The following is a 72089-nucleotide window of genomic DNA, read 5'->3' on the forward strand; positions in this document are numbered from 1 at the left end:
TTTTGTTGATAAGTCCTTGGTACTATAACAATGTAATCAATGCTCCCGAGGCACAAGTAACTGTGGAACCTGAGGGAAGCAGTGTGAATGCTTAAAGTTAATGGCAAGATGATAAAATGTGTTTAAAGTTAATCACTTTACTTAAGTGGTCATTGATTTCCCTCACCACCCTTGTCAAGTATGCCACACTTAATAACCATTTCTCATCACTAGCCAATAAGAATTAAATATAGGCCCAAGAACAGGGAAAGAAGTGTTCTCATCAGTTCTAGTTTTCTCAATATTCTTGATTCCTTTTTGCTGAAAACCTTTTAGAAGAGCTTCATGACCCATTGCTTGACTTCTTCATCATATTTTACTTGCAGGGTCTGTTTTTCCTGATCACAGTTTAGCCTCGTATGGACTACTATTTGTTGTTTTAATGTAGGCAAGATAAGCATCAGTTCTAAAGGAGACAGTAAGGATCTGCAATCATAATAGTCATCAGTTACATGTCCAGCAGGTTCTCTATGCAATGCCTGCTGTTGGTGACAATGTATCATGACCTTAGTTCTTAAAGAGTTTATAATAGAACAGGGGAAACAGAAATGGTTCAGTTATAACAGTTATCTAAAAGTAAGTGCTAAATTATGCAACACTCATTAAAAACACACATGGAGGCCCAGAAACTATTAATCCTGGCTGGACTGGTATATGAGAGTATTATAAGGAGATAGAAAAAATTCAGAGACAGACATACCTTGCAGATATGGTACCTGGGTTGAAATCCCAGCTCTGCCAGGTGCTACCTTTGTGACCTTAGCCAAGTTTTTTAACCTTCAATGCATTCATTGAGTTGTTTATCTACAAAATAGGAATAATATTATACCCAGCTCATTAGATGGTTAAGAGGATTAAATAAGATGTTGCATATAGGACAATTGGTACTCAACAAAAATTCACCTTGTATAATGGAACAATATGAGTGATGATGGTTCACTGAGAAATGGCCAGTCTTGTGTGATGAGTCAGTGTAAGTAGACCTAAGTTATAAAGATGGTAATTAATTCCTGGGATGATATGATTTCCACTTTACAAAGGGTGTTGTTAGAGGTTTACCCTCTCAGAAAAACTGTCTGAAACTTGTAAATAAGCCCATATAATATGGGTAAATAGGGGTGGCATTTCATGCATTGGCAAAAGCCATTCCAAGGATTATTAGGGCCACACTGTCCAGTAAGATAGCAGTAGCCACATGTGGCTATTGTACCCTTAAATTATGACTTGTCTGAATTCAAAGGGCTGTGAGTTGAAATACAAACTGTGCTCCTAAGACAAGATGAAAAAAAAATCAGCATGATTTCTTAGTTTGTGTTTTGTTTTTTTTAATTAGATGTTAAAATGCCAATCTTTTGGACATATTGAGTTAAATAATATATACTAAAACGAATTTCACCCCTTTATTTTTAATAAGCCCACTAAAAATAAAAATCATGTGCATAGCTTACATTATATTGTTACTGTAATGTGCTGGTATAAGGAATGTACTTAGTTCATGTTATTAATTACTACTGGTGAGAAGTCCTAGACTTTTTGAAGTTATTTGCTAACTTCGAGATATTTGCCTAATAGAGATGCAAATAATTTTGGCTTAGTGGAAGAGAAAACCCTACAGAGATGTGGCTTTGGGGACTTTAAACTGTTTCATATCTAACTCAGGAATTATATGTTATAATATATAACATTTCTTTGTTGTCTGTATGTCCTAGCTTCTTAAATGTTCTTCAAACCAGTCATGACATCTTACTGATTTGCTCATTAATTAAAAAGTTAAAAAAGTTTATTACCTAAAAGTTGTAAGTTTACTTTGAAAATCATTACTTTACCAAAAAAAGGAGACTGAATTTATTGAGGTTGGCAATAAAATGCCCTTGATTATGTATAATATGGTAGAGTAATGAAAAGAAACTCTGCATTACTAACTGGGCCCTGGTATGCACTATTTGATGTGTGTAGATTGCTTAGCTTAACTGACCTGCTAAAAACGTCTCTGTAAATTGTAAGAATAATACTTAGTTCAAAAGGTTGTACTTAAATGATAATGTACTTTAAATGTCCACCACAGTGTTTGAAATACAATGATTCAGTAAATTATATTTTTGCTGTAATAATTAATATGATTTTAAAAATTTTTGAATAGAAGAGCAAGCCAATCAAATAATGTTCAATAAAAAATTTCAAAATGATATATGTAGACTAGTGAAGATGTGGGAAAGGTAATATTGTGAAAAGCAATTTGGAAAACAGAGGATGGAGCAGACCCAAGCAGTTGGTGACAGCAGTAAAAGGAGAAATAGAAGATTGAATTTATTAGGAAAAGTCAGCAAGATTTGGTGAAATATTTTAAAAGTAACAGCTGTAAAATAAAGAGCAAACATTAAAGAATGGTGATAACACTTATAGGATCATGAAATTCTGAAGTGGAAGGTAGTTTGCTGAGAAGCATTCTTCAGTTTTGCTCCTGTTGTCTTTGAGGTAGAGGGAAATCCGAATGAAGATTTTTAGTCTTCTAGAAATTCCTGTAAACAATAAAACAGGGAAGCTGAAGCAGTTGGGTTTCTTGGGGATTTCTCTAAATGGCTGTGATATTTCAAACAGTGAATGTGGGACCTCCAAATAAGTGTAGGGGCTAGAAGAATAAAGCCTTATCTGAATGAAGAGGAAAGAGTACAGAAGTGAGATAAAGTTATGCTAGAAGGTATACTGGTGGGAAAAGAAAATGCAGAATCACTATGTTGAGCTTTCTTTGTCATTCCTTACTAAAATAATATGATTAGCTTCTGTTTGCAGTAATTTCTAGAATGAAATGTCTAACTTGCTTATTTTATAAATAATGTAGTCTTCCTTACATAAAGCTAAATGCAGTTGGGCCATAAATTTACAACTAACAATGCAGAGACACACAAGCTTCTGAAATCATGATTTATCTTTTAACATGACAGACATATTCAATTATATTTCAACAAATGTTTTTATATTTTAAAATTCAGGTAAAAATTGTTTGCATGTGTTTAAAATTTTTAGTCTTTCTAAAAATGATGGATATCTACTTTCAATTCTTCAGAAATTCTTCAATTTTTTTTAGTTTTTTTAAAATTTTTTTTAAATTTATTTTCAGCATAACAGTATTCATTGTTTTTGCACCACACCCAGTGCTCCATGCAATCCATGCTCTCTCCAATACCCACCACCTAGTTCCCCCAACCTCCCACCCCCTGCCCCTTCAAAACCCTCAGATTGTTTTTCGGAGTCCATAGTCTCTCATGGTTCACCTCCCCTTCCAATTTCCCCCAAGTCCCTTCTCCTAACTCCCCATGTCCTCCATGCTATGTTATGCTCCACAAATAAGTGAAACCATATGATAATTGACCCTCTCTGCTTGACTTATTTCACTCAGCATAAATTCTTCAATTCTACAAGAAAATTAAACATTCAGATAACACATGGATGTCGAATTAGCACAATTTTCATGAGCCTATGTTCATAGTACATTAATTTTTCACATTTAGACTTAAGCAAAAGGTCTACCATTTAAAATTCATAGTTAAGCATTTTAACCATTAGTTCTCAAATTTAGCTGAGCTATTATTAGTACAGATGACTAAGAACTTAATTTTCTATTGGAATAAGAAAAATAGGAAAATATTAACATTAATGAAACAGAAATGTTTAAGAAATATTTGATAAGATTATCCCCTTTACATGACTGGCTTTGTTTTCAATTGATTCCCATCATTATAATCCAAAAAATTAATACTTCTTTACTTAGCAATAACATGCATGTACTTCTGTAAAGCACATGCCAGAAATTTCAGCTGCTCTCCCTGAACATTAATTAGAGTCTTCAAACCCTACTCAGTATGGAACTAACCTTAATCCATTTTGAATTCTTTCAGAGACTATATGGCAGTGATGACTTGTAGCATATCATGGATAAACATACATTATTGAAATTATAATTATTAAATCAAAAGAATAATTAATAGGATGTAATGTTAAATATCACAATTTAAAAATTCATGATCAAGAATACAGAGGCTCCAAAGATTCTTTGTAATTGTCTATTCATTCAATGTACATTCAATAAAATTTTTAAAATTGGGTCTACTGTTTCTTTCTTTTTGACTATTCCCCTGATGGAATATACTGAGTGCAGTAAATATAAATGGGATGTCTAATCCACCATTGATAAACATGGTATTATATGTCCTTTGTTTAGAAACTACAGTGGCTTTTGTTGAAATGCGTTTCACAAATGTGAGGGTATAGAGCCAGAAAACTAATGAGTACCATGGGATGTATTTCTGAGTCTTTCTACATTACCAAATTTTCTACCTTCTAATACAACCAAGAAATAGCATGAAGCATAAAAACAAAGTAGGTCTTTGGATATCTAGATTAACTCATTACAATAGGAATGTTACAATTAAGTGGCCATTTCCTCATTAAAATGAATTTATCCTTGGGTAATCTATAGAAGATTAGTAAGATTTGTCAATTTTTATTTTATTTTACCAATTTAGTTGCCTCAAGAAATCCAAACTAAAGTTTTGTAGCAGTTGAAGATGCTTTTAAAAATTGACAGTCACTTAATTTTCACATGATAAAAATAGTTAATAAAGCATATTGCATTAAAACAAATATTTTACTTGCTCTGCAAATTTAGTTAAACTCACATGAACATATTAAATTTAATATTTTATATCATGATACCACTGTGGCATAGGAATAATATAAAACAAAACAAGCTAATAGATTAGTCACAATGCAAACTAAAAAGAATGGCCCCGTGGGGTGTCTTGGTGGCTCAGGTCAGTATCCCAGGGTCCTGGGATCAAGCCCCACATTGGTTCCTCTGCTCAGTGGGAAACCTGCTTCTCCCTCTCCCACTCCCCCTGCGTGTGTTCCCTCTCTTGCTGTCTCTCTCTGTCAAAATATAAATAAAATCTTAAAAAAAAAAAAAGATGACCACAGGATAGTTTTTGTTTAATGTTTTTCTAAAATGTGTGATAGAAACACAGGTTTTAAAGCACTGTACTGTTAAAGTAATGAATATCTCTGGAAAACAAAGGGTGAATTAAATTTACAACAGCAAAAATGACTTGTGTGTTTCTAGCAAGTGGTAAAATTAGACTTTCCCCGAGACAAGAAAGGGTTGTTAAAAAGAAAAGAACTATTCATGGTACTACCTATCCCATTCCTTTCTGACATGCTCATAGGTCAGTTACTGAAGAAAAGCTGGCCTCTGAAAAAATGGGATGCCAATCTGTTTCCACATTCATAGGGTGCTTGTCATGTACCAAAAATAGCATTCCTTCTTGAAAGTCATATTACACTGTCTTTTTCAAGGGGAAGCTTAATGTCAATATGTTCTTGGAGAAAAAAGAGAAGAAATATTTTAACAATATTTAGAAGTAGGTGTTTAAGAGAAATAACATCAATTTCATTGTACCATAATTATGGGATACACAGTTTTTGTTTTGACATATATTTTAAGCCTGTAGGAAATTTTTATGATGTATTTTCTTATATAGTGTAAGGACAAATTAAAAATAAGAGGCATAATTCTCCCTCTTGGAAATAAGGACATAGATCGCTTTTCCTTCCTTTTTTTTTCAGAGCATTTATTTACTTTAGAAAAGTTACAGCTGTAGTACATTCTTCTCTCTTCGAAATATGGGTAAAACTTTCTGATAATTAAATAGACATTTTGTCAGCTTTATAACCCAATAATGTCTTTCTCAAAGATCTGGAAACATCAAGGAAAATAGCACCCCTATCTCTAAGCTTCCGTTGAGGGTAGGTGTGGGCACCCTGCTCCAACTTACAGAACTACCTCTGTCAGGGCACCTGGGTGGCTCAGTTGGTTAAGTGACTGCCTTCGGCTTAGGTCATGATTCTGGAGTCCCAGGATCAAGTTCGACATTGGGCTTCCTGCTGAGCCGAGAGTCTGCTTCTCCCTCTGACCCTCCCCCCTCTCATGATAGGTCTCTCTTTCTCTCTCAAATAAATATTAGAAAGAAAGAAAGAAAAAAAGAAAGGAAGGAAGGAAGAAAGAACTACTTCTGTCATAAAGATGTAATAAATGGTTTCCCTCCAGAGAAAGCCAATCAGCCAACACAGGTGGTCACCTCAATTACCAGGTAAAGTTAGAATAAGGTATGTGCAATGGTTGGTGCTGTCAAGTTCTTTTACTTGAGAACTGAGGATGGTTTATCTTGGGAACAGGTAATGGTTGTTTCTGCTAGGCTGTATAAAGGGTGAGATTTCTTTTTATCCTTGAACCTCTTAGCAGATTGCCTGTGAAAGCTTATTCAATAATAAAACTTTTTTTTTCTCTACTCTCTTTGTGGGGAGGATTTTCTGCATTGAAAGAAGATTTTGTTTTTAGTTGTAGTTCCCTAATAATAGCGACTATGAAACTATCTTTGTAAGTTAAATAGCAATATACTGCTGAAGGTGCTTCAAGAATAGTGATATGGGAATGTAGCCATTACTGTAGTGAACGTGGACTATGAGGCAGTGATTTTTCAATCAGTGTGGCATAACGACTTTATGTTCATGATGACATTAGTTAGGAGGCTAGGAATCCATTGTTCCCACTTGGAAGACACGTGAAGCAGAAATGTCACCTTTCTAGTAGTCTCTTTCTAAATGTAATAGTTAATGTTCCATTCTTGCAGTTATTCTCAGCTTCAAATCACTTTTTAGAAATAGGCAAGTTTAAGCATACTATTCAAGTTGATAACATGCTTTTTTTTTTAATGCACATATTTCCTTTGAGCATTTCAGTCCCTGAAATTTTAAAAATATTCAACTTTGCTTTCCATTTCCACAATTAAAGTGTCTTTACTTCAAAACCTGTTCAGTTTTCTTTGTAACAAATCTGTGATTATGTGTATATGTCACTACAAAATTGACTATATTCATCATGTAATTAATAAAATTTAATAAGTTACTTTTTGAGAATTAATAGGTATTTTCTGAGATTCTCCCATATCTAATAATACCTTGTAGTTATTATTGGAAACACATTATTGTTATTGGAAACACAGAGGGTTTTTCTCTATAATCTGATCTTTCTAGATTAAAACACTATAAGAATCATTGTCTTTTCCAAATATGAATTACATGTGATATTTTTAAAAATCCTCAAGATATTCAAATAACAAATATATTTTTTACTTATTCACTAATTGGTAATGTCATTTTAATTGAACATTTGCCATGAATATACTGAATACATTGTAATTTGTATTCAGTTATATAAATTTTGAAAATTTTCAACAAATTGAAAACTTTTAGATATTTGATATGATAAAAATTCAGATAGTTTTTATCACTGAAGTTTGTAATATAATAAAGTTATGAAATATAAGTTTATTAGTGACTAAATGTTTTGTGTCATGGAAGAGTATCAAAGATACAAATTCACTTTAGAATTTAATCTCATACATGGTCAGAGAATCTCCTTAGACATAGTGTGTTATTTTATTTATTTATTTACTTAGGGAATGGAAGAATAAGGAGTACAGTTGGAAATTTGTTTTGAAAATAGGGGCACCTGGTTGGCTTAGTTGGTTAAGTGTTCAACCCTTGATTTCGGCTCAGGTTATGACGTCAAGTTTGTGAGATCAAGCCCAGTATGGGGCTCTGCACTCAGTGGGCAGTCTGGTTGAAGATTCTTTGCCTCTGCCCCTCCCCCCTGCATTTGCACATGTGCTCTTTCTCTCTCAAATAAATAAATGAATCTTAAAAAAAAATTAAGAATCAAGATAGAATGTCTATGATATTGACAAATAATTACTCAAGATGTACTTTTTAAAAAAGATTTCATTTATTTATTTGAGAGAAAAATTGAGAGAATGAGAAGTAGGAGGGGCAGAGGGGGAAAAGGCATCCTACTCTGGGTGAGAGATTCAATCCCAGGACCCTGAGATCATGACCTGAGCCAAAGGCAGACATTTAACTGACTGAGCCACCCAGGCACCCAAGTGATACTTGTATTTTATAAACTATTATAGCAAGGCCACATTCACGTCAGAAATTTGTCCATTACATGATTTATTTTTTACATTGTAATTTGTAAAAGTGAACTTTTCTTTTTTAGTTCCCAAATATTTGAACTGAATTTTGTTAGGAAAATCCTTTATCAAAATAAAGAGCAAACAAATTTTTTTTTTCTAAAGTATTTACAATAAAACACTCATTGACATGTAAAACCATAGATTTTTTATGTAGAGGATGATCTGGTATCTGAGCCAATGAATACAAACAACTAAACAGTATCTTCATGAAAGTCCTCTTGACTCTTTTTTTTTTTTAAGATTTTATTTGTTTATTTGACAGAGAGCGATCACAAGTAGGCAGAGAGGCAGGCAGAGAGAGAGAGAGGAGGAAGCAGCCTCCCTGTTGAGCAGAGAGCCCGATGCGGGACTCGATCCCAGGACCCTGAGATCATGACCTGAGCCAAAGGCAGAGGCTTAACCCACTGAGCCACCCAGGAGCCCAAGCTCTCTTGACTCTTGAAGATGATCAATGAGAGGTAACTAAGATATGCAGATAATCTGTCTTACAACCATATATACTTACTGCATGAAAATTGTTGTCTGGGGAAGAACAATGCAATGGTCTTTGCAGGGTATATGTGCTCACTTCCCCTATTGTGTTACATGTGGCCCACTCCACTTAATGACAGTAATCCATTGGGCTCTGAGGGCATAGTGGTCTGTGACTCCCTTCTTGGACTCAGTGCCTTAATTTGTATGCTTTTAAGAGTTTTCTTTCTGCAAAGCCTTTGCTTCCAACTTAACATAAATAGGCCCAAATGTTCTTACTCTGAAGTATCAAGTATGATCTCACTTGTTCTCTCTCTTCTCTCACACACACACACACACACACACACACACATACACACACACCTCTTTATATGTACATCTTATAACCCACTGCCCAGCAGAAGGTAACTGATGAACAAATAAACATATATCATATACCCTATGAGTTTTCTATCTTGATTTTCCCAACATGAGGTAATCTTTCTTTATTTTTAACTGTCATCATTCTTTGTTCAATCTTCAATGACACTATCATTTTGATTTTATTTTGAACTAAATTTTGTACCTCCTCTTAGGTAGTGAAAACTACTGGGTTGGGACTCTACTTTATTCCCTTTTAATTAGCTTATAAGCACACATATAGTAGGCATTCTGTGATTTTTAAAAATTATTAAAATTTTTGAAAATTAAACTGCTATAATTAGAGTGCATAGATGTACCATAATTTTAAAGTAACATACTTATGGAAGAGTAACAGTGGAATTCTTATTTTCTGAGTTATTTAGAACAGTGAAAAAGAATGAAAAGAGCTGAAACTTGAAATCATTGAGATAATTCCCTATGAACAATAAAAACAAGAGTACCTTATTTTAAAGTTCAAATATGAAGATATCAAGAATCTAATTTTTGACTAAGTTTCACCTAATAAAATTAATATTCCAAAGTTAAAAAAATACTGAATATCTAATGTTAATCCTAGATGATCCTAATAAGAATATATTTTATAGAGGTACTATAAATATACATTATAATAATATAAAATAAAACTTTACTAGTTTTAAATTTAAGGGCCCAAGACAAGGAAGAAATTTAAAATCAAGTAGGTCAGAGATATAAAAGATCTTTTTTGCTGCAAGAAATTTTAGAAATTAATACCCCTCCTCTTTAAAAAAAACAAACAAAATAAAACAAAAAGTCATGAATGATTCTGATTTTTTTGTGGAAAAGGCTGGGTGGTCATAACAAAATGATATCTTATTTATAACATCCTGTATGCTCACTCCTTCCAATTATTTAAAAGTTAGAGATTTTTCTTCTTATTTATGGTATACTGTAGACACATTAAGCTTATAACTTGATCTAACTTGGCATTTGGAACTAGAAAGAAATACCCAGGTGTGTCTTATGGAATGATAGCATGAGCAGCTTGGCAAAAGGTCTCACCCAAAAAGGGATCTATAAATTGGTCAAAATTATCAAAGACAATTATTCCTAGTCTCTGGAGATTGACTTACAACAAATTGAGAAGCATTTTTTCAACATGGTCTCTGGAAACTTAGTAATAAGAGTGAAAGGCAATAGCATTTGAGTTGGGGGACTCACTCGCCCTGAAATCCCTGGTGTAGAAAAAGCTATCTTAGCAGACTCAGAAAACAGTGGTAGATTCCATCTTCCCCAGCTCTACCCTACAAAAGATCTAGATGAGGTGGATGATGGTAGCCAGGAAGTCCCATCCTCCCACCCCCAGCTGCTACTCACTAGGGAAAGTTTGGCAAGGCAGCTGGCTGGTAAAGAGGGAAGTCTCCCATTTCCCCCCAGCTCTGTGTTGGGGGAAAGCTAGCCTGGACAACTTAGCAACCAAGTGGAAGCTCCTATCTTTGACATGGAAAGGTTATTTCAGGCCATCCCAGGAGATTCCATTTCTGTGCTGAGGACAATCTCAACTGGTAGGTGATGGATAGTTGGGTGGTAGCACCACTTCTTTCTCTCACATACATAGTTCCCACTCCTAAGGTAGGATCCTGTTGTAACAGGCAGTGAAAGGTAAATTCCACCTTTCTCTATGAGCAACTGTTCTGTCCTGAAGAAAGGAGGTGGGGAGTATGCCTCAAAGACTAGTAATGCCATGCTCTACCTGAGGGCAGCAACTTTATTTGGAGCAAATTATGCACCAAGGCACATTGATGAAAACGATAGAGCAACGAGCTAGTAGTAATCATGCACAAAGTCCATTCTGTGTGCATTATATCTAAATAAAGCTGTTATGTAAAAATATAAAAGTACTATCTAATGCATTGCTTCTGAATAAAATACAAACTTTGTAAAATTAGACAAGTTCCTCTGATTACATAAAGTTTATTTATTTGCCTGAAATATTGCAAGTATTTTGATTTTCTGGGCATTTAAAAAAATTATATGTCTCTAACTTTTCAAGAATTCAGTAGCATTGTTTTAGGTAAATCAGAAGAGTAGTATCCCAATTTTGCAGTGTTTTAATGAAAAAAATCCTATCTGCAAATATTAAGATATTTATATGCTCTTGAATGCTATAATGATGGGAGAAGAAATTGTCCAGGGGGAGTCATTTTGGTTCTGGAACCAAAAAAAAAAAAAAAAATGCCCACCTTTATTTTCATAAGGTGGACTAGAAGATCCCCCTGCAAGGGTTTTAAGTACACATCGGTTTACAGACCCTTATTCCCATAAGAAAACAGTGTTGAGATAGAAAACTTTCACTGGAAAAATTTAAATTTCTTTGTAGGAAGAATCATTAAAAGAGATTTTTTAAAAATGCTCTATTGTTTACTTCTTGCTCAATTTTATTACTTTCAGAGAGAAATTGAATGAATGTGTTTTTAGAAATTAATTAAAACTGCTGTTATATTATCCTAATTAAGGCTGAAAGAAGATTATTCCATGCTTCAATAAAAATCAAAAGAAAATCTTCTGTCAAGTTTTGCATGCTTTTACTGTTTTTCCCTTCCCATAGTTAAAAACTGAATTGTGTTACTTTTGCTTAAAGCTTAATATACTGAAACATTTTTTTTTTCTTTAACAAACATAGGGAGAAAGTTCTAGAGGGATCGGGTAATGTTCTTGCCTCTGATAGTGTCTTGAGGCATATGTGAACTTGAGGCTAAGTAATAAAATTAAATGAACACTTGAAGAACTGGGACATTAGAGGTATATATTTTTGTACCTCCTCAAAACTACATAATTGCTTCTTGAGAGTAGAAAGAATATTTGAATATTCAGTTTCTTCCAAAAGGAAATATTTTTCCTCCTCATGAAATTACTATATTGCAGTGCTCCTCTTTTGCTAACACTGTCTTGTCTTATAGTATCTATAAACATGCTTTACGTTGTCTTGCCTGTTATATATACACAATGCATAAGTGTGTGTGTGTGTGTGTGTGTATGATAAACAACTTAGAGAATTTAGTCCGTATTTCAGTATTTAATAATGAAATTACAAGGGAAACCAAATAGTCAATATTCAATAACAAGGACCAAATGTCTTATCATATGCTTTAAGCTATCAATAAGGACAAAATAACATTAGGCTTTCAATTAGGTTTTAAATGCAAACCCTAATAAACGAAATATTTTCTAAAAATGCAAATAAATATTTGATTTAGAATTTGGCTGCTCTATAAAGATTAGAGGGAAAATTCTTCAAGATAGTACCAGAGATTAGGTCAAATACTTTTGCACAATACATCAGATGATGGATTGTATGCCATTTATCCTTTTCATATACACAATTTACGTCATGTTGAAATATGTGTAAATGTAAAAGCTTTAATAATTACATATAGAAATAATTATTTAGAGTTCTTACAGTGTACTTATACTTTAAGAAAATCCTCACGATCAGGTGATGTTTATTTAAATAACAGTTGCTGAGATGGGGATAACCCAAGGATAATTTCCAGTGACAAATAAACCTGGATGTTCAAAACAAGAGTTTTTAATCCAGTTAGTTATTAAATGCCAGGGTGATTAAGTAATTTGGGAAACTAATTTTAACAATGATTGTTAAAAATCATGGGTAAGTGTATATACTAGTAAGTTAGCAATTAATGACAAATACAGATTTGAAACAGAAGTAGCTGCTTTTGAAGATTTGACAGTATAGTTACCTCAGTGACTGAAAGCAAATATGTGTTTTCTTTCCTGTTACCATGTTGTTATGCTTATCTGTCAGGCTGTCAGGAACTTGAATATTGCAAAAGTAACATTCAATTCTCCCATATGCTGAAGTCTCTAGATGTCACTAGTGTCAGTTTTAAACATTAATGATTTCATATTAAAATTTCTTTTTCTACCTCACCCAAAAAGACACATATTTCTTCACTGGGAAAAAAAAAAAAAAAAAAAAACCGTCTTAAAGGAAAGAGAAAACAAGATAGCGGTTACATCTATGGTGAGCTTTTATTTTTAGAGGTTTATTTGTAATTTTTTAATTAAGAATTCCTGTCTTCTGCCTTCTCTTATCCTGCACATTTCTTGAAGTCTCATGTTTTGTTTTCCTCTTAGCAAAACCACACAGGGACAGTCACTCTGGTTTTATGTATGTGTATATTTGAATGACACTAAGAATATTAGTATGTGTTCTCTTCTGGCTGACACACATATTTGTGAAATATTTCATATTTTTGTGTTTGCTTTGTAAAAAAAAAAATCTTTGAGCCATACACTTATGATTTGGATACTTCTCTGTATGTATGTTAATACTTTGGTATAACAAATTTCTTCAGAAAGTACAAGAGATAGGATTTGAGAATGAGAGGTAAGATGAATTAAACCAGGTGTGAACACTGGCTCTTGAGAGGGAATTTTGACATTTTTGTGGGCAGCAGGATGGCTGTGTGAGTGCTGCATTCTAAATCTGGCTCAATAACAACTATGTGAATCACTGTTTCAGAAAATGATTTAAATTTAACTTTTAAAGAAATATTTCCTCTTTTTCCTTTTCTTATTTATTTATTTACTTGCACAATTTTATTTGACAGAGAGGCAGTGAGAGAGGGAACACAACCGGGGAGTGGGAGAGGGAGAAGCAGGCTTCCCACCTAGGAGCCCAATCCCAGGACCCTGGGACCATGACCTGAGCCAAAGGCAGACTCTTAACAACTCCCCTTTTCCTTTCTGTGACCAGCTTCCTTTATCCTCTGCTCCAGACTCCATTTGGCTTTCTTCCCCTCTATCCTTTTCCACCACACTGGTACTTCCCTCAGTTATTGTCAGTTGGGAGCATTTCAGAAAATTTGATGGAAATTTTGGTAAACTGTGGATCGTAGTGAAAGGAAGGGACAGTTGACTGACATTAAAATGTCTGTCCAATATCAAATTATTATCTGTAAATATTATGGAGTAGTTAATAATGAAGAAATACAATCATATATAGCTTATGAAGTGCTACCTGTTTATTTATTTATTTATTTATTTCAATGCTGTGTTCAACCCCCTGACCCTATCCATTCGCCCAACCACCAAGTTTTTGCTCGACTTGGCTTCAGTCTCCCCATATTCTCTCGGTCTTTTTTTTTTTACTTTAATTTAATTTTTTCAGTATTCCAAGATTCATTGATTATGCACCACACCCAGTGCTCCATGCAATGCGTGCCCTCCTTAATACCCATCGCCAGCCTCATCTGAGGTGCTGTTTAAAGAGGCTTTCTGACTAATATAGGTTTATAGTCAAAGCAGTGTATGGGACCCTTCCTCCCTGCCTCTCATACATCCATCCCTCCCTCCCTCCCTCCTTTCTTCTTTCCTTCCTTCCTTCCTTCCTTCCTTTCTTTCTTTTCTTTCTTTTTTTATCTTTCTTTTCATTTCCTTCATTTCTTTCTTTTCCTTCTTTCCTTCTTCCCTCCCTCTCTTTGTTCCCCCTCTTTTCTTTTCTTTCTTTTCTTTTATCTTTCCCTCCTCCCTTCCTTCCTTTCTTCCTTCCTTCTTCTCTCTTGCTTGTTTGCTTGCTTTTTCTTTATATTCTGAACTCTCTACACTTTTCTTTCAAACCTTGCTCTTTGAAACCATCTGGAAAATGAACAAATATGGTATTTTACAAGTTTCAGATATTGGTATCTCTTATTGACTAAACTTAGATTCTCTCCAACTTAAATACATGAAACTAGTTTACTCATTTTAGCATTGAGATGGCCTCATATAAATTCCAATATAACATTAAAAAAAAAAACAATTATCCTGGAGGTAATGGATTCATATAGGTAGTCACTAAATTGCCTTTTTAAATTCTCACTGTATTTTCCTTAGTCTGATATTCCCTAGTCATTTGTTTATTCTATTTTAGAAGTTTCTTAAAAAAGAAAAACCCTTTCTTTAAACTCTTCCTATATGCCACCAACAAAGTAATCACTTTTTTAAAGATTTTATTTATTCGCTTTAGAGAGAAAGACAGAGATAGCAACAGACAGAGCGAGAGAGAGTGTGAGTGGGGAGGAGAGGAGAAGCAGGCTCCCCGCTGAACAGGGATCCTGATGTGGGGCTAGAACCCAGGACCCAGGGATCATGACCTGAGCCAAAGGCAGACGCTTAACCTACTGAGCCACCCAAGTGCCCCAAAAGTAATCTTTTAAAAATACAGAATGGTGCCTCTAACCTGTTCACTAGTACCTGATGACTCAGCACAGAATATAGTATAGTGCATTAAAATTATGCAACACCCCATAACAGATAAATCCTGAAATATTAATGGCTTGGTAAAACAGATTCACACTCCCTGGCTTGACAGAATAGATTCAGGGACCTAAGATAACAGAAGTTCTCCAACTTCAGATCTTGGTTCCCAAGGTCACCCTGGCCACACCCAGTGGAGGAGAAGAGAAGGTAATACTATACATGAGGTTTAGACTCACCAAGCTTTAATGTAGAAAGTGGAAGTCCCATCCTCGTTCTCTTCACTAGGCTGTGATCACAAGCCCATTTCAGCTGTTAAAAACAAAAACAAAAACAAAAACAACAAAACAAAACAGAAGGATGTGGTCCAGAAATGTACTCAAGATGCAGAGAAAAGAGGTTTGCTGAAAGGCTAAGTAATCTAAAATTCTAGACAGCACTACCAGGATTTCATATAGACGTCTTTTACAGTCTTAACTTCTTACTCTCACTCATGTAACTTCCAGACCAAACACATCATCATTCTCAAAATAGCCTCATATTTATCTGTACTCATGCTCTTTCTTCTATCTTAATTGTACTTTGCCACCTTTGTCAATCAGAATTTTCAATATTTCTAATTTTGGTAAATTTTTTATATTCTCTATAACAATATCTTATTAAAATTTCCCTATTGGAAATATTTTCTCATTTTTTCTTCATCTTTTCCCCAATATTGAAAACAAATTTTGCTTAATTTACAGTTATCTTTGTATCTCTGTGGTATGCACCAAATACTGAGTTTTTTATGCTAAGTACTAAAAACTATTTTGCTCAGACTTGAGTCCTACACATGATAAGAATGGACTCTACAATTCATACTGTCACAACAGAAAGAAGACTTGATGGTAAATTATCTAGATGAAGAAGGTATTCTTTACCTTCAGTAAATGCCTAATTTAGTGAGAAACAAGGCTAGACATGAATACTGGTAATATACCATGGATCTTAGAATGCTTAGGGTATGGTTTAGAATGTTTAGGGTATGGTTTGGAACTCAAAGGTAGGAATCTTAAGGAGATGAAGCTATGTTCATTGAATTTTAATTAAACTTCTATCTTTAATTTTGAATGAGCAGTAATAATACTATCATTTGTGGGAATGAGGAATTATGTATAAATCAATTTAAATAAATTATCTTACTATTATACAACCCTTGTTAAACTTTCAAGGAAAATTTCCAAGGAAAGTATCCATTCTCCATTTAACAAACGAAGAAACTGAGTTTCTGAAATGTTAATTTTTACAAGATCAATGACTAAGAGATGGAATCAGAATATGCCTGGTATCTATCTCATTTGAAATTCAATGTTCTCCCTGACTTCATTCAGAGTCAGTTCATAAAACTCTCTTATGATTTCTTTAAATATACAACACTTTAAAGGCATATTATGATACAGAGTCAGTTCTAATGATGTCCACCTAAAGGACTTATAACAAAGATAGCTATAGCAACAAAATTCTAACTGTACACTTGCCTTAGCTATAAGAGATACTCCCTGGGGCTTTGTTTATTGAACATAAGGGAAATAAAGGCCAAGCCTAGGACACATTGAAATAAGACAAAGTTGGATTTTATAATTTTTGGCGGGTGGATATTCTCTCAAAGTGTGGTACTTTGTTGGTCTTTGGCACCATTCAAGGCCTCCTGCCAAGCACTCTTGTTGCACCAGACAATTAGGGCTCCCTTCTTCTTTTCCCCTATATCTTCTACCTCTACTTGTGTGAACAGTCTACCACAGGAGTTCTTTTAAATTTTTGAGAGGCTGAAATACCACATTGCAATGGGTTTGTTTTCATGCTTATTATAGAGACCCTCTCTTTAAAAACTTAACGTCTGTAAATGATATTGTTTGACTTTAAAAAGATGTTTGGGTCATGAGCACTCTTTTTAGAATACTGCAAATCATACTACTTAGAGAATTGCCTGTTCTCTGCATACAGCTCTGATTAAGAAAAAGAAGTAAATTGTCAGTTAATATCTGTTTACTTTAGTAGAGTGCCCATTTTTTCTTTTGTTGCATTGTTTTCAGTTTTCCCAAGTTATTATTTTATTTCTTTGATTTTGTTTTTTGTTAGTTAGTATGATTTTGCTTATATTTTTAAGATTCATTTTTCAGTATTTTCTTATAAAAGCTTATGTACTATAATAGTGATGATTTTCAAATGAATAAATGATTTCAAATGATTCAACTGATCCCTGAATTACAAAGAATATATATTAAGAGCTTTTGTTCTACTGTTTCTTGAACTTTCAAAATAAACTCAACATAAAATTTAGCCATGAATATGAGCATATATGACAACCTTAACTTTTTTTTTTCCTTTTCTGGTACAATAACAATATTATGGTTTACTATTAATGTGAACAGATTTTTATTTTTTATTTTTCTCCCAGAAAGTGTTTTTATTTATTTTATTTATTTATTTATTTTTAAATTTTTTTATTTTTTCAGCATAACAGTATTCATTATTTTTGCACCACACCCAGTGCTCCATGCAATCCATGCCCTCTCCAATACCCACCACCTGGATCCCCCAAGATTTTTAGCAATGGCAATACATTTTCTAAAGCCAAAAAATGACATATTAACTATGATATTAACTACCATAGTTGTGTAGAAGACTTAAATCTGCATCCAAAGCTTAAATCATGGGAGACCAAATGTTAATACCTATTTGAGAATATGTTTGAATACTTCCACAAAGCATATTAGTTTTCAGGCCAATTTAGTATGTGTCTGTGATAACAAATATATATCAGTCTTTTGAAATAGCTTTTAAGCATAAAATAGATTTTGGTGTAGAAAAAACTTGACAAAATAGCACTCTTGATCTCCATCACTATTATTAGTAAGTCCTTTTACTCCAAAATTTTAAATGCAATGAAAACTAATTTGTAGCTATACAATGATAAAATAAATAATTCTAATGTGAGTCTTATAAAAAATCTTTTTGGTTTCATTGGATAATCTTATCATATTTTGCATACATTGATTTTTATTTTACCGCATCACCAGAATACTCTTATAATGCAAGCAGTTTTTAAAAAAAATTTATTTACTTCTTTGAGAGAGAGAGAACTTGGGGAGGGGGAGAGGCAGAAGGACACACAGGCTCCCCACTGAGCAGGGAGTCAGATGCAATGCTTGATCCCAGGACCTTGGGGTCATGACCTGAGCCAAAGGCAGACAGACACTCTACCATCTGAGCCACCCAGGTGTCCCATAATGCAAGCACTTAGTACAAAAAATGTGCTTGTTCTAGTTGACAGATCAAGGAAACAGAATTTAAACACTGTTTTAATTATAAGAAATGGATAGAAATTTATATCAAATTCCTGTAGTATTTTCAATCGGTTATTTTCCCTCAAATAGCATTCAAGCTGTCTAAAACTTTATGAAAGTTATCAGAGCAAGACCTAATGATAATTATTTCCATTTGTTTTTTAATTTCAATGTAACACAGACAAGTTAAGCTTTCTACATGTTTTGCATTGTTTAGCTTTCAGATTTTTCCATAATCTAAACCATTTGGCATTAAGAAAAAACCCAACTAATTAAAAATAAAACTTCCTCAATGAGTCAAAGTTTTGACCTGGATCTTGATATGACCAAGGATTCTTGGGTTTCATTTTATTTTGATACTTGTTGGAAGTTATTTTGTTAGAAAATGGAAGAGACATCTATTTTCATACTGTGTATTCTGCTCCAATGTGGGCGTTTCTATTCTGCTTTGAAGCACTATCATTCAAACAGGTAACCATCCCAGTCACTGATTGCCTGGGTTGTCAATCAAAGTTTACCTGAAACACCCCATTAAATCACAGCATATTGAAAATGTTATCTTTAATGAAACACTACCTTTGAGATTTTTGACTTGAAGACAAACACTGTCATACATCATGATTTTGTGTTCACACTTCATGGGAATTAATACTAATCTTAATTTTTTTCAACTTAAAAAATATTGGGTTTATATAGTTGCATTAGGTTCAAATTACCATCATGTACATGACTAATCCTTATCCCATCAGCCTTATGCCAAAGAGTATAATGAGACATAAATTTGACTGAAAAGGTTTTACAATTTGAAGATATGATGTGGAGGAACAGAATGCAATTGGACCCATCTCCCAAATGTAAGAGTTCACTGAAGATGGCCTGGAGAAAATTACTTTAAATGCTAAGATTTGAAGGATGATATGAGTCAAGTATATGGGTGTCTGTGGGAAGGAATGGTTTCTGTAAAGGGAAGGGATGTAGGAGGGGATTGTATGTGGGAAGGGAAGAGGAGTGTTTTAGACAATGGAAGTGGAAAGTCAAATAATCAGATGGAAAAAAATAAACATGAAGTTGCTAGAAAACGAAAAGTCATTTAGAATGGGAGGTGGGATCTTTAGAAAGAGACAAGGCTGGAAAAGTGGACAGAGGTGAGGTGGCTCAAAAGATATTTAGGTTACATAAAGATAGAATTTGTGATCTTGATTGAATCAACAGTATTAGGGAAAGGCACACATCAACATGACTCTCAAGTTCATATCTGAGGATGGAATTCTGGTAGGGGCATAAGGGGAATAGGCTTTGTGAGGATGTAATCAGGTCTCAGTCATGTTGAGAGTATATATTGGGGAATATATTATACTATTGGTAATTTTCTTTTCATATAAACAATCTGAAACTCAGAAAGGATATATGTCTTAGAAATGAGGAATTATGAGAAAGGCAATGTTTCTGTGAATTCTGATGGCATGTCATTCAGAAACTTTTTTCTCAGGAGTATTCAAACTAGAAGAGCATTTCAAAATCTTGTTTTAATAAACACCAAATCACCAATCATTAAAACTAAGCTCATGCAATATATTCATGAGTTTAAAGTTTATGGTATCTAGTGCACTTGTGCATGACATCTCTTTCAGCTTTTTATCTTAGAGGCTGAAAAATCCATTTTTTCATTTCTCCTATAGAATACATGGAGCCTGAAAGCAGGGAGTGGGACCAGGAATGACAACTCTCAAAATTATACTAAATGACTTACTAGGGAAATGTTTGTTCCCTATCTTCCAGCTTTCAAGCTCTTATAGTTCAGAGGTCTTGGTGCACAAGAGAAGAAGGCACAATGATGATTTTACCAGGAGGCACAATGATGATTCCATGGAACTTAAAACTGAGAAATACCTGACCGTTTTGAGCTCCTCCTGACTCAAAACCCATAGGTAAATAAGGTAAATTTGGGCTTTACTAAAATGTTGGAGGATTGATCTAGATTCTCAAAAGGATCTTATGTAAATGGTGGAAGAGGATCCTCTAAAGTGACCCCAACTGCTGTGTTTCTTGGGGGCAAATTAGTGTTAAACTATGATTCAATATTAGGACTTCTAGGTGTTCAAATTATTTAGGAATAAATCACTGGTTTATCCCATTTGAAGAATCTCAACCAACTGAGGTTGTACTGAAGGCAAAAGACACCTAAAATTTGTAACAAAAGAAAGAAATCATAAATAGTAACCATAAGCTTGTAGTTTGTTGCCAAAACAAAGATTTTACTAGTTATTCATATCTCATTCTTCAGTCTGTTATCCACCATTGATCTTTCGTATATCTGTTTTGTTTGAAGTTCTTATTTTTCTCTTTTTAATATTTTACGTAGTATACAGTTTTGGTGGATAGTTTTTTAAATTTAGTTTATAGGTTACAGAATGTGAGGATGGAAATATTAATTATAAAAGGAGTGAATTTCACCCAGAAATGGGTTCCGTGTTTGTTGGAATATTGGATCATCTCTTTTGGAGTAGAGGGTTCTTCATTTTGTTGTAATCTTGTTGCATTATGTTGAATGGTAACATATTCCTGTTAGAAGTTTAAACATGGGGGTGCCTGGGGGCTCAGACATTGAGCATCTGCCTTCGGCCCCTGGGAAGGAGCCTGCATTAGGTTCTCTGCTAGGCGGGGAGCCTGCTTCTCCCTTTCCCGCTCCCCCTGCTTGTGTTCCCTCTCTTGCTGGGTCTCTCTCTGTCAAATGAATAAATAAAATCTTAAAAAAAAAAAAAAAAAAAAAAAAGAAGAAGAAGAAGTTTAAACATGGGTAGAAGGTGTGTGTAGATTTTTAGTAGCCAAATGGGCAAGGCTGTGTATAGAACACAGCATCAATTCCTTCTAATGCATTGCCCATACTACAAAGTACTGAAAGCTAAAAACCACATTTCCCTGATTTGCTTGTACCTAGCTGTGCTTTATTTTCACTAACTGCATATAGTTATGTGAGAGAGTGTATTTGGAAGCCTTTTTTTTTTTTTTTTTAATTCTTCAGCAGCCTTTGTTGGTAAAACTCAATCATAGGAGAGTCTGCCTTTCAAGGGTAAACATTTTGATACTTGCTGATCTGACTGCTTCATGACTATGGAAGAAACTCATAGTTCCCTCAGTAACCAAGTCCTATAGTATAACTTTTGAAGACATCACTAAAAGTTTAGTCTGAAGTCTTCCTTCAACCTCCACATTCATTCTATACACAATTTAATACATGTAATAGATCCCTTATGCTTCTACTAGCTAGAGTGAATTCTCTATTTAACTATTTGTTTGTTTGTTTGTTTTGTTTATTTGCAGCTAAACAGTAATCAATGCAATGGAGACATCAAATAAGAAAACACTTTTCTTATTTCATGTATTTTATATTTTTCTGTTTTTGAAAAAAGGAAATTTGTGAGTCTGATGTGAATAAGAGCTCTTTTATAGTCAACAAAATTGGGGAATTCCAGAAGAGGCAAGTTGGAGAAGCCTCTAATTTGGTATTTAGCTATTTTGTAGTCTGGATAGTTAAAAATGATATCTACCTCCATTGCATCCAAGTCCTTCCAGGTATGCAGATAATCATGTAAGTAGTAATCAATTAATGATAATATGAACTATTCGTGGGAGAAAAAAATGAAATAGATACCTCCTTTTCCCTTCATCTTCCTTACCTTTGTCATTTTACAAGTGAATCTGTTCTTTTCTTACAGCAAAGGGAGAATTCAGGATTCTGAGTCCATAATTTTTCAGGGAAGGCAAGCAATTTGAGTGATCTTGTCTTACTGAAAAGTACCACAGTATCTGAACTTTATCTGAAGTTGAAATGGAAAATCAAAAAAAATGAGTAAGTAACAGACATAACAGAGGCAAAGTGTGGAATAAAGAGGGTATCAGCATTTCTTTCATTCTTTTAGTGTTTGAATCAGCTTAATATTTATATATTTGGATAGCAAAAAGATCCCGAGTTTTCATAGCCATATTTTTTTTTATCTCTAGGGCCACTATCATTTCTTAAAAGAACCCAGAAAGAATGCTCTGTTAACAAATATCTGCTATTAACACTCCTTTCTTATTTCATTTGAAGAGGATTTCCTCAGGTCTCCAAGCCAATCTTTACGTGGACCTCTAGCACAGGATCAGGTGACAGATGAAACAACCTATTGCAATTAAAAAATATACAGAAATGTCTTATTGTATAATGAACATCATCAAAAATATTAATAAAAGATTTTGTTTGCTGGGAACAGATCTAAAGTGTAGCTAATGGGAGTAATAATAGATTGAACTGAGTCAAACTTTTACTATATGTCACTTAAGTAAGTATAGCAACATTTGTTGCAAGCTTACACTGTATAGCTGGGACCTAGGGAGTGGATAATAATATATTCCTGTCACCTTAAAAAGAGGTCCTGGACCTTACAAACTAATAATATTATTTTAAAATAGTCCATTAAAGTCATTCCCTTACTCTCACTCCCAGAAAATGTTGGGAAATTCAATCATATTTTCTCTTATGGATAAACATTTGAGACTGTAAAAAAAAAATAAGGAGAATACAACAAAAACTTCAAGATGGGAAAACAGCTTTCAGGATATTTTTGCTCAAATATGCTTGATTTATTTATTATAACTCAGGCTAGTCTCTGGAATTCTTATCCCCCAGAGTTTAATCAAAAGCTCCAAAAAGGAACTACAAATTTAATTTGCCAAGGATATCAAGGGGTTAAAGGGGTAAATGGGCTCAGGTTGCTAACTCAAGTAGGAAGAAAACAAACAAGCTGGTTCTTAGATTGTGGCTGGATTCCTTATCTTGGTTTTCCCATAATTGCCTTGAGCTGGGCATGGTTTTGCTTATTTACTTATTCATTCTTTTAGGATTTACCTGAGCTTATGTCCTAAAGAGATTCTAGGCAGTTTACAGAATTAAAACAATATGAAACATGAAAACATAAAAAATAAGAACCTACCTGCATTCCTGGCCCTGCACCCTCCCATTTCTGCAGTTTCAAGTTTGTCTTAACCCAGGTGCGAGTGCCAATGCAGATTCTGCTCTGAGGGAAGTAAGGAAATCCTGGATTCTTGAAGGCAGAGTATGCTCAGCCTTTGGACATAGCTTATTAAGTTACTAGAAACTCTGAGATTCTTTATAGTACTTCCTAAAGAATGAACTGTTTTTTGGACTGAGTTTGAATTCCAGCATCTGTGTGGTCTTGCCATCCTTGGATTGTCTACTCATCTGGTGTGCTGTTTTATGTGGGTCCTGCTGCAGCCTGGCATCCTAGCCTTTACACACTAAGGTTACCCGTTGAACAAATAAGATGCAGAATGCTAGTTAAATCTGAATTTCAGATAAACAACAAACAGGGCGTGTGTGTGTGTGTGTGTGTGTGTTTGTGTGTGTGTGTGTTCAAATATTATCTAGGAATATCAGAATCTCAATTTCCTCTTCCTTAGAAATTTTGTAGTTATACATGCTTGGAAAGGCTGCTGCAAGAATAGAGAGAATATTTTGCATGAGACAGAATTATACTAAAATAATTATTTGTCATTTATCTGGACATTCTGTATTTTACCTGGAAACTCTACACGAACTTCTAAAAGATTTCCCTACTGCTGTCCCTACTTGTCTGTATATATCCCATGTTGATGGCTATCAGTGCTCAGGCTTGTCCTGCTTGTTGAAATGCACTTACCTAATGTCCTCTCTCTGGTCCTCACTAATTTATGTGTGTTCATCACATCCCATTTTCTGTGAATGGCTCCCTCAGGTTAGCATGCACTCTGCAACTGTGTGAATTTCCTCTACTTGCCTGCTGCCTTGTGTGTGGTTGGTATTCCCCCAGCACGGCTGGTCTCATAGAATCTCCCATCTGGCCTGTTACTCTCACTTCACTGACATAAAGTCCCAGTTTTGTCTGGGGCAGTTCTATTAAAAGCAGCAAATAATTAGGCAGCATCTACTTGGTCCCAGGGCTTGAGTGAGATTCCACAAATACAAAGAGGAACAAGTCATATGCTCTGTCTTCTGGACCTTGGAGTCAGGCAAAGGAATAAATAATAGAAGTGATAATGATATTAATAACTACCTTTTTTGGATACTTACTATGGTACAGAAACATTATCTGTCTTAATTGCTGTAGTAACCCAGCCAAGTGTGTGTCTCATCTCTTTAAGAAAGAGAAAAGTGAGATTCTGAGGTTAATCAACTTTCCTAAACAAACACTTTCTTGATGGCAAAACTGGAATGGGGTTCTCGATTTCAACTTCAGATACAGTGAATATTGCATTGGCCCAGTCTCAGCTAAATCCATTACCACTGCAGAGCATTTATTTTTTATGTCTAGTATGCCTCCCCAGAGGAAGGGAGATAGAACTGGTGAGCTATTATATGGAACTATGTCTTTGTCATTTTTTTTCTGTGACATTGATGACACTGATGAGAAGGTTCACACTCGTTAGGACTTCTAAATGTCTTCCTAACTGGTATGGAGTGAATTCAAGCAAGCATGATTGATAGCCATTCTCTTAAAAGAGAAGCCTATTTATATGGATGTGGTAGTTTAGAGCAAAAGACACGGATAGGACTTTCCTGTTCTTCTGCCTTCCCTCCATTCTAGGGCTGGATGACTCCTCATAGTCACTGAGCCCCAGGCTTGTTGGCCTTCTGCTATAGAAATAGTGAAGCAAGAAAATTACCTCATCTTTCTGTGTCTTAAACACCCCATCTTCTGCTTTGTTTCCCAAGCCATTTAGCTTAGGGAGGATGTATAGAAAGAGGAGTCATATTCCAGTTGTGGTTTCTGGGATAATCAGAAGACTTTGTATCTCAATGCTCACTCCTTGTGGTTTAAAATAATAGTGGTAATGGAGGTATTCAATAACATATGACTACTTACTTCTTGTCATTAACGAACATGAATCTATACACGTTTAATGAATACCAGACACAGACAGTGGTAAGGGCTGTTCTACTTTCCTTCCTGGGAACAGTTTCATCTGCAAGCCACTCAAGTTTATCTTCCTCCACCCCACCCTCTGCATGGCGTTTCCCTTCAAGCCAGCCACAGCTCTCTTGATTTAGTTCCTCAGTCTCCCAATTCCACCTTCCCAGAGAGGGTGTGGATTAATCACAGATCCTATACAACATTAAATTTTTGTCTTTTGTGGGTGGGCTGCTCTGGAATTAGGTCCCTAACTTTGATTTTAGGACTCAGCATTGAAAGCACATGGTTTGAGCAGATGTGGCTTCTCAGCAGGCAGTGACAGAGGGAGGAGGGGAAGATTCACTGGGGTGGGGGCTGAGGTGCTTCAAAAGTTGTTCAGTGAGGACTTGTTTCTGAATACGGAACTATATTAGGAATTTTAGGCAGCAGAATTCCGGGCAACAGTGATGTTCCAGGAGCAACAGAAGTTCCAGATGAAAAATGCTGGTCCAGGAAAGTCCTCAGTGGGTGTCTATTGGGGTATTTTTAATCACATCTCTGATGATCACCTGTAAAGTGCTTGTAGATGCTCCAGTTTCAGAAAATACCGGAAAGAGTTATTTGATCCAGGCAGTAGAGCCCAGGTGAGGTCTTTTTCTAAGTGACTTTTCATGTGATAGAATAATTTGCACAAGTAGTGTAGTCCCCAAAATGGCTGATCTTTCCCTGGCATCACACTGTCTTTTTATCTTTTTATTTAAAATACATCGTCTTCTTGGAATACTGAAAAAATAAAATAAAATTTAAAAAATAATTAAAAAAATAAAATACATTGTCTTTTTATTTATTTATTTATTTTATTTATTTATTTGACAGACAGAGATCACAAGTAGGCAGAGAGGCAGGCAGAGAGAAAGAGGGAGGAAGTAGGCTCCCCACTGAGCAGAGAGCCCAATGCGGGGCTCGATCCCAGGACCCTGAGACCACAACCTGAGCCGAAGGCAGAGGCTTTAACCCACTGAGCCACCCAGGCGCCCATACATTGTCTTTTTAGTAAATAAACACACAGGGCACAAATAGTACAAATGAGGAAATATGGTGAAACACTACAATTTATGACACTCTATTGTGTGTTTAGCCATTTAACTTCAGAATTTGAAAATCATGGAGTATTCAGTATATAAACATTGCTTTTAAATACTTTTAAAATTGTATGTCCTTTCTCCTCTTTCATAAATTCATGTCAAGTCTAGCTTAATGTGATATCTCTCTAAGCAATATTTTTCTTGACACAGAGGCATTATCAAGAGAGAAAAATGACAGGTAATTAATTCAATGAATATTGCCACTGAATACCTTGAAACTATAAGTCAGTCTCCTTTTGAAAATTAATCAAGGACAGTTGTCCACAGTAGCTGATGAGCCACAATTCAAGTGCTGATAGATACCTTCCCTATACTCTGCTTATTGTTTAAGGCTGAAAGCAGTGAGGGACATGAGAAGGAAGAGAATTATGCAAGTGCAAATACAGGCAGTGTACACCTCCATTAGAAACAATATAAGATAATTCACCATAAATATGCAAAAATTTTCTGAGGCTTTAAGTTGGTCCTGGCAATGAGCAGAATTCTATAGGCTCAAGCTTTGAGACCAAGAAGCAGACATTATGATGTCAGAATTTTAAAGGAACCAGGAAATGCATCATTTCACTATTGGCATTCTATTTCTCCAGGCTCCTGCCTCACATCACTTCCATCGGTATGCAGTCACTGCACTGCTGCGTAGCATGAGGAGACTCCTGTGACATTGTCATGCACCTGAGAGCTGGGAGAATCAAAACTATCAAGGTCACATTAGGGCATGTCCAAGTATTACCTCCACATATCAGGCCAACTAGCTTGCCTAGGAGCCAGAGAGAACAAATTTGCTGATTTGACATGAAATATGGAAGCCTTCCAAAATTAAAATGTAAAAGGAAGTTTTATGTACATGATCGATGGATCTCAAACACATGCTCAGTTTAAGAGTCAGACAGCTATGTCTAAAGTAAAGAAGTCTGGCTATCAGCACTTGTAAAGTGATAGAATTGTAAAGAGAATACAAAATTTCCAAGTTGGGCAGTTTGCTAAACCAAGGTTTTAAAGTTAACTGAAACTTTAATCTCCCACTCCCTCTTTCTCTCCTTTCCTTTTTTTCCCTCTTTTCCTCCCTCCCTCCCTTCCTCTTCCTCCTTCTTCTTTTTTCTTTTTTTTCGCTTTTCAAGTTTAAAATTAGTACTGAGAAGAAAATCATTCTCCATGCAGTCTCTTGTTAATTTTATGTCCTGTCTTTTCCTGGCAAGCTTTGCCTTGTATAATATCAGATAATTACCGATGAGATCTGCCAGTCTCAAAGGGCTTTTCAGGGAACCTATTTTTCATCAGTACAAATTTCTAGCTGGGCTCTGGAATTGGACAGTGAAAATCCTTTAATGAACAGAGTTTATATTAATGTGGAGGTGGGGGTTGAGAACTCCTCATTCAGTTTTGGGTCCTATCACTAACCATTTATTGGAAGCACATGCTCATTTAAGCCTAAGGCATGTTCTTTTAGGAAGATCTTTTAAGTAAGTAGTGAAGCATGGCAAAATTATAGCACATGATATTCAGAAAAGAGTATAGAAATCATTTAGTCTAATTCTACACTGAAGACATGAATTCCTTTAAGAGATCATTAAATAATAATATCTACAACTCTATTTGGATATATTCACTGAACTATCTTAGATGGCCAATATTTTATCTTGACAGAAGAAAACAAAAATAATTTATTAACAAAATTCTCACATCTTAATTACAGTGTGGGGGAGCCTGTGTGGCTCAGTCAGTTTAGTGTCTGCCTTAAGCTCAGGTCATGATCTCAGGTTCCCGGGATCCAGCCTCACCTCCAGTTCCCTACACGGTGGTGAGTCTGCTTCTCCCTCTCTCTCTGTCTTTCCCCCATGCTTGCACTCTTTTTCTCTCAAATAAATAAATAAAATCTTTAAAAAATAAATTACAGTTTATAATCAACAGGTTGTTTATAAATATTGTAGATTTCGCAAAATATTTTTTATTTCTGTTTTTCACAGAAATAAATTTCTCACAGAAATAATTTCTGTGAGAATTAACAAACACGTCATCAACTTATCGTGGTTACTTGTAAGATAGTTTTAGAAAATATTGTTTTTTCTAATATTTTAGGAAATATTTTTCCTTTTAATAGTATGTTTCTTATTAATATTTGTTGTGTGTATATTTTACAATTTCAGGATATATTCTCAACATGTTCTTATTACAGAAAGAAATAGTTTTAAAAATCAGAATGACATAATGTTAAATACCTTCTATATCTTGCTCCTATATCTTGGTTTTGCATTTACTCATTTTGTAGCATTTGGCAAGTTATTTAACCTCTCTACACTTCATCTATAAAGTGGAGAAAATATTACCCACTTAATAACATTAATGTGAGAATTCATTCATGTGTGCCGATTAGAACAGTGCCCAGGGTGTATTAAACTCTCCCTAACCTAATTAGTATCTTCTCCATTTAACTCAACCAGTGACAAAGGACAGCCTGGAGTCAGCTGATCTCTTTATGACTACAAGCTTATATTTGATGATGATGATCATCATCACCATCATGATGATGATACTTCTGACTTCTGTTTGAATAAAACTGATAGATCCTCAAAGTATTTTCACAACTGATATTCAGATAAATTTTGAAAGACAGGAAAGAAAACTTCTCTCCCAGTGATTCAATGGATTTGAAGATGCAGAACCAAAGAATGGATTGAAATGATTAAAAAAACAGCTGAAATCCTTAAGCAACACCGCATTGCTGACTTACCCATACTAATAGCAATGGTACAACACTTACCTATCAAATATGTGAATGGGTCAGGAAATACTTCATAGAGGTAACACATGAGAAGAATCATAACAATTAAGTAAGAAGGTAGCCAGTTATAGAAGAGAATGGGGCAAGGGTATGCAGTGGAAACTTATCACAAAATCAGGGCAAGAGAAAGGATGATGCTTTCTGCAAACTTACAGTACTATGTTAGAGTAGGTATTCCTTTGGCGAAGATGTTGAACTTGGAAAAGAAAATGAATAGGTGTCAGATCGTGAAGGGTCTAGTACAACCTGGTGAAAATCTTAGATTTTGTCTTGAAAAGAGTAAGTAGCTATTAAATAAATGATTTAAATTAAGGAATTCTTCATCGGGCTTGCCTTTTAGGAATATGGCTGTGAAAGAAGTTTAAGGTATGTAAGACTAGAGACAGACCAATTAGAGGATAGCTACAGGAATGCAGGTAATAAATGGAAAGGGCCTAAAATACAACTGTTGGCCAACTGAATGCTGAGAACAATAAAGATTAATATTCTAGAAATAATTTTAAATTAATAAATATATGAACTATTGAAGTAAGCATGATTTTAAATCAATATTAAGACATAATATTTATAGGTTTGCATAACATAGTGTTTAAAAATTAACAGTAAAAAGTACACATCTAGGGAGGAAATGGTTCTTCACTGGGGCAACATGGTTGGAAGGCCCTTATGTTTTCAAGCTGGGTCTTGCCCTTATACTAAACAGTTTTCTGTTAATTTGTTATTTTTCATTAAAACTGTTATGGGTCGGGGCACTTGGGTGGCTCAATGGGTTAAGCAACTGCCTTCAGCTCAGGTCATGATCCCGGGTCCTGGGATTGAGGCCCATGTCAGGCTCCCTGTTCAGCAAGGAGTCTGCTTCTCCCTCTCTCTCTACTGCTCCCCCAGCTTGTGCTCTCTCTGTGTTTCAAATAAATAAATAAAATCTTAAAAAACAAACAAACAAAACAAAGAAACCTGTTATGGGTCTTTTCTAACCTGTGCTTGCAGACTTAAAGAAGGTCTCCTTTGTTGGCTCTAGATACACTTGAAGGTTTAACAAAGCCACATATTGAAGGCTTATGGTGCTTTTGGAGTTCTCTTTGCCAAAATGGTGGGTTGTGAAATGCTTCTCCAGATTATATATGACCACAACAACCACTAAAATGTGAAAGAACAACCAGCAATCCACATTCCATAGGGGGTCCAGAACTGTTGGCCCTGGGACTACAGAAGCTGAAACTCTGATGGTTGCCAAACCAAAATTGAGATGGATGCAGCCATAGCATTGCCAGGGCTCATTCTTGAGCCCTGACAGCTTGTCAGAGCCTCCAACCTGCACAGTCTGGGGAGGGGACACAAATGACTGATGAAAAAGGACAAAGAGACATAGTGTCAATAACTTCTTTCAGTGCTCAGAGCTGAACATTTCACAGAAACCATGTCATGGAATGATTCCCTCTCACCACTAATTTGTGATTCCAATCATTTCAACAAAGTCATTTGTAACACTCTTTATAGGGAATTTACAGGTATTTCATGAGTGTAATCCTTTTGGAATACTATTTTCTTAGTGGAGGAGCCATGGTCTTAACCTTTCTGAAGCCATGTGTGCAAGTCTATAGACACATGTGAAATTTTTCAACAGCCACCTTTATGTGCTTAGAAAATTTGCAGGGTTTTTCTACTTTAAAAGGTACACTTGTTTTATTAAAGAAAAAAAATGAAGGAAAATATTATAGATACAGATTTGCTGGAATTATCTTTACTTTTTGGTCAGATTGGCCAAAGAGGGAAACTTCAGAAACTATTATTTTTTCCCTGGGACCAATAAAGTTAAATTCTAGAATATCAGAAAAATTTAAAGATAAACAATAAGCAGGTTATTTAGACAATATGTACAAAAGGAAGGGAAGACACTCTAAATCTATTATTTAGCAGTATCCTAAAATCTATATTGAACATTTATATTTAGATGATTTATAGTTATTAAGTGTTTATTGCATAACTTGGTAGATTTGGTAGATACATAATATGTCTCCCAGTTACCCATTTCCATATTTTCTTTTATTTGTTTGCTTATTTATTTATTTGTCAGAGAGAAAGAGCATAAGCAGGGGGAGAAGAGAAGCAGACTTCCTGCTGAGCAAGGAACCCGATGTGGGACTTGATCCCAGGCGCTGGGATCATGACATGAGCTAAAGGTAGATGCTTACATGAATGAGCCACCCAGGCATCCCACTCATTTCTGTATTTTTTTTAAAGATTTTATTTATTTATTTGACAGAGAAAGATCAAAAATAGGCAGAGAGGCAGGCAGAGAGAAAGGGGGGGAAGGAGGCTCCCTGCTGAGCAGAGATCCAGATGCGGGGGTTGATCCCAGGACCCTGAGATCATGACCTGAGCCAAAGGCAGAGGCTTTAACCCACTGAGCCACCCAGGCGCCCCTCATTTCTGTATTTTTGATGAAGAAACACAGAGATACTAAATAAATAACCCATGGTTGCATAGCTACAAATATGAAGACTAAGATTCAACACCATGCCCATCAAATGAGTTGGCATATTTATGGATAATGTATTCAGTAATGACTATTGGAGCACATAATAAGACACTGGGTGCCTGCAGTGGTTTGAAAAGAGATGGAGATAGCATACAGCTGTATTGGATGCTGATCCTGCCTTTGGAAAAGACATGTATCTAAACAGTTTTTTTTTGCCAGGTTTTAAGTGTCATTATTTTTTTTTAAAGGTTAGATAAAAATCTCCAGACATTCAGAAGAAGGAAATGTGACATTGGAATTGATGACAATTGAACTCTCCCCTAAAATAGAGTGAGCATATGAAAATATGAATATCTGAAAGAGGGATATCCGGGTTAGAAAGATGAGATGCATTTATTTAAAATTTCACATCTAGAAATAGTATGGTATGTGGTAAATGAGATTAGTTAGATCTGACCAGAGGAGAAAGCACATGGTGAATAGAAATGAGGCATAGAACTGGTAAAATTACATTGTGAAGGGCCTTCAGAGTCAAGGAAAGAAGTCTAGATTTCTGTTGTGTGGCCATCATGGCATGTAAGATTTACATGATCCAATCACTCTTCTGTCATGTGGCAAGAATTGAAATGAAGAAGAAATTTTCTAAGTTGAGCTAGGAAGCTGTTACTCAGGCATTCTCTAGCAAAAGCCTGGTTTAAATGAACCATGGAATGATGCTGTCAGACAGCAGAGCTGTTGCAGACATACCATTGACATGACTAGACAATGGAATTATAGGTGAAAAGAATAGTATATAATGATGATGTCTAGATATGATTAAGGTAGCACCTGCAGTTGCAGGGAGCATCATTCATAACATTCTTATTCTATTTGATAACATGGAAACAGGAACAGATTTGAAATGGAAGTTGATAACCATAGTGTAGGATCATATTATACTTACATACTGTATTTAGACTTGGTTGAGTCTTTTACTGGTGGAATTGTCTAAAATACATTACAAAGTGTGTAGCAATTTATTTATTTTATTTTTATTGTTTTATTTTTTCAAAATTTTTATTTAAATTCTAGTTAGTTAACATATAGTATAACATTTGCTTCAGGAGTAGAATTAATTATTCATCACTTACATATAACATTTAGTGGTTATCATGACAAGTGTCCTTCTTAATACCCATCACCCATTTAACCCATCCTCCCACCCACCTCCATCAACCCACAGTCTGTTCTATATTGTTAAAAGTCTCTTATGGTTTGTATTCCTCTCTCTCTCTCTTTTTTCCCTTTTCCCTTATGTTCATCTGTTTTGTTTTTTAAATTCCACTACTGAGTGAGATCATATGGCTTATCTTTCTCTGACTGACCTATTTTGCTTAGCATAATACACTCTAGCTACAACCATGTCATTGCAAATGGCAAGACTTCATTCTTTTGATGGCTGAGTAGTATTCCATTATATATGTTTATAAAATATATACCTGCAACCTCACAACACCTGTTGTTTCCTGTGTTGTTAATTTTAGCCATTTTTGACTCATGGATGTGGTATCTCATTGTGGTTTTCATTTGTATTTCCCTGGTATTGAGTGATGTTGAGCAATTCATGTTGCTTTAGTTTTAATTAACAACTAAAACAATGATTATGGACAACAGTATTTAAATGGTTGAGCAACAGATTGAGACAGGTAAATTTGTGTATGGAAAAACTTATGGAAAAGGAGATCATGGTTGCACAGAAATTTCTGAACATTATTTATAGGGTTTGTATGAGGATCATTTGATACAATATGTATGAGTACTTTGTAAACTCCAAGACATAAAAATAGTACATTCGTTCAACAAGTATTAAGTAATTTTATGTCAAATCTTGTGAGGGTTGCTAAGACTAAAAAATGAGTAAGAAGATGTCCTTCAGGGGCAAGTGCACCTGATTGTTTATTGCAGCAATGTCCACAATAGCCAAACTTTGGGAAGAACCTAGATGTCCATCAACAGATGAATGGATAAAGAAGATGTGGTATATATATACAATGGAATACTATGCAGCCATCCAAAAAAAAAAGAAAGAAAGAAAAGAAATCTTGCCATTTGCAACAACGTGGATGGAACTAGAGGGTATTATGCTTAGTGAAATAAGTCACTCAGAGAAAGACAACTATCATATGATCTCCCTGATATGAGGAAGTGGAGATGCAATGTGGGGGGTTTGGGAGGTAGGGAAAGAATAAATGAAACAAGATGGGATTGGGAGGGAGACAGACCATAAGAGACTCTTAATCTCACAAAACAAACTGAGGGTTGCTGGGGGTAGGGGGGTCAGGACAGGGTGGTAGGGTAATGGACATTGGGGAGGGTATGCGTTATGGTGAGTGCTGTGAAGTATGTAAACCTGGCGATTCACAGACCTGTACCCCTGGGGCTAATAATACATTATATGTTTATAAAAAAATTTTTAAAAAATTATCTTTCAGGGAACCTGGGTGGCTCAGTGGGTTAAAGCCTCTGCCTTCGGCTCAGGTCATGTTCCCAAGCTCCTGGAATCAAGCCCCACATTGGGCTCTCTGCTCAGCAGGGAGCTTGCTTCCCTTCCCCTCTCTTTGCCTATCTCTCCACCTACTACTGTCTGGCAAATAAATAAATAAAATCTTAAAAAAAACAAGATAAAAAAATTGTCCTTCATATATCATGTTCATTTTTCCCACATTTTTCCAACAGACTTAGTGTTTGGTGACTGTCTTCAAACTATGGCAGTATTTCTTCTAATATTGCTTTATGTGGTCAGCATACTATGACACCAGCACATCCATTACATATTTTTAAACCTTTCTGTTAAACCTTTCACAACCAGAAACAAAAAGATAAGCATTTGGATGAAGACTGTCTGGAGTTTAATCCTACCTTCTTGGTGTATGGTCCTAGGCAAATTGCTTATTTATAATTCACAGTTTCCTTCTATGTAAAATGGATGTTAGCACACTTATCTCACAAGGGTTTATAAAAAAATAATTGAGGTAATCTATATAAGACAGTCAGCCCACTGCCAGACACAACAAATTAATATTTATTAGCCATGCTGGATATTTAAACCACTAACAGAAATGCGATTCCTCTTCTCTGTGTCCTCTTCTTCTTCTCCTCCTCCCTCATCTACTTCTTCCTACCTCTTCTCCATACTTCAGAAGCTTGGGGTCTATGCCAACCAGAAAGCAGACTGCCTACCAGCCTAATGTCATGACATTATGCTGATCTGTCCATGCAAGAGCTTTCCTGCCAACTGCATTTCCTCTGCTTTAACTGTTTCAAGGACACAGCTTACTGAGCATCCAAAGATGAAAAGGTATAAAGTGGGAAACACACTTATTTGCCAATATGATAGTTTTGAAATGATTGGAGTAGCCTTTTGAGCAGTGCATGCATGGGGGTGTTTGGAGGTGAATGGGGAGGTATTGTAGGTTTTCATGTGCTGGAATTGCTCAAAGGAAATTTGTATTATCTATAAGTTATTTCTTTTAAAAACAATTTTTAGGAATTATATTCTTTAATTCTTTTAAAAGTCAAATTGTAAGCAGGATTCCCATCTATACAATGGAGTTTTTGAGGGCCTCTTTGAATTGACACTTCAGCTTGTCCCAAAGAAGACTTTGATATGGGACATAGATCCTTTTCCTTGTGTTTCAGAGAATGGGGTAGCAGAGCAGGAAAGGATGCCCTTCAGTTCGATAGAAAGGCACTACTACATGAATCTCTGCTAGACTCTAAAAAGTAAACTGAGCATTGCGTTCCACCGTTCTCTGTTTTACATCTATGTGGGAAAGTCTACAAATGTTCATGTGGACAGTAAGTGGGGGTCAAATGCAATTGGTACACCCTGCTGTTGGCAGGAGCTCAGCATAGCCAATGTTCCTTTGTTCAAAGATGAACAAACAGGAAAAAAGTCAACATGAGGTCCATAAAAATTCTGCAGCATAAGGAACAGAAGAGTATTACCCTGAAAAAGAATTAGAAGAAAAGCTTACTTCTAAAAACTATTTTCTAAAGCAAACAGAAAAACTGTCTGCCATGTTCATATTAAGATATAAGAAAAGGTGGCCATTGCTTAGTTAATAATAGTAATAATAACAATAATGATAGTAATGATAGTAACAGCTAACATTTGTATTGTATTTACTATATAACTGGGACTTCATTTAAAATACTTATATAGGTAGAAGGGACTAACAGTATACTTATTGTGATGAGCACCAAGTAATGTATAGAATTATTGAATCATATTCCACACCTGAAACTAATATGACACTGTACATTAATTATACTTTAATAAAAAAGTATATGTTAACAATACAAACAAAAAAGATTAAAAAATGAGCATATCATTTGTCTAGAGCTTGATGATTTTTTGAAAACCAAAAACCCTAATGTAATCAGGGCTCTAATAGGACACTGCTGGGACCCTTAAGCTGCCCTTGTCCTCCCTTTCTGTCACCACCTAATTCCATCTCAAAGATAAGCCATCACTATCCAACAGTATAATTAGTTTCATCTGTTTTTAGCATCTATCATCTTTATGAAATGCATGTATAAACATTTTTCCTTATCTGTTATCTGTTTTATGGACTTGTATGAACCATTTATACATACTGAATACAAATATTTTTGTTTAATATATGTGTCATGGGTATCTTTTCCCACTCTGTGGGGTACCTTTTCATTCTCTTACTGGCTACCTTTGATGAATCTACTTTCTAAATCTTGGTATACTTGATTTAATCTTTTGTTTTCTGGTTATACTGTGTGTGTATATAACAATCTTTGTCTACTCCAAGTCATAAAGATGTCCTCCTATCTGTTCTTTTAAAAGCTTTATTGCTTTACCTTTCACATTTAGAACAATACATTTGGAATTGTTTTGTGTTTATGATGTTAGATGTGTATGAATCGGGTTATATTCTACCCCCCCCAATATGGTTTTCTAACTAACCCAGTCATTTATTGAAAAGGTCAAGATTTCTGCACATGACTTTACTATTGCCTTTGTAATAAATCAGTTAATAATGTATGTATGAATCAGTTTCTGGACTTTATTTTATTCCATTAGTTAGTGTGCCTATGCATTGCTTGAACTACTTCACAGGTATTAAGAAGCTTAATCCTTGCAACAACACAATAAATAGGTACCATTTAGTACCCTCATTATAGTTGAGAAAACTGAGGCATTAAGATGTTAAGTTACTCTACAAAAGTCTTATTTTTTAGTCAATGGCAAGCCCATTGCATAAGCTCTGATAAATAAATAAAACAAGTGGAGATATGGGTTGAGATGAAAAGAGAGTATATTTAAGAAATGATTTCAAGGTAACCAAAACACAATAGCAGAGTAATTTACACACCATGAGCTGTGAAGCATGGAAATAACAGGGCAGAAAACTCAATGTTCTTTCAACTCTTCATGAACCTATACTATTTTGCTATCTCAGTCTTTTATCTTTATCTTTTGGAATCACAACCCAGCCTCAAGTATCATTTTCATGGAGAAGTGAGGATGGTCCATATCACCCTCCACAACACAGAAGTCAAATAAGATAATAAATACCAAAGGACAACTGTAGATAGCAAGGTAAGTTTTAATGGATTTATAAGAGAGGCTGATTGCTAGTTTCTAGGAGTTTATGAAAAGTGAGAAAATGGAGACATTTTAGAATATCTGCTACGACTACCATGAAGGAGACGATAGCATTTAGATGTAGAGACATATTGAAAAAGAGTATATTCTTTTATTATTTTGTGTTCTAATACTTGGAGAGGAAAGACAATAATGCAGAAAAAGATGAAGCTATAGGGGAAGTATATGTCTGCAAATTCTATCTGGCTACTTTATGTGCTTGTGCCATCTGGGCAATACAGAAACAAACTAAGCCATAGGTCACTTAAATTTTCTACATTTAAAAAGAGACAGACTTTAATGAGAAAAAAAAAACAGAAATTAGTTTCTGAATTATTTAGAAATATCACAGGAGATGAAAACTGCTTAGTAGTTTCCACTGTGTAGATAATGCATCATGATCAATAAATAAATGCTAACCTTACCTTAAGAGCAAATATAGGAATGTATTATTAAAGAGGAATAAAATTGGTTGGCTTCATTATTCCTGCAAATTTAATAGTATGTGTATGGCTTAGAAGCCATACTTAAATTTTAATACAGCCCATTCTAATTGGGCCAAAGACGAATCAAAAAGAAATTTTATATGTAGTTGCTCTTCAGAGACTTTATTACTTTTAATCAGGGAAGTTTCTCTTGTTTTGCATACTGAAAACTCTAGTCATGCTTTGGATCTACAAAGAATTTGGAATTTCTGAAGCTTCCCTATGGAAAATGATGTTTAAATCCAGCTCACCTAATGCTAGAGAAAATATAATATTCACCTTTACTATTTATTTTGAAATGATTTATTTTAATTTTGAAATATTATGTTCAGATGAACATAATAGATACTTGAGTATTCACTTTTAAGACTAAGCAAACTAAACATAGGCTTAGCTCTATGCCTTGCTTATTATGTTTTCCTCCTTCAAAAATAAATAATTGCAAGTATTACAAAGCCCCATCCTTATTTCTTTTCTCCACCTTCCAGAAATAACCACTCTTTTGAAGTCTGATATTTGTGTGCATTTTTCATACATATTAAAAAAAATCGGGGGCCCATAATTGTACATTCATATAGTAAAATATTATATTGTTTTGCATTTTATTTGAATGAATATATACTGTATACACATTTTTGCAATTTTTTTCTTCCTACATTATGTGTTTTTTAGTTTTATTTGTGTGAATATATGTTAAGTAATTATCTATGAAAACATTCCATTATTTGAAAAAAATATATCAATTGCCTTAATTAATTTTTCACCATTGTAAATAGTAAACAGTGACCCACCTTGACCATGTCAACTTTTTTCATGTGCTAGAGAATCTCTTGATTAGAAACTTAAGTAGGAAATTGATTCCCAATGTGGTTGTAAAAATTTATACTTCTATTAGAATTGTGTAAGCTGTCCTGTTTGACCACCCTCTTGGAAACACTTAGTGCTATCAGATGCTAATGTTCGCCAATACAATAGTTTAAAAATGCCAAAATGAAATATGATGGTTGGCAAGAAACAGACTTTTAACTATAGAGAACAAACTGATGATTACGGGGGTGGGGTGGGAGTAGGGTTGGGGGTGTGTGTCACAGGTGAAATAGGTGGTGGGGATTAAGGAGGGAATTTGTGAAGAGCACTGGGGTGATGTATGGAGGTGTTAAATTACTATGTTGTACACCTGAAACTAATATAACATTGTATGCTAACTGGAATTAAAATAAAAAACTTTTTTATAAAATGATGGTTGCTTTGCTTTTCTCTGGTTACTAGTGTAACTAAGCATCTTTTCATAGCTTTATGAGCCCCTTGTTTTTATTTTTCTGTGGATTTCATATTGATAGCATTTTTATTTTTATCATTTGAATTGTTTAATTTGTCCTTATTGGTCGTTGTTCTTTGAAGAATTAAAACATTATAGATGTCAATATTTTTTGTTTATTGAGGTGTAAATATCTCTCCCCAGTTTGTTAGAATGTTTTAATGCTTATAATGTTTCTTTTGCACTAAAGAAATTTTTATATTTCAATATAACAATATTTATAATTTTTCTGTATATTTTTGCTTTGTGTTCTATTAACAAATTTTTATTACACAAATGTCACAGTTGTTTTTATAATTGTCTAATAATTTTACATCTTTGATTTTTAGTACTGTTTACAAGTTTTAGCATGTATAATGTAAGCTAGGAATCTCTTCCCCCATATGATATATAATTGTTCTAATGATATTTTACCCTGCCTATTATGTTACAATATGTCTTTTCTCTTTTTATGTTTTATTTCTCATAAAAATACGACGTAAAAGAGTTGAGCACCTACCAAATGCAATATACAGTGATAAGTGGCATGAGGGGGAAATATATATGAACAATACATGATTGAACGTCTGCATTTATAAAACTTTCTGGGCCTGGTGATGATTTGGATGGGATGATAGAAAATATGATGATAGAAAAGTGGATTTTTAGTTTCTGTTCTAGAATTTTCTTATATCATTAAAAAATCTTCATGACCAGAGTTTAAAACAGCCTCAGAGTCTTTCTTCATAAATAATATTTTTGAAAATGTTAAATATTTAAATGTTTAAATCCAGCTCACTAATTTCCAGGTAGTCAATTTGATTGAAATATTCACAATTTGAGCACTTAAACAATATCTAATATATTTGGAAATGCTTTAGCCTTACTTTCATGCCTTCAATTTCTGAGCATGTTCTCCTTTCCAAGATCTTTTTCCATTGTTTGGTAGATAAATATTTCTGATGTCTCATCACTGCCTTAAATTCAAACATAACACTTTAATGAAACATTTTATTTCCTTTGATTGATAAGCCATCTCTCTACCATTTTACTTATTCTTTTTTTTCTGTTGGTTTGTTTTCATTTAATTTTATTTTATTATTTTTCATCATGCTATGTGTATTCTATGTGTGTTCTTTAATCCCCATCCCCTATTTCCCCCATTTTCCTACCCACCCTCCCCCTGGTAGCCATCAATTTGTTCTCCACAGTTCATCTTACTTTTTTTGAAATAGGTTATCAACTAGTTTCAAAATTTTGAAAAAATTCTTACTCCTGGCCTCTTGCTCATCTTTCAAACTCAGAGATACCACATCTTTTAAATCCACTACAGCATGTCTTTCATGCCCTGCTGTCTTTCCATGGCTTTCTGGGGATTGCAGCGATAACCCTCAGAATTTATCTTCCCTCTGTAGTCTTACTCTCCTTTAAAATTTCCTATTATCACTACTGAGAAAAATTTTTAAAACTTTTATTTTATCACCTAATTACAATGCTTTAAAAAAAAAGGAAATGTTTACTAACTATTGAGAGGATGAACTTGGACTTTGTAGTAGGTTTTTCATAGAGCTCTAAAGTCTGACCATTATTAGATTTTTCCACCAAATCCACTGTTCGACTACAGAATTTTTCTGCTTCAAATAAGCCTGTTTATTCTCATTGCTTTGATGTATGTATGTATGTATTTATTTACTAATGCTGTTCTAGTCACTGGCTTCTCCAACATACTATGCTAAAATTATTTTAAAAAGTTTTTAAGTACTGTTTGTTTGAAGATGTTTTATCTGTGTTCTGGAGTAAACTGATCACCCACTTTTGTATTTATGGCAATTCTTGCACAAGACATGCATTCTTCTCTTTTTAATATTTTATTCATTTTTTTTTGAAAAGTGTTGTATAGCTTGTAAACATGGACATGAGTTATGAGTCAAATGTTCGTGCATCCCCAACAATTATATGTTGAAATTCTAATCCCCAAGGTGATGGTTTAGGAAGTGGGGCCTTTAGGAGGAGATTAGCTCATTAGGGAGGAGCCCTCATAAATGGGATTAGTGCCTTTTTGAAAGTACCTGAGAAAACCCCCTAGTCCTTTAAATCATGTGAGGATACAACTCGAAGACTGACCTGGAATAGCCTCACCCTATCCAGTGAAGCCCTGATCTCAGACTTCTAGCTGCCAGACCTGTGAGAAATTAATTTTTGTTGTTAATAAACTTACCAATCTATGACATTGCATTATAACAATCCAAACACTAAGATGTGTCCAGAGAGATTACTTAGCAGAACAAATCTAGCAATAATAAAAAGAATAATACATGTAGAACAAGTAGGTATACCTCCCAAATATATAGCACTTTTTCTATATAAGGATCATCAGTATAGTACACTTAATCAATAAAGAAGAACAATTATGTAATCATCTCAATCATTACAGAATGGCACTTGACAAAATTCAAGATTGCATTATGATAAAACTTTCAGGAAATGGAAGAGAAAATTTCTGTGATTTAGTAAAGGGCATTTACAAAAATCATTGAGCTAATGTTATACACAGTAATGAAAATCTTCATGCTTTCCTTTAGAATCTGAAACAAGGCAAGTATTACTGCTTTCAAAATTCTACTTGACATTTTCTTAACTTTCCAGATAGTATGATAAGGCAAGAGAAAGAAATAAAAACATAATGATTAGAAAGGAAAAAGTAAGGATATTTATTCATAGAAAAAATGTTGAGTATTAAATACAGCTTGATTAATTTACAAAAGAAAGTGATTAGAATCAACAAGTGAAGTTTGCAGTATCATAGTTAAAAATCAGTATAGGAAAATACATAGTATTTCTAGCACTATCAATGAACAAATGGAAAAAAGATTTAAAATAAAAACAAAGCAAGACTATTTACAGTAGCACCCAAATATTAAATACTTAAGATTAAAGGTAAGAAAATATTTTCAAGATCTTTATATTATTCCATTTTATGTTTTTTTTTAAAACACAAAATTAATTTCTATGGATATTTTCCTTTCATTGCAATTCTAATGTTTAGGAACTCCTTCATCATATTTTCACAATATTTTGAATTCATTTTTTTAATAAATCCTGTCAAGGAATGATTTAGATGTTGCTAGGCAAGTCTAGAATGGACCTATTTGTAAAGTCCATTGTTTCTATTCTATCTCTATATCTATCTAAATCTACTATATATAAATATAATCTATTTTCATTTGCTAAATAAATGACTACACAATCCTAAAATATATTTGATCTGTTGTAATTATTGGTGTCATGAAATATATATTTTAAATAGCTAGAGTTTCTCCAAGTAATTAAACAGCATGATATTATTTATTACCAGTGTGGACTGAACCATTAAAAACTACAATTCCAAACTTACATTCTAATAGAATTAGTTTTTACGTTTCTCATTTTTATTATATTTAAATTACATTCAAAAGGTAATCAACCAACCGTTATAAACTGCATGTTGATTATAGTAGTCTATTTTAAGTCCTTGGTGTATACTCTAATTGTGTTTTGTGACTGTAACATTAACATAGGAGTCATGTTTTGTAATTTCTTTAGTATAGATAAGTATTTCAGAAATTGAGACAAAATCAAATATTTTACCTCAAATGATTGTTTAATCTCTCTCTGGTTTTAATAACTTGAGTTCAGAGATCAAAGACAATACAAATAAATCCTTACAGACAATTGATATTCTTGACAATATTTTATATGTTTCTCTGACATTGCCTTTGATAATTTATATACCTGTTGTTCTACATTTTTATGAGCAATAACATCTGCTCTTCACTATGGTGATGACACTCTTGTCCATATTCTGATTTTTATCATTTCCAGCAGCAATTATCTATCTTCCAAAGTCAAGAATTAACCTCCACTTCCAACCCGATCCCTCGCCCCAACGAACCACATTTTCTGATTCTTCCAGCTTACTTATTCAAAGAGATCCACCACATGGTGGTGAAATGGGGGTAAATGGGGATGCTATGGGCTAATGGAGCCTGAATAGGGTCAGGAGTGGACACAGGCAAAGCAGGGCAGCAGCCCAGCAGAGTCCTAGTGGGTGAGGAGGGCATTTCTACAAGGAAGCCACTCAGTACAGGGTGTTGAAGGCTAGGAAAAGTGAGGAGGGATACATGAGGGGAGTCTCAATGGGACCAGAACAATGTCCATACAGGGTATGGCAAAGTCCCTGGGTAGGTACTGGAACCAAACAATGGAGTGCATTAATATTCATTCTAGTTTTCTCTATTTTTATATTTGTCTCTCCTTTCTCTGGCAGTAATGAACTTGGTTCTTCATTTCCACAAAATATGTACATATTTCATTAATTTCCTCATATGAAATTAATTTTCTGAAGTGAGCAGGGGAGAGAAGGGGATTTATAGAAGATTGAGAAAATGGACAGAACTAGAATGATTAATTGGGGCATTATGTTATGGATATTGACAAGAACTCATAGTTTCACACTAAGGAAATTATATAACTTGAATACCAATGTCCTTACATTTCATTTATCATGACATTAGCCAGAGGAACCATCATGACAGCCGAAATGAACAATTGCATGTAGGCACAGCCTAAAAAACTTACTTAGAACTCCTATGTATTGATATACAGGAACAGATAGTATACATACAAGATTTGTAGTGATCCAGAGCAGGGTGTAAAGTCTCAGTGAGGTGAGGAGGGCATGCATACGGGATATGGAGAGACCCAGTGAAGTACTGGAACCAAGCAGACCTTTTATTATACTGAGCAATCTTGCCAAGTACATAGGTAATTGTTAACGGCTTTATTAAGACATAATTCAGGGGCGCCTGGGTGGCTCAAGTCTGTTGGGTGTCTGACTTCAGCTCAGGTCGTGATCCTGGAGCCCTAGGATTGAGCCCCATGTCAGGCTCCCTAATCATTGTGGAGTGTGCTTCTCCCTCTGCCTCTCCTCCTGGCTTGAGCTCTCTCTCTCTCTCTCTCTCTCTCAAATAAATAAATAAAATATTTTAAAAAGACATAATTCATACACCATCTACTTTATAATTTTAAAATGTATAATTCAGGGTTTCTATTATGTTCACAGAGTTATGAAACTGGCACAACTATATAATTCTAGAAATTTTCCTCACCCCAAAAAGAACTCCCTACCCACTAGCAGTCACTCCCACCTTCACCCCCTCCTAACCAGCACTCGGTCCTAGTCTACCACTAATCTATTTTATGCCTTTCGTAGGCATGTCAAGATACAGGAGTCTACTTGGAGGGGGTCCCATTGACTATATTTTGGACAATTTGTGTATCAAAATAAATAACAGTAGTAATGGATTTTAAACCATTGGCAGGGCTGGTTATATATACAATGCAGTGCCTAGTATATTTTTTCTTCTTTCTTTTTACAGTTTGTTTATTTAAGTCATCTCTACATCAGACATGGGGCACAAAGTCACAACCCTAAGATCAAGAAACAAATGTTCTTCTGACTGAGCCAGCCATGTACCTCTGCAGTGCCTAGTGTAAAATGAAAATGCAAGGTCCCTTGCTCACATGGCTGGTAAAAAGTGCTATTAAAGATGTTAAAATATAAAGCTCTTTCTCACACAAGTATTTCACTATTTATAAACATAATAAGAGTAGTGTTTCTAACTTATAGTATTATAACAACATAGACAATTACAAGAAAATATGATTTTGCCCTCATAATTTTATTTAAAATAATCAATAAGACTTTATCAAGGTAATTTCTTGATCATAAGATTTTTCTGACTCACTTTTCTGCAAATTCATTTATCAAAATTTATATTTTAGCAAATTCATATTTCAATTCATATTATTATAAGCAATGTCACTCATTCTTGGCAAATATAATATTACAAATAATTTTTGATAATTTTTCATTTTGAGAAAGATTAAGATCTTTTTGTTGATTCAACTTTTAATGGTTTATTAAGAGTATTTTATAAGCTCTGAAAGCATTGGAAAAATTTCTGATGCATTAGTTAGAAATATAACTTTTAATATATCTAGAGTTTATATTCTCAAGGAATAATTTTTCTAAAAATAGTTAACTCTCTTTACAGATTAGCTTTGTGCAAGTCCGAATTTAATTTTAAGTGTAAATTTATACAAAGACATTTTAATATTTCCTCTAACATTTCCTGTAACTTGTAGAAGTCATATGAGAAACTAAAACTGGCTCTGTGATTTATGCATAACTCAAAAATCCTGTTTATACAGTATTTTCAGTTACAAGAAAAATTAATTTAAAAATTGCCTTCTTAATAGGAAGGCAATTTTTGATTCATCCAAGTTTCATATGATTTTTCTATTGAATGTGATGATTTTTATTTTTATTTTTACTTTTTTCCAAGTTTTTATTTAAATTCTAGTTAATGAACATATAGTGCAATATTAGTTGTAGCAGTAGAATTTAGTTCTGAATACGATCATTTTTCTTTTAAAGATTTTATTTATTTATTTATTTCACAGACAGAGATCACAGTAGGCAGAGAGGCAGAGAGAGAGGAAGGAAGCAGGCTCCCTGCTGAGCAGAGAGCCAGATGTGGGGTTCAATCCCTGGACCCTGGAATCATGACCTGAGCTGAAGGAAGAGGCTTTAACCCACTGAGCCACCCAGGCGCCCCTGAATACTATACTTTTTAAATCTACTCTCTATTCCTAAGCCTATAATTATTTGGTTTGCTATGTTGTGGCTGTTTTTAAAAATAAAGATTCTAAATTCTTTGAAAGATTCTATTAACTCCCTCTTATGTTTATTGTAATGTGCATGTTTATGGACATTAAAATATGTAACATATTTTAAAAAATGATTATTGCTGCCAAAGTACATGGGCATTACCTTTATAATGTTTATTTATAATAATGTTTATAATGTTTATAATGTTTTATAAACATTTATAATGTTTATTTTTTACAGTTATAAAAATAACCTATTATCATGGAAAACCCAGAACATATGCAAAAAAACACAAAGAAGGGACATTTTCACAATTTTTAACTTCCCACATATAACCACTGCTAACTTTTGCAGTGGATCCTATTATGGGAAATTTCATATTTTACTTAGAGTTTATGCTCTGTACATTTTCTCATGTCATTAAGAATTGTCAGACAGTATGTTTTTAATAGCTGTTCAATATGTCATTAAATGGGTTTGTATTACTTATTTCATTTTGGTTCTTATACCACTTTTCAACATGTGGGAAAAAAGAGTTCTTCTAATTCATTTTTTGAGTATCACTTTATCCATTTTTTTTAATTATTCTATAGCCCCAAATTCTTTTCCTCTGGCTATGATAGACACAATTCTAAGATGCTCCCCAAGGTTCCCATCCCATGGTACACATGTCCTGTGTAATCACTTCCCCTTGAATGTGGGTAGGGCCAATGAATATGATAGAATATCATAAATTATTTGACTTTGACACTAATCAAAGGGAGATTACCCTGAATGAGCCTGACCTATTCAAATGAACCCTTCAAAAGAGGCCACAGCATGAGAAACACCCTTCCACAGGTTGGGAAAACAAAGCAAACCATCGTATTTTGAAAGAGAGGACACACGTTGAGGAACGCAGGAGGGCCTCTTAATGTTGAGAGCTATTCCACAACCACAAGAAAACAAATTCTGCCAACTCTTGGCCTTGGAAGAGAATTCTGACCCTCAGGTAAGAATATGTCCCCAGGTGCTAACTTGGTATCAGGCTGGTGAGACACTGAGCAGATAACTTGGCTAACGCACACTCAGAGTTCTGACTCATGGAAATTGTGAGGTAATAATTTTTTTTTTTTTTAAGCCAAGGCTGTGGCAATTTGTTATGCAATTCTGTAAAATGAATATGACCTTTAAAAATATTAATAAAAACTGTCATTGAATATGTTTAATAGAAGTTTAGATGGATCATATTTTCCTGCTGGAACATAGACTTTTGCTATAATTAGCATAGCCTGTTCTGAACCATCCTGCCAAATCCAGTGTGGTCACATGTATATACCATTAACTATATCATCACAATATAAAACTTTTCTTCTTCTACAGGCAATGAACATAATCCTACCAAAGTTAGAGAAAAATCTTCCCTTTTACTCTTTAATACTCTTTATCCTTATACTTTAGTTCTCAACTAAATATCAAATTTATTTTTTGATTTCTAACAAAGGTAAAATGATATCCAGCTATAACAGAAATAATCCAATACTTACTTCACTTACAGTGAAGGCTAAGAAAGCTAGGAAAAAATAAAAAGGTCATGCTAATAAAGCCTTTCTAGAAATCCTGGTTTCTTCTCACTGCAACTGATTTGTCTTACTTCTTATTCAACTGATTTATGATGGCTGATTATGCTGCTTTCTTTGTAAGATATTCTTATTTTAATGACCCTTCTGAAGATATGTTTTTCTTCTATAATGGTAGCTTTAACCTTTATTTTTAGTCTTTTGGCATATATAGTTTTAATTAGTTCCAGCCAAGTACATCTTGTTGGCATCAAGTATGAACAATTGGGGAGGCAGGAGAGGAAAACTTTTCTTTCCATTATTTTAAAGTTGATACCTATTTATATTAGTAACTTCTGATAAAACTCTAAAAATTTTGATTTAATTTCTAGCCTACTATATGAGTTACTTATTCTCAGACCTCATTATCCATTTCGCTGAAATCTTCAGTGGTAAGTAAAATTCTAGAGCCTTAAGTGATCATTGTTTCTCATGTTCTCATTTCCATTGTGGCTTATCTAGAAAATTATGTTAATCTATAGGAATATTTTTTCTTATTTTCTCTCATGAGCATGGAGACTTTTCAGATTAGCTTTTTTCACTTAGTAATATACATTTAACTTTCCTTCATTTCTTTTCATGGTTTGATAACTCATTTCTTTTTATTGCTAAATAATATTCTATTGTCTGAATATACCATAGTTTATTAACTAATTCACAGTTAATCTACTTACCAAGGACATTTGGCAATTATGAATAAAACTTCTATAAACATCTGTGTGCTGGTTTTATGTGGATATAAATTTTCAGTTCCTTTGGGTAAATACCAAGAAGTGCAATTGCAGTATTGCATGGTAAGAGTATGTTTAGTTTTCCTAGAAACCACCAAATGGCTTCCAAAATGACTGTACCATTTTTCACTCCCACTAGCAATAAATGAGAACTCTTGTTACTATACATCCTTGTTAGCCTTTGGTATCGTCAGTGTTCCAGATTTTGGCCATTCTTAATAGGTGTGCGATGGTATCTCATTGTTTTAATTTGCATTTTCCTGAGGACATATGATGAGGAAACTTTTCTTATGTTTGGTTACCATCTGTATGTCTTCCTTGGTGAAGTGACTGTTAAGGCCTTTGGCCTATTTTTCTATTGGGATTTTTGTGCTCTTATTACTGACTTTTAAAAGTTTTTTTTTTCTATATTTTGGATAACAGTCCTTTATCAGATAGGTCTTTTGCAAATTATTTTCTCTCAGTCTGTGGCTTGTCTCTCAGTCTCCTGAACAGTGCCTTTCTTAGATTAGAAATTTTTATTTTGACAAAGTCCTGTTTATCCATTATTTCTTTCTTGAATTGTGACTTTGGTGTTGAATCCAAAAAATTGTTGCCAAACACTAAGTCATCAAGATTTTCTAGAAAGGCCAAAATATGGGGACAGAAAGATCAATGGTTACTGAGGGCTAGGTGGGAGGGAAGGTTGGATAGGTAGAGAGCTGAGTATTTTTAGGACAATGGAACTATTCTATATCACATTATAATGGTGATATATAACCTTATACAGTTGTCCAAATTCTTAGAATGTATAACACCAAGAGTAGTTATTTATGTATGGGGGCAGGAGGTATGTGAGAAATCTCTTGCTTTCTGCTCAATTTTGCTGTACACCTAAAATTACTTTAAAAATAAAGTATATTAAAAAGTAAAAAATTATTTGTCACTAATACTTTGTACTTTAAATATATGTGATATATCATTACCGATATCTCTTTCAATATATACAGCAAATCTTATTTTGATATTCATTTTTATGCTTTTATTATATTTGAAGAGATCAAGCACATTCATCAAACATATTCTTCTTCTGATGTATTAGAGATAGTTGTCATGTAATCTAGTTCTGTCTCAATGCTGTTATAAGATCACATTTTTAAAAAATATTTTATTTATTTATTTCTCAGAGAGAAAGAGAGAGAGAGAGCACAAACAGGGGGAGCAGCAGGCAGAGGAAGAATCAGGCTCCTCGTTGAGCAAGGAGTCCAATGCAGGAATTAATTTTAGGACCCTGATGTCATGACCTGAGCCAATGGAAGATGCTTAACCGAGGGAGCCACCCAGATCACTTTTTACTTATTTTCCAAATACTTGATGTTTTATTTTTTCCTATCTCAATTTTTCAGATACTGTTTTAACATAACAATTATTAGTTTTCATATGAAATTAAAACTCTCTACACTTTTCAAAAGAAATTGTTTGCAGGTATTTACACAAAAGTCCATGCAGAATAGATGTGAATAGAATTATTTATATATATACAAACACACAAATAAAATTGAGTGCAAGTTTTAAAAACTGGTAAAACTGCCTCTGCCTTCAGCTCAGGTCATGATCCCAGAGTCCTGGGGGATCAAGCCCCACATCAGGCTCTCTGCTCAGCAGGGAGCCTGTTTCCTCCTCTCTCTCTGCCTGCCTCTCTGCCTACTTGTGTCTGTCAAATAAATAAATAAAATCTTTAAAAAAAATCAAATTAAAAAAAAAAAAAACAACTGGTAAAACTGAATACAGCCTTTAGTCAAGTTAACTGTATACCAATATACCAATGTCAGTTTCCTAGTTTGAACATTGTATTAGAGGTACATGTTGTCATTGTGGGAATTTGAGTGAAGGATAAAAAGGTATCTTTGTATTATTTTTGCAAATTCCTGTGGGTCTATAGTTACTTCATAATAAAAATTAAAGTAAATAAATAGTTTTAGGCATATAAGATGTAATTAGGTATTATAATTATTATTATAATACCTATTTTATTAATTGAGAAATTAACTTTAAAAACTCTACCTTCAGCAAGGAATACTTAATTCATTCACAGTTTCATGCAATTTAACTGCAAATTTTAAATATACCTGTGTGGGTATAACTTTTCAAAGCTAAAGAAACTGACCTTTTTATACAGAGAGATTTAGAGGTAAAAAGAAGGATTGTAAAAACAAAGTAATGTTTACAAACACAACTTCTTCCCATTAAAACCAAATAGGGCTTTAATTAAATACAATGCTAGTAAATCAATCTGTAAGCTAATCAATTGACAGAAATCCGCTAAAATTTACTCTTTCTTTTGTATTTATCTAGTAGTAACAGTGTTTTAATTAGCTGACAAGATATGCCTTATCAATGTTTAAAAAGAATATTAATAATATATTATACCTTACTACACAAAGAGACCTTCTGGGTTCCTAGATTATAGATTATATAGTTTATGGTTGAGCACTAATGAGCCATCTTTTTCCCTAACGTCCAAGTTTCTCCCTAGTTAGAAGTCCTGCTCTCAAGGAGACACATTTATTCTTTCAGGTCATCAGTGTGCCATTTAATGCATCATTAGTTTAATAGAGAAAGTCTGCTCTGGTGTACCAAATGCTATCCCAGAGGCCAAAAGTTGTTTAATCTAACACATTTAATGATAGTCTGGAATCTAGAGAAAATGATGCTAACTCCAGAAGTGAGTTAGCCACAATTTGTGTTAAAACTTGCATTGGGAATAAAGTCATGAAGGGCTTTACAGGAAACCCATCACTGTAGGTCATTGGTCTTGGATGAGACTAGTAGCCTAATAATGAATGTGTGATGTTTGGAGGGTGAGTTGAAAAACAATTCTTCAGGGACTCTAGAGTATAATGCTAGAGCCAATACTCTTTCAACCCAATAAAAAATGGAAAATAAATGTTCAGTTGTGTATTTCTGGAGTCATATTGGTGAGAGTATGTAGATACTCTTTCTTCACAGTTATTTAAAGATTAAATTTTATCTTATTCCATGATTCTACTATTTCTACCATCTTATACCACCCACTTTCTTCTGTGTTATATATGGGGTCTTCATTATGTTCTTTGTTAATTTTTAAATTATTAACATTTAAATATTAGTACTTGATCCATTTATCCAACAAATATTGAACATCTATTATTTTTCAAGGACATTATTTCATAACAGAAACACAACAATGAATTGAACACGGATCAATTTCCTCAAATACACTGTTTCAACTGGAAAGTTATTTATATTAAAATATGAGTGTTTATCATATAGCAGACCCAGTGCTAAACATTTTTTAATAATCTTAATTTTTATCTTATCTCTAATTTGCTTTCACTAATGTCCAAACAATAAAATTGTACCATGAAAAAAAGTAGTAAATAAAGTTGGGTTTTATGATGCTTGCAACAAGGAGATGGCTGCCTTTGGGAAAAAAGGTGTTTGAAGATTTGGTCTGGTGTAAGGAGATTTTAGGAAAAAAATAAAGAACTGAGGGTTAGTCAGGATTGGTATTATGGAGAAGGGAGATAATTCTACGATTGAGTACCTTAAAGAATCTCATTAAGGAAGCTGGAATAATGGAAGAAGGCTGATCCAACTGGTAAAGAAACAGAAGTAACTCAAATTATCCAGGAAAAGACATGTTTGGTGAATTTTACAGTTTGCACAACCTTGTTGTTAATCTGTTCTTAAGCATGATTAAGGAGCAGTAAAGAACTGGACTCTCTTCCTTGCTGTCCCAAAGTGACCTTATTTGAGGCTTGTGACCTGTGAGAATGATTGAGTTCATCAGAAGTACACAAAGAACTAGTTGCTTTTCTCATTCTCAGTGTGCTATTAATATCCTAACGGTTTTAAGTTATGAGACTGAGGCTTAAAGAAGTATAAGTACCGTGCGCTAACCGATTGCGCCACTGGAGCTCCAACTGAGAAGTAAATGAAGAAGTAAATGAACTTTAATTCTACTAACAATAGGATGCAGTTCATATTGGTTTTCATTATGGAAGATATCAAATTTTAAAATATATATAGAGATCTAGAAAAATTTATAAATTTGTTAGACTAGACTTTAAAATAGTATATAAATCCAGAGCTTCAAAATATGTGAGGTAGTAACTAATAGATTTCATAGAAGAATTATAAAAGTACTAGACAAATTCACAGTTATATTTGGAGGCTTTGCTATTTCTCTACCAGTAACTAACAGAATACATAGAAAAAAAAAATAGTAAGTATATAAATATCCTGAACCATAGTATCAATCAACTTCACCTAATTTACATTTATAAAACACTCCATCCCATTCCAACTACAATGAAATACACATTCTTCTCAAGTGTATATGAAACATTTACTAATGCAGACTGTCGCGCCTGGCGCGACAAATCGACCAGGAACGTGAGGGTAAGAGGATGGTGAAAAGAAATTAAGAGACAAAGAGATGGGGGCAGGAGGAGCACTGAGGAGGTTGTCCAACTGTGCCGATTTTATTCAAGGCTGTGAGGCATTATATAGTTAAGAGAAACAATTATAAGGAAGTATCTATTTTCGGCTGATTGCTCATACACACGTAACATTCACATGAAACCCCTCAAGCTTTTACGAAGCCCATTTCCCAAGAGCTGGTAGCGGATCTTCTGACGCTAGTAACTTTTGTCTACTTAGCTAATCTTTAACTAGTAATTCACGAGTTTACAATGGTGCAATTTATAATCCGTGCAAGTACAGGGTAATCTTGTAACAGTTAAATGTGCAACCCAGTTTTGCCTCTAATACATGCAGGCAGTCACGTCAGCGAGTCTTAAGAGTCCATAGCTCAGGCTCTTTCTCAAGCGCAACTCAACTGATATTCAGGAGGCACGAGTCAGGGCCTGGTTTGATCCCTCGCCTCTAGCTGGGTCCGTGGCTACCTACAGCAGACCATATGCAGGGCCAAAAATCAAACCTGTACAAATATAAAAGAAACAAATAACTAAAAGAATATTCTTGATTGATAACAGTATCAAATAAAAGTTAATATCAAAAAGATAACTTGAAAAATTCTCAAATACTTGGAAATTAAGCTGTACATTTCTACATGTGTCAAATAATACATTTCCAAAGAAATTTTAAAATGAAATATGTGGGATGTAGCTAAAGTAACACTTTGAGGAAGTATAGCACTAAATGCTTACATTAGAAGGCAAGAAAAACCTACCATAGAAGGAGCATACAGAATAAAAAGAAAGTATAAAGAAGGCAATAATAAAGATTAGAACAGAATTCAGTGAAATTGAAAACAAAAGTAATAGAAAAAAATCCATGAAATAAAAAACTTGTACTTTGAGAAGATTGATAAAATCAATAAACCTAGCCAGATTGATTGTGGGGACTCTTTTAAGGGATCCCCATAATTACTGCTTCCTTGTGTTCTCTCTCTTTGAGTGTGTGTGGGACCTAGATTTTGCTTCCAGTCAATAGAATATTGAAAAGGTGATGGGGTGTCACTTCCATAATTAAATTATATAATTTTCTGTCTTGCTAGCAGAGACTCTTTGCTGAAACCCACATGGAAAGAAATTGCAAGCAGCCTCTAAGAAGTGTAAGCAGTCTGTAAAACCTGAGTGCTGTTTCAGCCAACTGACAGTAAGAAACTGGGCCCTTAGAACTACAACCACAAGGCGATAAATCATACCAACAACCTACGTGAGCTTATATATAATACAACCTAAGTAAGATATATATAATACATCATGACCAAGTGAGTTTACCCTAAAATTCAAAGCCAGTGAGCAAACAAAACCAGCCAATATAATTCACCATATTTACAAAACTAAGCAAGAAAAGCTGTATGAACATCTCAATAGATACAGAAAAAGTATTTTGCAACCAGTCATGATAAACATTCTCAATAAACTAGGAATAATATAATCTAGATAATGAAATATAATTTAGCAAGAAATAGGACTATTATTAATTCATGCAACCGTATGTATGATTCTTAAATGCATCTTGCTAAGCATATGAAGCCAGGTCCATGAGAATACATAATCATGATTCCATTTTTTTAAAGATTTATTTATTTATTAGAGAAAGAGAGAGTGTACGTGAGCAAGGGGAGAGGCAAAGGAAGAGGGGGAGAGAGAGAATCCTCAAGCAGGCTCCTTACTGAGCATGGAGACTAACATGGGGCTCGATCTCAGGACCTTGAGATCAGGACCTGAACCAAAATCAAGTCAGACACTTAATGAACTGAGTCCCCCAGGCACCCCTCATGTAATTCCTTTCATATGACTTTCAGAAGAAGTCAAAACCATTGGGATAGAAAATATATCTGCAGTTGTAAGAAGTTGGGGGAGAAGGAGAGCTTGATGATAAAGGGGTACACAAGTGAATTTTCAGTTTGATAAAATTGTTCTGTATGGTAGTTGTGGTAGACATATATCTCCTATTTGTCAAAGCCCACAGAAGTATAAATTACAAAAACTAAGACATAATGTTGCCAGACATTTGAAAAATTAATCAGAATGTAGGAGGAGCCAGCATGGAAGGCAGATTTTATCAAATGAAACCAAATGTATTATAAATGTGTTGCATAACCTCATCAAAGAGAGTGGGGAAAAGGAAGCTGAAGCCACACTAAAAAAATAGTGTTTGGGTTAGATATTGTAAACACCCACCCAAAAAAACCCTGTACATAACCACTGTACTATAGTTGGTAAATTTATTCTCAGAGTGGTACGGGTTAGCAATTGAAACTGTATATGTAAAGGGTTGAATAAAGAAGTGCACATATTACAGAGAATAAGAGTCCGATTTCTCTCTTCAAAGAAAAAGTTACAATAATCAAGGTAGGCAGGCTTGATGAACTGTATAGTGGTGAAGTAAGGTCTGAGATATCAGATACAGAGATAGACTAATAAATACAGAAATCTATCTATAATGGATTTCATATATATATGTATATATATTAAATGTGACTGACAAAGCTAAGAAATGTATATAACATATAAATAAAACATAAATAAATATATACATAACATATATATATATATTTCTTAGCTTTGTCTGTTGAAAGTGACATGAAAGGACACCCAAGTAGCTATAATCACATCTAGTTCCCAGATCATGGTTTCTAATATTTTCCTTCAAAAAAAAAAAAATGAAACCATTCATGATTCTAGGACTGGGGTGGAGGAAATATAAAATAAGTCTGGAGAATTTTGTATGACCAACATATATAAGGACAAAACAAACAGCCAAGAGAACAAATGATATATGTCAAAAGGACATAAAGAGGGGCACCAGGGTGGCTCAGTCATTGTGTCTGCCTTCAGCTCAGGTCATAATCCCAGGGTCTGAGATCAAGCCCTGCATCAGGCTCCCTGCTTGGCTCTCTTGTGTTCCCTCTCTCGCTGTGTCTCTCCCTGTCAAATAAATAAAATCCTAAAAAAAAAAAAAAAAAAAAAAAAAAAAAGGACATAGGAGTCAACATGAAAGAGTTTCTATTAGGTTAAGCAGAAACAAGTTGAATAAATAAATAATGTGCTGGTTTATAAACCAAAGAATAAAATAAATGCCCATGAGTCCATATGATATAAATAAATGATTAAGTAAAGAAAGGGTGAAAACACAAATCTTCCTTACAGAGTATTCTAATTAATAAATATAGAAAGAATGAGGTAAATAGAAAACATTCTAATAACACAGTATTAATTGCTGCAAGTAAAATACATTGGTGAATGCTAAAATTAGTGTACAAAAATTTAAGGAGAGACAAGATATTTGCAGAGTTTCAAAGTCTCTTCTTCTAAATTTGCATCAATTACTATAATAGAGTTAACATATTTCTATAAATTCCTTGAGACTCCTAGAGGAGGTAAAGCTTAATTATCCTACTCATGAGTTTAAGTTGCCTTGTGGCTTGCTTCTAATGAATGGAGAATAGGCATGAGAAAAATTTTAATTTTACATGAGAGAAGTCTGATAGTTCCTCAACCAAAAGATCAAAATTTTCATCACCAGTAATAAATCATACCGGTAACATGTACAGTCTATATATGAGAAAGATATTCTTTCCAAAAGTTTAAAATCCCAGTCTAATAATAAAAAAATGTACTATAAACCTAAATTGAGAGACATTCTACTACACACTTGAGGAATACTTTGCTAAGTATCAAAGCTTAGACTGTTTTTGACAGTTAATCTAGATGGACTTGCCTTATGTAATTTTTCCATGGATTGAAACTTTGTAATCCATTTAGCAGGATGAATGTGCTGGAGTTCTTTAGACACATTTTTCACAGAGCAGCTGGGGTTTCACTAATTCTCCAAGTGGCATATTAGAATGCCCATCTAAAACTCTAGTAGCAAAATTTCTGAAAGCAAAATCTGGTAAAAATTGATATTGAACCATCTCATTTTATTTCTGATGATCCTTTTGTCTAATGTTCTCTTTCATTTTATTTTATTTCAGTTCCAGTATAATGAACAAATAGTGTTGATTAGTTTTAGGTGTGTAGTATAGTGATCCTTCAGGCAACTGCCTGATTGACCAGTCCCTTAATTTGATGAGGCTGGTGGTTCTTTTCATCAGTGCTTTCTTCAGGCAAGTGGCCAGGAGGACATTTTTGGCTTATTCCATTCTTTCTTCTCCATTGTATATTACTTGGCTATGGATTCTCAAGATATACCTGGATTCTTATATATGTTGTAGTATGTCAACTAAGAAAATTCAATAAAGTTGGGACCCTGAGGTCTTTTTGAATAGACATTTAATTTGATATTTCTGAGTGAGAATTTATACCTCCACAGTGTTACGTGGATGACAACACATTCTGCTAGCCAATGGTGATGTCATTGATATGTTTTGTTATTAGAAGGACCCCAGAGATATTTTTCCATAATTCTAGAAGACTTTGAGTACCTTTCAATACTGGATAAGCTGGTAAAAGAACCTCTCACTTTTTTTTTGCCTTTTTTGCCAGCACAAGAGTTTAAACATGGAATAATGAGGGTTTTTTTTTGAATGAATATCAATATATGTGACTAAAACCTCACACACTTATGGAGTCATTAGTAAATGTAAATGTAAGGGAAATGACCATGCTGGTTGCGTTGGTGCTCCGTGAAGAGGGCCATTGGGTAGTGTTTTAGAGGTCAGTGTGCAGAACCATAGTGTACCTTAGTTAGCCATGCCTAGAAAACCTGTGATGGGGAAAGAAAACTTGAGAAGGGAGTTCTGTCTAGTGTGATTACTCTCAGGCGAAGATAGCAAGAGAAGATATTCTTTTATCTCCTCCAGCTGGGAGCAGACTTTGGGATAGTGAGACTATTACCTGTATCAGTAATACATCAGACAAGTGTGGATGCAAATTTTTAATGATACTACAACAAGGAACAATAGAAGCCCAGGGAGTTGAAGGGGATTACAAGATTGGGCAGAAATTAACCTATGTCCTCAAAGACCTACCAGACTTTCAGGTGAAACTGGAGCATAACAACATTGTTATAATATATTATCTGATGTGACAAAGCCAGGTACTATGGGAGACTAAAAGTAAAGTACACTACTTAACGTACCTGGGAAGTGTAGAGGTTTGCATTTAAGGAAGAGTTCTGAAAGACTGTCCAGAGAAGGAGAGCAATATGAGCACAGTATAGAACTGAAATAGCATGCTACGTGTGTAGAGAACCCTGAGCCATTCTGGGCAACAGAACCAGGAAGTTTAAGCCGGAGAGCTGCAGACAATGATGTTGGAGAGATGGGCAGTTTTGATCAGTAGAGATGTTTTCTATCATCCAATTTGAACAAATGCTTTATTTAGTGTCCTATTATCATATAAAATTGATTCATAATTTATTTCAACCCCAAGCACAACTGATTTTTATTATATTCTTGAGGTCTGATATCTCCAGTAGAGAGGTAAGGAGTTTATTTATAATATAATTACTTGATCTTATATCTCGTTTTTTTCATATTATCTTCAGCACTTTTCACTACATATGTCAGGAACTAAAAGGAATTAAATGATTGTTGATTTCTTAAGCTGAACCTGAAAATATTTCCAAAACCTAAGTCTGTTTACCCTGTTTATTTTATATTGTTAATCTAACACAATTTATGTGAGTGGACTGCTTCCTGAAAATCATTTGTCAGTGATGTGCTTAAAAATCTAGATGCTTGTGAAATTTTAACACAACTGAGTGTCAAATATGCCAATTTTTCAGTGTGTAAAATGTATTGGCATATTATATGTGTCAGTTGATTGCCTCTCTGGAAAAAGATTGAAAATGAAGCATTAGAAAAAAAAACAAAAAGAGGATGCTTATATCAATACCACACATTTGGTGTACTCATTTGTTTTTCTTTTTCTTTTTCAAATTTTTTATGATTTTCAGGAAGTGGGCAAATGTGAAAAGAATAATCTTTGAAGAATTCAAAATAATAAATATGCATGAGCATTTTTCCAATTATTGTGGAAATTGCTTTTTGTAATTTATTTCAGATTTTGTATTAAGGTGTTATAATTACCAGATTACATGTGAGTAAGCTGGGCCTACATAGATGTTCTCCCCTGTCAACTGGGAAATAAAAATAAGCATAGTGAGCAGAATATATCCAGTATAATCTGTGGTAACATACAGTATGCATTAAGTGTAAATAAAATGAGTATTTTTAAAAATACAAAACTCATTTATCTTTTAACTTTTGCAGAACTCAATTTAGTTTACACTATACTTCTCTGTTTTCTCTTTGGGGGCTCCTTTAGCTCCAAGAAAGAGGACAAAACAGGTTAACTTCAGAAGGGGATTTATTGGAATGAGAAATAGGGACCATTGTCATAAATCACGGTGAGGCTTTTGGAAAGGCTAATTCCAAGAAGGAGTAAGTCATGAGGAAACAAGAATATTGCTCTCTGCTCACTCCTTATTTTGTTCTTGTTCTCCCTCATTATCTCTAACTCTCAGTACCCAGAGTAGTAAAATTTCTTTCTGTTTCTCTCTTCTATTTCTCTACTTCATCTACTTCATTCTTCTGTTCCAGCTGCCTATTTTTTTTTTAATGGACCTTGTCCTGCCTTCCTTCTGCATGATTATAATTTATAGTTCACAAGCTTGATAGAGACTATGAACATTAGGTTCTAGTTTCAAATTCCAAGGAGAGACTCCAATTAGCACAATTCATCAGGCCAATTACCCACAGTTCTGGGGCATAGCCATATGGACTTGGGAAATGACTTATAAAAGTCATTTATGGGCCCTTGAGAAGGAGGTGTGGGAGTGGGAACAAAGTGAATGGGGGGGAAATATTTGCCATTTCTGGTAATCAAATATTTCATGGGATTCTACATAATGAAAGTAAGGCTGAAGAGAGTTTTTATTTCTATTGATGCTGAAAATACTTTTCTCTCTCCAGAACTTTCGATTTATATATTTTATAAGCCAAAGGAATACCCTTTGTCCTCCCAACAGATGAGTTTGCTTTATAAGATCAGGAATACTTCTGGTCTTCCCCTAATTGTATAGAAAGATCAAACCATTTAGGATCTTATAGGCCTGCATTTCAGTATTGACTTTAACTTACCTGGGTTTGAATATGGAAAATGTTGCTTTATCTTCTCTGTCCTTATGCTACCTAGTTTATAAAATGAGGGAAATTAAGCCTAACTCATAGGATTTACATACTGATTAAATATAGTGCTCTACCTCTATTACTACACTAGCTAACATTTATCAAGTAATACTAAGAGCTCAGCTTTCTTGGCTTTGCATATATGGACCTATTTAATCTAGTAATTAATACAATATAGTTATGGGTATAGCATTTGATTAATGAAAGCTACAGTCAGTTAAAAATCTACCTGGGGTAATTAATCTGTTTCTAAAATCTATTTAAAAGAATAGCAAAATTTTGAAGGGTACCTGGATGGTGTAGTCCATTGGGCATCTGACTCTTGGTTTCAGTTCAGGTTGAGATCTTGGAGTCTTGAAATCCAGCCCTGCCTTGGGCTCTGAACTCAGCGCAGAATCTGCTTGGAATTTCTCATGTTTCCTCTGCCCCTCCTCACCCTGTGCATTCATGCTCTCTTGCTCTCTCTCAAATAATAAATAAATCTTAAAAAATAGTGAAATTTTGAGAAGAAATGAAATTCCTATGAATCAATATATACACTTACATATTAAAATGCATCTGTTGCTTGGAGATATGTACTCACTTATAGTTAATATGCTCCTGTTCACCCATCTAGTATGTAGCCAAGTAAGAAAAAGCATATAAAGCAAAAATATAAAGTATTTAACTTTAAACAAAAGCAAATATTTTATTAATGAAGAAGAAATGTATATTATAAAATAACTTGAGCTTTAATAGAACAGATAAAATAATTTTAAATATAGTAAGTGGATGGTTTCACCTTTATTTTGAAAACCATAAAAACAAAAATTAAGATAATCTTTGTATTTTTAGAAAACAATGATACATAAATTTATTAAGAATTGTTATAGGAAATACAAATAAACTGCTGAAACATGTAAGTCTTTCAGTGGAAATTCTCTGATAGAAAGGTGAATTTGATATATCTTCTACATGGTGAACTGAACTCATACAATGCATACTGCAAGAGATTCAAAGCAATTAAATTATGGTAGGTCTTATTTATCACTTACTTATTTTTAAATGCCATTTATCCTCACTCCCTAGGGTGAAGATTATAAATTTTAAGACAATTTTTCCTCTCTGGATTAAAGAAAGATGCAAGAGGAATGCCATTCCTTCCCCATCTGGCACATTTGCATTTTACTAGGGAATGTGGTTGTGTGAGAATATGGTGATGCCAGGAGCAAGACTGACAAAACAATGAACTTGAATCCAAAATGTCTCATATTAAAGATAGCCAAGGTGGGGGAAAAAGTAAATGAAGGCTTTAGTAGGTCCATAGATAGTCAACTGAATGCTTGAAAATGCTTGAAAGGGCTTAGGTCTATAATTATTGTACTGAGGCATTAAAATAGCCATGAAAAGACTACTGTCTTCTCCTGTGTGAAACGGCTAAATCTTTAACTCTCTATTGGTTGAGCCACTGTTGATAATTGTTTTAACCACCCCCTCTTTATCCACTGGTGTGGAAAGGATTCCTACCTTAGGGTATGGAGATGCCTGAACATATGACAGTCAACTCCAGACAGATGAGATCAACAGCAACTAACTAATCACATAATCACAGTCTGGGTACACTGACACTGCATGCCATTGTGGGGTTATGGGGCAACGGAGTGAACAATCAGGGGTAATGATAGCATGCTTTGCAGTACCTAGAGGATGAAGTGTTCCCCTGGTTCGCAAAGAATATGTGACTGGCTTATTTGAATCATCTGTGAACTAAAACCTGCTACACCGGGATTAACAGGATCTGCATTTGATCCATTTGGTAAGGATGGTTCTTTCGCTAGTGGAATCACACTACGGGAGCACAGTGAGGGAGGCAACTTGTGATAAGGCCAACAAAGTAGTATGTAATATTATACCTTAATTAGAGGCTTTCTTCTCAGTCACATATTTGGTTGCTTTCAACCTAATGTCCTAACTGATAAAAAACAAACAAACAAACAAACAAAAATAGATGAAGTGAATATTTAGTGAGCAGCTTGATTGGGGTACATATGAACCTGGCTTTGAAAGTTCTATCCATGAGGGTGTCAAGATAACATTTGATGGAAAAAAAACATTAACAATGATAGTACATACTCCTATTAGTATTTTTGGCCATTGACTACACTAACAATCCATTTAGATATTTCAGATGATCATTTATTCAGTTAAAAAGATAAGTAAGCCTAGTTTAAATATTTGATGAAAAAGAAAGCTACTAAGTAGACAAAACAGTCTTTTTTTAAGCAAAAAATTATACTTCCACCATCTTTATACTTCTGGATAATATCTGTAGATTGAAAAAAAGTGTTTTTAAATATTTGCTTTACATAAGACTAAATAAATTAAGAGTAAATTCATTTTTATTTCATTTTTACTAGCTCTATTTGGCCAGGATATTATATCCTTTCTTTCACCAGTCTGTTACCCAAATTCCTTGAAAATTTAATTGTGGAATAATTATGGTAAGCTGCTTTGGTTACATGTTTTTCTACAAGTCTCCCCATTACATTCTTTCAGGATTTCCCACCTGCAGTTTCCCCATATCTTCTAGTTTCTAATAAAAGACCTAAAATTGATTCCATGGTATGTAAGTGGCTCTATCTTTGCATCTATAAGTGTCCATATGAACTTCTGACATCATGCATGTATCTAACCTGGAAACCTACCCCAGACACTGAAACTTTGCCTATCATTTGATGATACTCAGAGCCCTGACTGGACACACACCCTGTGTCCCATTGCATAGTCTCAACTGCCACTTGGATCAATATTTCATTCATATATATACCGTGATCATTCCAGGCTTCAATTCTTAATTTTCTGGATAAGTGCTCTTCCTATCCCCCCATTTTCTTTAAATTGTCTGATAGACTCTATGTAATTAGATCAACTGAGTTATGGTAGTTTCTTCTTGATCCAGTGATTTAAGGTGAACAACAAGGAGACAAGAATACCATGCAGCTGACTTATTGATTTTTAGCTAGCAAATTCTTGAAAAAGTACTTTCATTATTAATTTTGCTAGTTTTGAACTAATAATTGGAAAGACAAAACAAGGTAAAAAATTATTCATACAACATACACAGTTTAGTAACTTCCAATATCTTGCATAGGAGTATATTAAATTTCTGCTAATATTTCAGAATTCTTTATTTCAAATGAGCATACTGATTTTGAATTTACATCCAAATGGAAAAGGAAATGCTGGTCACCATTAATGTTAGTTGGCCAAACCTACACATAATCAGTTTAAATATATGATTAAAAAATATATTTTAGCATCAAAAGTCAAATTTCTGGAGCTCCATGCTCTGATCTACTGTAGATCTCAGGGTAGTGAGTTCAAGTTCCACATTGGCGGTAGAGTGTACTTTAAAAAGAAGTTAAATTTCAGCAGATATCTTTAAATTCAGAATGTTCAAATAAGATATATTTATTGTACTTTTTATTACACTTAAAATTTTGACTTCTGATGAAAGATTTACTTTTTTTCTAAGAATTATCCAAAAAATGAATATCAAAAAAGATTGAAGTAAAAAAAATATAGACAAGTTTTATTCCCCTTTATTTAAATGAAACTTTAATGTTTCATTAACAAATGCAAATAGACTAGTAGACATTAACTGCTTTTGACTTTCAGCCAATATTTAAGACATAGAATATTTGATGAAACAAGATATCAAAACATTATAGAATATCCCAGTTTGTGGGGGCCTTGAAATTGATTCAATAATCACATTATAAATGATTTGATCTAGAAATTTGGTCAAGAAATTTCAAAAAATGAATTCCTGCCACCCTCTTCCAAAAATTCACAAAATGCAAAGCTGTTGTACCAACATGGTGCCTGATTCTCCCCTAAGCATACATATGCTCCTTCTCACTTGGCCACTGTTCAGTCTAGACTTTAGACCAACTGCCAGTGCAGGTTGTGGGAGGAGAAGCCTGAGAAGCCAACTGTGGGTGACCTGGAAAAAATGACTATTCAGTTCCTAGAACAGTGTTCAACACTGTTATTTAACAGTGCTTAACTGCAGTTATGTAGTTACACAGAATTGGATAAGACAGAGCCAAAATCATGATCCATTTAGGTAGACAGGAAAAAAGGAGTCCTGAGACTGGTGGGATAAAAAGGTTCTGTATCTTTGTTGGGTGTGTATGTCTATAAATGGAAAGATTTCAGTACTTTTAGTAGACATATGTGGGTCATTCCATAGGCCATAGGAGAGAAACTTGTAAAAATTAAAGAGAACATTCCTACTCGAACCAGAAAGGCTGGACTTCAGAGTATTATTTTTAAGGGGCCTGGGCTGCTAACATATGTAGATACAAGCACAGGACACACCTTAGTCCCAAAGTTTGAAAAAGTGCAAGGCATGTGGGTACTAAGTTGGGGCTGAGAGTTTATCCAAAATTTAGGGAGTCAGGAAGAGTTCAGAAGAGCACATTTGGGACTCTGGATCCTGAATCTAAAGACCTTGATCTGCATTACTAGAAAGAAGGGCTTATGCTGCAGGCTTTCTTTGTAAGTATTTAATCAATCCTTGAGGTGAAGATAAACCACAGAAGAGATAGTTTGGGAAAGCGGACACTCAGAATCAGAGTAAGCAGGGCAGACACCGGAAGCATGCTCTATCTACTTCTGTATTCTAAGTACTTAGAGTCCTTAGAGAATATAGAGTATCATTCATTATAGAGTATATACAGTATATACTCATTTTGTGAGTACTTAGTATTCTAAATACTCTAAATACATTGTGAGCTACCCCAGAGCTCAATCACTTTTACTATAGTATATCTTCAAGAGCATTTCAAAAACATTTTTTCATAAATGATATACTTTTATCATTAAAATACCCTTTGAAGCTAGCTATAATATTATTATCCCTTTTGAAAAATGAAAATTAAGCTTGGATAAAATAAATGACTTGGAAAACTGGTAAAGCGCAAATGTGGGAAAATAGAACCTTAGTTTGAGAACTCCTGTCATGGATAGGTCCACAACACTGGAGTTTCCTAAGATATTATTACATGCATTGCTAATACTATTAACATATTTAGTGGATAGTAGATTAAATGACTGCCTAAGTTTATCATGATTAATAATCTTTAAAATAACTCATGTATATTTGTTATCTATTCCATGTATCTATCCTAAAGATATTAGCCTACATGGCATTTGCTTGACATTGGTCTCATGAACCCCCCAAATAATCTTCTTTTAATTTATATGATTTCCCCTTAGGTTTCCACAACTTTACTAATGAATCTAAGGTAATAGTTACACAGTTAAAGATAAATAAATGCATATAGATTTAAAAAGCATTATATTTGTATTTCCCTTATGCCAAGTGATGTTGAGCATGTTTTCATGTGTCTGTTAGCCATTTGTATGTCTTCTTTGGAGAAATGTCTGTTCATGTCTTCTGCTCATTTCTTGACTAGATCTTTTGATTTTTTGGGGGTGTTGAGTTTGATAAGTTCTTTATAGATTTTAGATACTAACCCTTTATCTGAAGACATTTGCAAATATCTCCTCCCATTCTGTAGTTTGCCTTTTAGTTTTGCTGATTATTTCCTTTACTGTGCAAAGGTTTTTATCCTGATGAAGTTCCAATAGTTCATTTTTGCTTGTGTTTCTCCTGCCTCTGAAGGCATGTCTAACAAGAAGTTGCTGAGGTCGAGGTTGAAGAGGTTGCTCCCTGTGTTCTCTTCTAGGATTTTGATGGATTTCTGTGTTACATTTAGGTCTTTCATTCATTTTGAATTCTGTGTGTGTGTGTGTGTGTGTATGTGTGTGTGTATGGTATAAGAAAGTGGTCCAGTTTTATTCTTTTGCATGTGGCTATCTAATTTTCCCAACATCATTTTTTGAGAAGACTGTCTTTTTTCCATTTAGATATTCTTTCCTGCTTTGTTGAAGATTCACACCAGTCATAATGGCTAAAATTAACAATTCAGGAAACAACAGATATTGGTAAAGATGTGGAGAAAGGGGAGTCCTCTTACACTCTTGTTGGGGATGCAAACTGGTGCAGCCACTCTGGAAAGCAGTATGGAGTTTCCTCAGAAAGCTAAAAATAGAACTACCCTATGGCCCAGCAATTGCAGTACTAGGTATTTACTAAGAGGATACAAAAATAGTGATTTAAAGGGGTACATGCACCACAATGTTTATAGAAGCAATGTCCACAATAACCAAAATATGGAAAGAGCCCAGGTGTCCATGGACAGATGAACGGATAAAGATGATGTGGTATACATATATAGTGGAATATTACTCAGCCATCAAAAAGAATTAAATCTTGCCATTTGCAATGACATGGATGGGACTAGAGGATATTATGTTAAGCAAAATAAGTCAGTCAGAGAAAGAAAAGTACCATGTGATTTCACTCATTTGTGAGATTTAAGAAAGAGGACCAACATAGGGGAAGGAAAGGAAGAATGAAATAGATAAGAACAGAAACAGAGGCAAACCGTAAAAGTATCTTAACTACAATGATCAAACTGAGAGTTTTTTGAGGGGAGGTCGGTGCAGGGATGGGGTAACTGGGTCACCAGCATTAAGGAGGACATTTGATATAATAATGAGCACTGGGTGTTATATGCAACTGATGAGTCACTAAATTCTACCTATATGTCAACTAAATAGAATTTAAATTTAAAAAAATTAAGTATATTTATAGTGAGAGGGAGAGAGATGGAGACAGAGACAGAGAGAAGCAAAGAATGATTTAGACATTATCTGAAGATTTTTAAAAGATCAATTAACTTAATTGTTAGGTATTATATTTTTAACATTAATAAACAGAATTCAGGCATGCCTGGTTAGGCATACTGGCTAAAACCAAAGGGATCACTAAGAGAGAAATTTTTCATTATATTTTAACCAGTAAACTTCTGCTTTATATATTTTGTTTTGGTTTTAGTTTCTTTGGTTATTACCCAAAGAACAATTTTAGAGGAAAATATTTTGATTCCCATATGTTTTTTATTTAGAGGTCTTGTAGTCTTAAGTATTTTCAAGTCAAATATACTTTAGAATTATACAGTGTTTTTAAATTTCTCTTGGGCATTTACCCTGAGTGGGAATTCTGGTTTATATGGTAAGTGTACAGGGAACTGTGGGACTGTTTTCCAAAATGGCTGTATCATTTACCCTTCTTCTATCAGCAATGCTTGAGAAATTCTATTGCTCTAATTCTCTCAAACACGATATTGTTCATCATTTTAATTTTAATCTTAGAATGGCTGTGTATATTATCTCATAGTTATAATTTGCTTGGCCTGAACACTAAAAATTCTAAGCAATAATTTTCAGGTGCTTATGGTCATACATCTTCTGTGAAGTTACTGTGTACATATTTGTCTCATGTAAAACATCTGACCATTTGGATTCTTATTAATGAGCTGTATATATTCTTGATGCAAGTCCTTTATCAGGTACACATTGCTGCTCTTTCATTTCCTTAATGGTGTCTTTTGAAGAGTGGAAGTGAAAGTTTTAAATTTTATTTTTATTTTATAATTTGATGTTAGTAACTGAATTGGTACAAGAATTTCATATTCTTTTTTTAACTGTAATTTACATATTAAATAAGTTTCACTGATTTTTTTGTCAAGTAAAAACAGATCTTTTGTAAATGCAGTAATATTATTAGACCAAATGTTAAAGATGAAATCCTCCCCCCCCAAAAAAAGAGGAAGAAGACCAAATATTTTAACTAGTTTTTTTTTTTTTTCCCAGAAATATGAACCCACATTATTGAGTACTGTTTTGTGGACATATTCATTGTGAAGTGTTAAAGCACAGCATGCTAGTGGTGATCTTGTTAATGAAGCAATAAAGCCATTAAAACTCAAGTGACGTTTATATATAGAACATAAATGAGTTCAAAACTGAAATAATTCATTGAAAGCGCATTGAATTAAAAAAATATGGAAACAAATAAGCAAATACTCAGTGTAATACAGGTAAACATATGTGTTTGCTGGTTTCTAATGGTACACCAGGTTGCTAAGACACACACACACACACACACACACACAATTTCTTTCTCAGTTTTTTGTTTTGGAAAAGTTTAGTGAAACTTCTATACTAACTAACTAATGATAAGGAAAACAAACTCATAAGATAAATTCATGTCTTGTCAACCCAAAGGTATTGCTAACATGGCATATCCTTTAGTTAAGTGATTTAAACCTGATAGTGATATGAAGAATATTCTTTCTTTTTCTTTTAACTCTGATCTGTATGAAACTATGAAGGATTACACTGACAACAATGTTGCGTGGACTTTTAAGTGTTTTTAGAAGAATATCTGATGGCACAGGTGTAGTGACTGGAAAACATTCTGGAGTAGTTACAGAAAAAGGAGCTTGTAGCAGACTATATGTCAACATGCTAGTTTCTTCATGACAACTATCTTTTATGAAAAATAGCTCAGAGATGTCTGGGCGGCTTAGTGGGTTAAAGTCTCTCCCTTCAGCTCAGGTCATAATCCCAGCTCTCTGCTCAGCGGGGAGCCTGCTTCCCTCTCTCTCTCTGCCTACTTGTGATCTCTGTCTGTCAAATAAATAAATAAAATCTTAAAAAAAAAAAGAAAAGAAAAATAGCACAGCTGAATCAAACACTGTGTTTTGTGATGTATGTTTATGTGTAGAATTAGATTCCAAACTTCAAGTGTTATTATGAGTTGGGGTAAATGGTTAGTAAGGGGAATGTTTCTTACAAGAATATTTGATCTACAAAATGGACTCTGTTTCTTCAAGAGTAGGAATAAGTTTAATCTCAAATTTTTAAAGATGTAAAACAGACATCAAGATATCTCTATTGTTTTTAATGGTCTTAATGTTGCAAAGTAAAGGGGGGAAAGCCTTCAAGAAAGCTTATAATACGAGAAAACAGATTTTTCACAAATTGTCACAAAAAGTTCCATAATTTATCAACAACTACCTGTAAACTGGGTGAACATTGATATTGAACATTAGTTAAATTTGTTACTGATCAACTTGTAAATTAATGTGTTGGATTTGATTTCTGGTCAAAGGAGTAATTACAAAATTCAAAGACTTAGAATCCATTTAATTCTTCAGAATATAGTTTGACATATCAAATGAGAAGGTAAAAATTGTTGAAATTTGCTATTTACAAAAGGTTGAAGATAAAGCCTGAGAATATAATATTGCTTGCATCATTTGATATGAAAGTTAAACATGAATATCTTGAAGTTGCAAACATTACTTTAAAATCTCCCCTTCGGGGGCACTTGGGTAGCTCAGTGGGTTAAAGCCTCTGCCTTCGGCTCAGGTCATGATCCCAGGGTCCTGGGATAGAGCCCCGCATAGGGCTTTCTGCTCGGCAGGGAGCCTGCTTCCCTTCCTCTCTCTCTGCCTGCCTCTCTGCCTACTTGTGATCTCTGTGTGCCAAATCAGTAAATAAAAATATTTAAAAATAAAATAAAATAAAATCCCCCTTCCTATCAACATATCTCTGTGAGATTAGTTTTTCTATAGGAGTGCCATTAAAATAGTCATAGAAACAGTTTAGAAATATGTTATCCCCTACAAATGCCATGTTATCTATCCAACCTAGATTAAATAAATTAACAAACCAGGAAGAAAACTCATCTGATGCACAAACAACTTTAGATATTGATACAAATGGCACACACATACATCTCATATGGAGATAGCCATTTCATTCATAACTCTCTCTTCTCTTGTCTTCTCTCCTCTTCTCTCCTCTCCTATTATCTTTCTTTCTGTTTTTCTATTCTTTTCCTTGTTTTTTATTATAAGCTTATTTTAGAGTTCTGGAATGAACTCAAATGCCCCTTGCTTCTCTACTTGTACACAAAACTCTGTTAAGAGGTATCTTCAGACAATCCCTCTATATGTTTATTTATTTACTATTTATCATAATAAGTTTGTAACTGTATGATGAAATGAAAAAAAGATCCCATGAGTGGAAGAGCAATTTTCAATATTCAGATTGCCAAAAATACCAAATCACACTACAGGACAAGTCTTATGATATATAGTGACATAAAAACATGTGTTAGTCATCTGTCACTGCGAAAAATGATCACAGATGTAGAGGCTTAAAACAAAACACAGTAATTATGTCTAAGTTTCTGTGACTCAGGAATCAGGCACAACTTAGCTAAATCCTCTCTATTCAGAGTATCTCACAATGTTTCATTCAAGGTGAAAGAACATTTCCCTCAATATGAATTTCATTCATATCCCATCCTTATATTTCAATTGTACTGAGTTGTAATGGATGGTAGTCATTCAGTTTTAGTTTCAGAGAAAATAGAAATTGTTGATATCTATATCTATGTGGGATACTGGGAAGGAGCCTCACCATATAAGTAAGTAAGTAATTTATTTATTTATTTATTTATTTATTTGTTTGTTTGTTTATTTGATTCAGACAGAGAGAGAGTGACCACAAGTTGGGGAAATGGGTAGGCAGAGAGATAAGCAGGCTCCCAGCTGAGAAGGGGCCCCATGCAGGGTTCTATCCCAGGACCCCAGGATCATGACTCCAGCCAAAGGCAGATGCTCAACTGACTGACCCACCCAAGTGCCTGAATGTTACTTCCTAAACATATCTCTTTAAAGCATTAACCTCATAATTCTTCCAGAGCCAACTTTTTCCTTATAATTTGTTGACTCTGAACTTAGAGTTTACCAGGTCCTTATGAAAAGACCGACTGTGAGGAACAGACTCTAAGATGGCCCTCAGTGATCTTTTCTTCCTGGCATTCACAAACTTGTATAATCCTATCCCCTTGAGTGTAGGCTGGTCTAGTGACTTGCTTCTAATGAATAGGTTACAGCAAATGTGATGGGATGTTATTTCCATGTTTAAACTACATGAGACCATGACTTCCAACTTGTTAGGCAACTCTCGCCCTTGCTGGATTTGATAAAATAAGCTGCCATACTGGAGAGGATCCCACAAAAGGAACTGAGGGGGCCTCCATTCAACACTCTTCAAGGAATGGGGCCCTTAGTTCAACAACTTGCAGAGAACTGAATCCTGCCAACAGCGGCATGAGCCCAGAAGCATATTCTTTCCTAGCTGGAGCTTCAGATAGACCTGAACCATGGGTCAGATTTTGATCCACTTATGCAAGTTTTTTTGTCTTTTACTTTGCATTTAGAAGGTTTTTATTCATATGTTGCACACATTCCTTGTAAACTTTTTATTACAATGTAACCTTTCCGTTGCACTTATGAATATTTTTTTTTTTTTTAGTATTTTCTCCAGTCAATTACCATCGATCCATAGGTAGGCAGTTGACTTTACTCAATACTACATTGCTTGTTCATTATAAGAATCTTCAAACTATTTATTTGTGGCTTACAGGTATGAATGGTATTATCATCAAAGACTCATGCTTATTTATGTTCTATTTCTTATTTTATTAATTGGAACTTTGGGTTAAAAATAAAATTTATGAAAATTGGCATTTTGACTGTTACAGGAATAACATCACAGCTTAAATGTTCTTAGAATATTCTTCTCATTAAGAATAATTTGTTTGCAAATACTACTTGAAATAATTTTGTTATTGTAAATCAGATAGGCTCAACGGTGTTCATATACACATTTAAGTAATTCTTAGCCCAGCTATCTCTCAATGCCTCCTGGAATCCTAAGGTTATTTGATAACATATAGAGGAAAATGGATGTGCCCTGAAATAAAGATCTGGTCTAGGAAGTAAATGGCAATAAAATCCGTTTCTTAATTATATCCTATCAATCAATAGAAATTCTTTAATTATGAAATTAAGCTCACATTTTATTTTGAAACTTTTGAGGGATCAATTCTGCAATTTCATTAACTTTGGGAAGAAATATTTAGATTCTTTCACTGAAACTGTCATTTTACTAGAATTCTTCTTGTTATGAACTATTTATAAATTAAAATTATATATATGGTTATTTATATATATGCTTTACCTTCCATACTAGATCCTGCATCTCTTGCAGACTGAATCCAAGAGCTAAAAAAGTTTTCTGCATACAATTGGTGCTCAGTTA

This window comes from Lontra canadensis, unplaced genomic scaffold (genome assembly GCF_010015895.1).
Source record: "Lontra canadensis isolate GAN:19392208 unplaced genomic scaffold, GSC_riverotter_1.0 scaffold90, whole genome shotgun sequence".
NCBI lineage: Eukaryota > Metazoa > Chordata > Mammalia > Carnivora > Mustelidae > Lontra > Lontra canadensis.